This window comes from Arachis ipaensis, chromosome B8 (genome assembly GCF_059453495.1).
Source record: "Arachis ipaensis isolate K30076 ecotype BB chromosome B8, ASM5945349v1, whole genome shotgun sequence".
Classification (NCBI taxonomy): Eukaryota; Viridiplantae; Streptophyta; class Magnoliopsida; order Fabales; family Fabaceae; genus Arachis; species Arachis ipaensis.
The window spans coordinates 99,296,919-99,369,007 of NC_142443.1; the positions used below are offsets into that span (position 1 = coordinate 99,296,919).

General features: G+C 39.4%; 1 non-coding gene and 1 pseudogene across 1 annotated transcript; both read left to right on the forward strand.

Annotated features, from left to right (window-relative positions):
- The first annotated feature begins 16,316 nt into the window (after window positions 1-16,316).
- LOC148548982 (uncharacterized) lies at window positions 16,317-45,482 on the forward strand (annotated as a pseudogene).
- Window positions 40,310-40,413, forward strand: LOC148548983 (small nucleolar RNA R71). The gene has a single exon (XR_015897984.1). It is a non-coding gene; the product is annotated as a small nucleolar RNA R71 (small nucleolar RNA).
- Window positions 45,483-72,089: the final 26,607 nt, after the last annotated feature.

Sequence of the window (72,089 nt, forward strand, 5' to 3'; positions counted from 1 at the left end):
CCCTAATAACTAGTTTAGTATAAATAGGACTTTTTACTATTGTATTTACATTTTCGGATTAGATCTTTGATTAGTTTTTATGCTATCTTAGACTTTCATGGGGGCTGGCCATTCAGCCATGCCTGGACCATTATCACTTATGTATTTTCAACGGTAGAGTTTCTACACACCATAGATTAAGGTGTGGAGCTCTGCTGTTCCTCATGAATTAATACAAAGTACTACTATTTTTCTATTCAATTCAAGCTTATTCCTATTCTAAGATATCCATTCTCACCCAAGAACATGATGAATGTGATGATTATGTGACGTTCATCATCATTCTCACTTATGAACGCGTGCCTGACAAACACTTCCGTTCTACATGCAAACAAGCTAGAATGAATATCTCTTAGATATCTGATGCCAGGGCATTTTGGCCAATTTCACTGACCTTTTCTTTACTATTTTAGGGTAGTTTCATGCAATTTCTTAGGAAATAAGCAAGTTTTGGGTAGAATTTCACTTACATCTTGATTTAAGCAAACATTGTGCACTTTACATGATTTCATGAGAATTATGCATGAATTAAATGACAAATTGGATGATGCATGTCTCATGACTTGGATTAGAACTTTGATGCACTCTACTGCTTGATTTCAGGACAAAGGAAGCAAGGAAGAACCACGTTAACAGCCACGTTAGTCTAACTAACGTGACCACTAACGTGGAAAGGGAGCTAGCTTGCAACGTTAATGAGAAAAGTAATCGCCAATAACGTCCTCAAAGCCATCATAGCCCACGTTAAGAGTCACGTTAACTAAGTTAACGTGAACTCTAACGTGGAAGAGGAAAATGAAGCCAACGTTAGTGACACTCACCTTTGTCACTAACGTTGGACCAAGCTCATATTGGCCACGTTGAGAGCCACGTTAACTCAGTTAACGTGGACTCTAACGTGGGGAAGCAAAAGAATGGCCAACGTTTGTGACACTCACCTTTGTCACTAACGTTGGACTAAGTCACTTTGAGCCACGTTAGTTGCCACGTTAACTCAGTTAACGTGGACTCTAACATGGAGGGAGCAAAGAATCGCCAACGTTAGTGACACCCACCTTTGTCACTAACATTGGAATGAGCCACTATGAGCAACGTTAACTCCCACGTTAACTTAGTTAACGTGGAAGCTAACGTGGAGGAAAGAATGATGAGCCAACGTTAGTGACACTCACCTTTGTCACTAACGTTGGAGATGGCTATCACTACCACGTTAGAAGCCATGTTAACCTTGTTAACGTGAACTCTAACATGGGAAGTAGGGGTGTTTGGAACGTTAGTGACAAAGGTAAGTGTCACTAACGTTTTCGAAGATTTGGCAAGCCTACGTTAAAGGTCACGTTAGCCACACTAACGTGAACTCTAACGTAGGGGGAAGGGAGGACTCTCAACGTTATTGGAAAAGGTAAGTCCCAATAACGTGTGCAAAGGACCAAGAGGCAATGTTAGTGGTCACGTTGGTGCCACTAATGTTGAAGTTAACGTAGATCATCCTTGGGTTAGGAACGTTAGTGAAAAAGGTGATTGTCACTAACGTTCTCGAACCCACACTTTCACTTAACGTTAACGCCACTAACGTCCTAAGCTAAAGTCCCTGCCTGCTTCACACTTTCTCTCTGCAAGTAAAGCTAAGCCCACTGAAGAGCATAACTGCTTCAAACTCAAGATCCAAAGGCCCATATCCAAGACTTGAAGAACCAACTAGAAGATCAGAAAGAGTAGTATATATAGGGGTAGTTTTGAATTAGAAAGGAGCTTTTGGTCATTATTAGAATTAGCCTCTGTAATATTTTACTCTCTCTGCACTTCTAGTTTTACTTTTCATAATGTACTCTGCATCTTTGCTTTCATTTCCCAGAGCTATGAACAACTAAACCCTTTCATTGGGTTAGGGAGCTCTGTTGTAATTTGATGGATCAATAATAGTTTTCATTATCCTTCTTCTCTCTTTTCTCTTGATTTTACTAGAAAGCTTTCAATCTTCATCCAATTGAGTAGTTATCTTGGAAAAGAAGCTATTCATACTTGGATCTCTTCTGAACCTTGGAAGAGGAATGAAGAGATCATGCTAGAATTGCTTTCTCATGTTGGACCAAATTGGGGTTTGGGCGGATATGGTGATATATAATTCTCCCAATACTTTGATTTGGAAATACATGTGGTATAATCAGTGACCACACTTCATCTTTTCTCATGAGCAATTAGACCAAGGAATTGGCTATTGATCTGATTTGAGAGATTGAATTACTAAGGAATTGGAATTCAATCACTTAAGATTGCCAAGGAGATCAATGAATGCATTGATTGAGGAAGAGATGAAAATGAACTTGATCCGGAGAATGCAACATCTCCTAAGCCCAATGAACTACCCATTTCTGATCTTACCCATTCTCTTTACTTTCTGCTATTTACTTTCATGCTAAACTCCCCATTCCCATTTAAGATTCTGCAATTTACCTTGCATCATTTATTTTCTGTAATTTACTTTCCCGCCATTAAATTTCTTGCAATTCTCAACCCAATTTCTGCTTAGCTCAACTAGAACATTCTTCCAATTAAAGTTGCTTGACCAATCAATCCTTGTGGGATTCGACCTCACTCTATTGTGAGTTTTTACTTGACGACAATTCGATATACTTGCCGAGGGAGATTTGTTGAGAGACAAGTTTCCGTGCATCAATATCTAATATAGGGGACCGAGTTTGAGATATTAGAATCTTCGTGGTATAAGTTAGAACCCATGGATTGCCATTCTTGAGATCCGGAAAGTCTAAACCTTGTCTGTGGTATTCTGAGTAGGATCTGGGAAGGGATGGCTGTGACGAGCTTCAAACTCGCAAGTGCTGGGCGTAGTGACAGACGCAAAAGGATAGTAAATCCTATTCCAGTATGATCGAGAACCGACAGATGATTAGCCATGCAGTGACAGCGCATTGGAGCATTTTCACAGAGAGGATGGGATGTAGCCATTGACAACGGTGATGCCCTACATAAAGCTTGCCATGGAAAGGAGTAGGAATGGTTGGATGAATACAGCAGGAAAGCAGAGGTTCAGAGGAACGAAAGCATCTCTATACGCTTATCTGAAATTCTCACTAATAAATTATATAAGTATCTCGATCCTAGTTTATGTTTTATTTATCATTTAATTATTAAAACTCTATATCCATTTAAATCCGCCTGACTGAGATTTACAAGGTGACCATAGCTTGCTTCAAGCCGACAATCTCCGTGGGATCGACCCTTACTCACGTAAGGTGTATTACTTGGACAACCCAGTGCACTTGCTGGTCAGTTGTGCGAAGTTGTGACAAAGAATTAAGATCATGAACATGCGTCTAAAGTTCTCAGCGCCGTTACCAAGGAATGGAACCGTCATGATTTCTGCGCACCACAAGACCTTCTGTCCTGGCTCAAAGACTCTAGATGACAGCCTTTTGTCATGCCATCTTTTTGCTTTCTCTTTATAAATTTTAGCATTTTTGAAAGCATTGAGTCTAAACTCCTCTAGCTCATTCAACTAGAGTAGTCTTTTCTATCCAGCTACCTTAACATCAAGGTTTAGGAACCTGGTTGCCCAGTAGGCCTTGTGTTCCAATTCCACTGACAGATGACAGGCTTTTCCATACACAAGCTGGTATGGAGAGGTCCCTATAGGAGTCTTGAATGCGATTCTGTATGCCCACAGAGCATCATCCAGACTTTTTGCCCAATCCTTTCTACGGGTACTTACTGTTCGTTCCAGGATCCATTTTGGTTCTCTATTTGAGACTTCAACCTGCCCATTTGTCTGTGGATGATATGGAGTTGCCACTTTACGGTAATTCCATATCGGACCAGAGTAGAGTCAAGCTTTTTATTGCAGAAATGAGTGCCTCTATCATTGATCAGTATCCTAGGGACACCGAACCTACTGAAGATATACTTTTGGAGGAATTTCATCACTGTCTTAGTATCATTAGTGGGTGTTGCAATTGCCTCTACCCATTTAGATACATAGTCTACTGCCACCAGAATATAAGTGTTTGAATATGATGGTGGGAATGGCCCCATGAAGTCAATGCCCCATACATCAAACAACTCAATCTCTAAGATCCCTTGCTGAGGCATGGCATAATCGTGAGGCAGATTACCAGCTCTCTGGCAACTGTCACAGTTACATAGAAACTCTCGGGAGTCTCTATAGAGAGTAGGCCAGTAGAAACCACATTGGAGAACTTTTGTGGCTATTCGCTCACCTCCGAAATGTCCTCCATATTGTGATCCATGGCAATGCCATAGGATCTTCTGTGCCTCTTCTCTAGGTACACATCTACGGATTACTCCGTCTGCACACCTCTTAAAGAGATATGGTTCATCCCACAAGTAGTATTTTGCATCAGAAACCAATTTTTTTGTTTGTTGCTTACTGTACTCTTTGGGTATGAATCTCACAGCTTTATAGTTTGCAATGTCTACAAACCTTGGTACTTCCTGAATGGCAAAGAGTTGCTCATCTGGAAAGGTTTTAGAGATCTCAGTAGGAAGGAGGGACGCTCCTACTACTGGTTCTATCCAGGACAGGTGATTTGCTACTTGGTTCTCTATCCCTTTTCTGTGTCTTATCTCTATATCAAACTCTTGCAGAAGCAACACCCATCTTATGAGTCTGGGTTTTATATCCTGCTTTGTGAGGAGATATTTTAGAGCAGCATGGTCAGTGTACACAATCACTTTTGATCCCACTAAATAAGATCTGAACTTGTCAATGGCATAAACCACTGCAAGCAACTCCTTTTCTGTGGTTGGGTAATTCTTCTGTGCATCATTCAAAACACGGCTAGCATAATAAATGACGTGCAGAAGCTTGTTATGCCACTGTCCCAATACTGCACCAATGGCATGGTCACTGGCATCACACATTAGTTCGAATGGTAATGTCCAGTCTGGCGCATAAATGACTGGTGCTGTGACCAGCTTAGCCTTTAGAGTTTCAAACGCCTGCAGGCACTCTGTGTCAAATACAAATGGTGTGTCAGCAGCTAGCAGATTGCTCAAAGGTTTTATAATTTTTGAAAAATCCTTTATAAACCTCCTATAGAATCCTGCATGCCCCAGAAATCTTCTGATTGCCTTAACATTGGTAGGTGGTGGTAATTTTTCAATTACCTCTACCTTAGCTTGATCCACCTCTATTCCTTTGTTTGAAATTTTGTGCCCAAGGACAATTCCTTCAGTCACCATAAAGTGACATTTTTCGCAGTTTAAAACCAGGTTAGTCTCTTGGCACCTTTTCAGAATAAGTGCTAGATGGTTAAGACATGAGCTGAATGAGTCTCCAAATATTGAGAAGTCATCCATGAAGACTTTTAGAAATTTCTCTACCATATCAGAGAAGATGGAGAGCATGCACCTCTGAAAGGTTGCAAGTGCATTGCACAGACCAAATGGCATCCTTTTGTAGGCAAATACTCCAGAAGGACATGTGAATGCTGTTTTTTCTTGGTCTTGAGGATCTACTACAATTTGGTTGTAACCTGAATAGCCATCCAAAAAGCAGTAGAATTCATGACCTGCTAGTCTCTCTAGCATATGGTCTACGAATGGTAAAGGAAAATGATCCTTTCTGGTGGCTGTATTGAGTCTTCTATAGTCAATACACATACGCCACCCTGTAACTGTTCTTGTAGGAACCAGTTCATTCTTTTCATTATGAACCACTATCATGCCTCCCTTCTTGGGGATAACTTGGACAGGGCTCACCCAGGGGCTATCAGAAATAGGATAAATAATCTCAGCCTCTAGTAACTTAGTGACCTCTTTTTGCACCACCTCCTTCATGACTGGATTCAGCCGCCTCTGTGGTTGAACCACTGGCTTAGCATCATCCTCCAATTAGATCTTGTGCATGCATCTGGCTGGGCTAATGCCCTTAAAATCACTGATGGACCATCTAAGAGCTGTCTTGTGTGTCCTTAGCACCTGAATTAGTGTTTTCTCTTCCCGTGGCCCTAAAGTAGAGCTTATGATTACCGGAAAAGTGTCATCTTCACCTAAAAATGCATATTTCAAGGATGGTGGTAGTGGATTGAGCTCGAGTTTAGGAGGCTTCTCCTTTTCTTGAGGAGTTTTCAGATGTTCTTCTATTTTCTCTGATTTCTCTAGATCAGGCTGATCATCTTTAAAAATGTCCTCTAGCTCTGTGAACGAACGAATTTTTTGCTAGTAAAGAATTTAACAAATAAATTCTCGTTGTAAGAATAGTTTCTAAACCAACAGAGAATCCTTTTGTACAAAAGTTTTGGTTGTCACTTGATGAGCGGATATTTTATACGCTTTTTGGGGTTAACTTCATGTAGTTTTTAGTATGTTTTAGTTATTTTTTAGTATATTTTTATTAGTTTCAAGGCAAAATTCATATTTCTAGAGTTTACTATGAGTTTGTGTATTTTTATGTAATTTCAGGTATTTTCTGGCTGAGAGCTGAGCAAAAATCTGATTTAGGCTGAAAAAGGACTGCTGATGCTGTTGGATTCTAACCTCCCTGCACACGGAATGGATTTTCTGGAGCTACAAAAGTCCAATTGGCACGCTCTCAATTGTGTTGGAAAGTAGACATCCAGGGCTTTCCAGCAATATATAATAGTTCATACTTTTCTCAAGGATAGACGACGTAAACTAGCGTTCAACGCCAGTTCCATGTTGCATTCTGGCGTTAAACGCCAGGAACAGGTTACAAATTGGAGTTAAACGCCAGAAACAGGTTACAACCTGGCGTTTAACTCCAAAAACAGCCTAGGCACGTGTAAAGCTTAAGTCTCAGCCCCAGCACACACCATGTGGGCCCCGGAAGTGGATTTCTGCACCATCTATCTTACTTTACTCATTTTCTGTAAACCTAGGTTACTAGTTTAGTATTGAAACAAGTTTTAGAGATTTATTTTGTATCTCATGACATTTTAGATCTGAACTTTGTACTCTTTGACGACATGAGTCTCTAAACTCCATTGTTGGGGGTGAGGAGCTCTGCTGTGTCTTAATAAATTAATGCAATTATTTATATTTTCTATTCAAACACGCTTGTTTCTATCTAAGATGTTCATTCGCACTTCAATATGATGGATGTGATGATTCGTGACACTCATCACCATTCTCAACCTATGAACTCGTGCCTAACAACCACCTCTGTTCTACCTTCGATTGAATGAATATCTCTTGGATTTCTTAATCAGAATCTTCGTGGTATAAGCTAGAATCCATTGGCAGCATTCTTGAGAATCTGGAAAGTCTAAACCTTGTCTGTGGTATTCCGAGTAGGATTCAGGGATTGAATGACTGTGACGAGCTTCAAACTCACAATGGTTGGGCATAGTGACAGAAGCAAAAGGACCAATGAATCCTATTCCAGCATGAGTGAGAACCGATAGATGATTAGCCGTGCGGTGACAGCGCACATGGACCATTTTCACTGAGAGGACGGATGGTAGCCATTGACAACGATGATCCACCAACATCACTACAACAAACAAGGCTTTTCGCAACGGTCAAAAACCGTTGCCGTATATTGAAAAACCGTTCCCTAAACTTTAGGCAACGCTTTGGCAACGGTTTTTGACCTGTGGTATATGCGGCCGTTGCTAATGCTCAAAGGCAACGGTTTTTGACCTAAGGCAACGGTAACCAAAAAACCGTTGCCAAAGTTACTGGTATAGGCAACGGTTTTGAACACAAATTTTAAACAACGGTTTCAAACCGTTACTCGAGAAGCAACGGTTTTAAACTGTTGTAGTTTTGTTATCCACAACAGCAACGGTTTTAAAGCATTACCGTTGGTTTTGTTTTTTGGTAACGGTTTTTGTATTGTTGCCAATTTATAGTTGTCTAAGACAACGGTTTAAAACCGTTACCATTGGTTTTTTTGGCAACGGTTTTAAAACCATTGCCATTTTATAATCATCTAAGACAACGGTTTAAAAGCGTTACCATTAGTTTTTTTGGCAACGGTTTTAAAATCATTGCCATTTTATAGTCATCTAAGACAATGGTTTTAAAGCGTTACCGTTGATGTTGTTTTTTAGCAACGGTTTTAACACCGTTGTCCTTTGTAACTTTTGACAACGGTTTTTTGTAATATATAATTCTTTATTTACAATAGTAGTTTTCTCGTGAATGAAATTAATTTCATTTTTTTAATTATTTAGAGTCAATAAATAATCTAAACTATTTGAATAAAGTCACTAAAGAAAAATAATTGAATATTTTTCATCAAATTTGACTTACAAAGATTGTTGTAAGATCCACAATCACATTCAAAATACCACAATACTATCATGACAACCTCGAACTATATCATCTAATGTTGCAAAAAATATAACAAAGAAGAGTTGAAATAGCTAAGTAGCAAATAGATTTATCATCATGTCCGATCCATAAGTTCATGACTTTTACTCTGTAACACTTGCTCTTAAAAATTTGACCTTTATCAGGTTCGATTTTTCCTTCAACATAGTTTTCTTGTAAAAAAAGAAAAAAAATCAAATATAAAACTACACATCTTTAATACTAATAATATCTACTAAAAATGTTTGAGAGAGAGAGGAGAAACATATATATCATAACATTCTTCTATTTAGATACACAAAACAATTGAATCAACATCAACATAATCAACCATTATTTAAGATATGATAACAACATAGAAACTTTAACAATAAATAATACCTCCTCATGCGCATCATTGTTCGGATTGCCTAAAGTGCTTCCTAGTTGAGCAGCTAACATCTCAAGGTCCACTCCTGAATAAGCCCATCATCATCATTGCTCAATCAAAACAAGGCATGAAATCAGCCATTAACAAGGATAAAGCAGCACTAAACAGCAAAATCAACCCATATGAACTCACTAAAACCAAATCAGCACTTATAAAACAGCTCAGAATAAGGCCATCATAATCATTGTTCAATAAAAACAAGGCATGAAATCAGCCATTAACAAGGATAAAGCATCACTAAACAGCAAAATCAACCCATATGAACTCACTAAAACCAAATCAGCACTTATAAAATAGCTCAGAATAAGGCCATCATCATCATTGCTCAATAAAAATAGGGCATGAAATCAGCCATTAACAAGGATAAAGCAGCACTAAACAGCAAAATCAACCCATATGAACTCACTAAAACCAAATAAGCACTAATAAAACAGCGCAGAATAAGGCCACCATCATCATTGCTCAATCAAAACAAGGCATGAAATCAGCCATTAACAAGGATAAAGCAGCACTAAACAGTAAAATCAACCCATATGAACTCACTAAAACCAAATCAGCACTAATAAAATAGCTCACAATAAGGCCATCATCATCATCATTGCTCAATCAAAACAAGGCATGAAATCAGCCATTAACAAGGATAAAGCAGCACTAAACAGCAAAATCAACCCATATGAACTCACTAAAACCAAATCAGCATTAATAAAACAGCTCAGAATAAGGCCATCATCATCATTGCTCAATCAAAACAAGGCATAAAATCAGCCATTAACAAGGATAAAGCAGCACTAAACAGCAAAATCAACCCATATGAACTCACTAAAACCAAATCATCACTAATAAAACAGCTCAAAATAAGGCCATCATCATTGCTCAATCAAAACAAGGCATGAAATCAGTCATTAACAAGGATAAAGCAGCACTAAACAGTAAAATCAACCCATATGAACTCACTAAAACCAAATCAGCACTAATAAAATAGCTCACAATAAGGCCATCATCATCATCATTGCTCAATCAAAACAAGGCATGAAATCAGCCATTAACAAGGATAAAGCAGCACTAAACAGCAAAATCAACCCATATGAACTCACTAAAACCAAATCAGCACTAATAAAACAGCTCAGAATAAGGCTATCATCATCATTGCTCAATCAAAACAAGGCATGAAATCAGCCATTAACAAGGATAAAGCAGCACTAAACAGCAAAATCAACCCATATAAACTCACTAAAACCAAATCATCACTAATAAAACAGCTCAAAATAAGGCCATCATCATTGCTCAATCAAAACAAGGCATGAAATCAGTCATTAACAAGGATAAAGCAGCACTAAACAGCAAAATCAACCCATATAAACTCATTAAAACCAAATCAGCACTAATAAAACAGCTCAGAATAAGGCCATCATCATCATTGCTTAATCATAACAAGGCATGAAATCAGCCGTTAACAAGGATAAAGCAGCTCATAAAACCATTCATAAAAGGCATCAGCAGCAACCAAAAAGTTCAACCTAAATCCACTACAATTCAGATAAAACTTCCTAACCACCTATAATCCACTAAGCATGCATAACTAAACTGACTAATTTAACAAAAATTGAACAAACTAATTAAACTAAAAAAAAGTAAACAGGAAAAAAAAATTGAGAATGAACAATGACGAGTTTTGCTAATTAGAACTCAAATTAAGGAACAATGCACAAACATTTTTTGAATTTGAACAATGCACAAACGGCCAAATACAAATTTCCTTTTCTATCTTATTAGCTAAATAAAGCCTCAAAACAATTTTTGAACAATGCACAAACATCACCACTTTCCTTTCTTCTTCTTAAATCTAACAAAAATACCCAACAGCCAAAGCCCTAACTAAACAACAGAAACTCAGAGAAGAACACTTACCACAGATGACAACCCACAAACAGCCGATGCAGTGAAGCAACAGCAGCAAAGAGACAACCCACAGATGACAACCCTTTTTTTTATTTTAAAGAGACAAACTACAACAGCAACAAAGAATAAAAATATAAGCAATTCATAACCATAACTGTAATACTAACGTTACTATCACTTTCATGCTTGAAATAAATTGATTTCTCAAAATAAGCAACAAACCATTCAAAGTGAACGAAGTATATAAATAAATTACTCAGAGATGCAATGAATGATATATAAATGCATTTTTTGAAACTTTAAATAAACTGTTCTAACTAAGTGTAAACTGACAAAGACCAAATAATGGATAACTTTTCTTTAAATGAGAACAGCATTTTGAGATAACAAATTGCCAAATCAAAATTAGAATAGCACTGTACCAAAAAGTATTTCAATTGAAACTCTTCTTAAATGCCTTCTATAATTGAGGTCCAAAAAATTATTTTGTTAATATAATTTAGCCCACTTTTAAACTAAAGGACTTTTAATAAAGTATATTTAAGTTTGTCAATTGAAGGTCTTTTATATAAAATTTAGTTCTGATGAAGTTTCAGAATAGAACCCATGACCAAAATAAAAAAGAAAGGAGTTTTGTAACTTTTTTTACAAGAGTGGCAATTGGTTTACATGGTAGTGCACTTATGGATAGCAAGTAGCAACTAGCAAGCAATTATCAGGGTAGTTCAAAGAATAAAATGATAAATTTTATTCTCATTAAACTAATTCAAATGAAAAAAAATTATCTATTCCATCAAATATTTAAAATAACAAATATTTCTCCTGATTAATTGAGGCATGTAGGAAGAAGAGCATAATTTATGCTGATCTCTAAGTCAAATAGTTGGAATAAGCATGAAATTCCTCTGTTATCCCAGATGAAACCAACCAATATGAAAAGCAGTCCACAACTCACTGAAATAATAACATTATAAAATAAGGCTAAAATAAACAAAGTAGATAAATAAAATAAAAAATAAACAATTGAGAAACAGCGATATAGAAATTACTCTATAATCCTCAATAAAGAGTTATTGGGCATCCACCATAGAACACCTCAAAGAAAGCAGAGAAATAGAACCATAATGCCACCGAACACACTACTCATAGATAATAAAAGTTTTGCTACCTTAAATAACAGACTGACCTAAGCCCTAGCTTCATTTCACAAGTTTGCAGTCCAAATTCAAACCAGAACAGAAACTCAGTCAACATTCAATACTCATCTTGCTCATGTTCACAAACATCACCACTTTCCACAGCCAACAAAAACACCCAATAGCCAATCAAACCCTAACTAAGCAACATAAATCAGAGATGAAGACCACTTACCACAGATGACAAACCACAACCGGCAATGTAGCGAAGCAGCAGCAGCAGCAAAACACAATCTACAATCAGCCAAGATAATAAAGCAGAAATAGCGACGTAGAAACAGAACAGGAGAGAAGCAAGGACGCCGTGGAGAAGCAGTGAAGCCTTGGAGAGGGGAGAAGCAACGACGCCGCGGAGAGACTCAGCGACGCCGGGAAGAAGGAGGCAGCGACGATATCGGGAAGAATGCAGCGACGATGGTGAGTGGCGATTTGGGGCTTCCTGGTGACTTGCGATGATGGTGCGATTTACGGCTTCATGGAGAGCTGCGGTGCGATGACTTCTCTGATTCTGAGGCGTGGGTTAGGGTTCGGTACGGTGGAGGGAGGAAGCTCTTTGGTTTCGAAGAGAAGGAGGCTTTCTTAGTCTTATTTGCTGTTATGTATTCATTCCTTTATTAATTAGGAAAAAATTAATAATTAATAATAGATATATAATATTTATTTTAAAATTATTTTAATTTTATTTCTTTATATTAATATTTATTATATATTTATAATAAAAATATATAATATTTATTATAAATTTATTTTAGCTATATGTGTTAAAAATATAATATTTCTTATATATTTATAATAATATATAATATTTATAATAAATTTATTTCAATTTTATTTTTTTTAAATAATATTTGTTATTTATTTATAACAATAATTTTTGAGTATTTTATAAATTTAATATTTATAAAAAAATAGTTTCAATTTATATAATTATCTGAAATTATTTTTATTAGTATTGTTTAATTTGTCTAATTATTTAAATAATTTAGAAAATGGTTGTTTCATAAATAATTGTTGTAATGGTTGTAAAACCGTTCTTTAAAATAGTCAAAGAGAACGGTTTTATTTTGTTACTAACACTGTAAAAACCGTTGTCTAAGACCATCTAATGGAACGGTTTTAAAGTGTAGCATTTCGGCAACGGTTTTAATGCGTTTTCTTTGTGCAATTCTTTAAACAATGATAAAAAACCGTTGCTTAAAGCCAGATTATGGTAACGGTTATAAAACCGTTCTTTAAAATAGTCAAACAGAACGGTTTTAATTTGTTGCTATAAATTGATGAAAAATTGAATTCAACAGTAACACTTTAAAAAACCGTTGTCTAAACCTATCATAGAGAACAGTTTTAAGGCGTTGCAAAATTTGGCGTTGCTAAAGGCCATATTTGTTGTAGTGGCATACAGCTTACCATAGGAGGAACCTTGCGTGCATGAAGAAGAAGACAGGGGGAAACCAGAGATTCAGAAGACAAAGCATCTCCAAAACTCCAACATATTCTCCATTACTGCAGAACAAGTATTTATTTCATGCTCTTTTATTTCTCGCAATTCAAACTGATAATTATAATTGACATCCTGACTAAGAGTTACAAGCTAACCATAGATTGCTTCAAGCCAACAATCTCCGTGGGATTCGACCCTTACTCGCGTAAGGTATTACTTGGACGACCCAGTGCACTTGCTGGTTAGTGGTACGAGTTGTGAAAAGTGTGATTCACAATTTGTGCACCAAGTTTTTGGCGTCGTTGCCGGGGATTGTTCGAGTTTGGACAACTGACGGTTTATTTTGTTGCTTAGATTAGGAAAAATTTTTCTTCTTGGTTTAGAGTCTTCTATTATTGTTTTTGGTTGAAATTTTTTTTAGATCCTTATTTTCTTTTTTTTAATTTTTTTTTTGAAAATTTTATAAACTAATAATTGAGTTTTTCTGTTTGAGTTTAGTTTCATATTTTAAGTTTGGTGTCAATTGCATGTTTTTATTTTCTTTTAAATTTTCGAATTTGTGTTCATTGTTCTTTCTTAATGTTCAAGTTGTTCTTGTTTATTTTCCTTGTTTGATCTTTAGCTTTTCTTGTTTTGTGATTTTTCGTGTTTTTCTTGTGCATTTTCGAATTATTAGTATCCAAAAAAAAAAATAAATAAGATATTTTATACATTAAATACCTTTATTAAAACACTTTAAAGAAAATATATAACTCAATTGGCTAGAGCGTTGTGTCTATGTTCTTGTGAATAGTTGCTCCTTTGAGTCTTTCTTTCTAAAATCTTTTCAAAAATAATTTTTCTTTGATTAAATCTTGTGTCAAGTTTTAAGTTTGGTGTTTTCTTGTCAGTCTCTATTTAATTTTCGAAAATTTATTTTTGGTTTTCAAAAAATTTTAAGTTTGGTGTTCTTTTTTTATGTTCTTGAGTCCTTTGATTCTGTGAATTTTTGTTCTTCGTGTTCTTGTAATTCTTCAAGGTGTTCTTGAGTCTTCCTTGTGTCTTGATCTTAAAATTTTTAAGTTTGGTGTTTCTTGGTGTTTTTTCTCCAAAATTTTCGAAAACAAGGAGCATTAGATCTAAAAATTTTAAGTCCTGTGCCATTTTATTGTTTTTCTCTTTTCTCATTAAATTCAAAAATATCTTTTTTCTCTATTTTAAAGTGAATTTTCGAAAATTACTTTTAAAATTCAGATTTTTATTTCAAAATTTAAAATCTTTTTCAACAATCATACCCATAGTTTTTCAAATCTTCTTAATTAAGTAATTATTCTAGTCTTAAATTTTTTGTTCTTAATTTTCGAAATCTATATTTACTTTCAAACTATTTTATTCTCTTTTCTTTTATTATTTATTTATTTGTTCCCTTTTTACAAAATAAAAATAAAAATATATTCTATTTGCTATTTATATCAATTCCCTTTTCTCCATCATGGACCTAAGTGGAAATGAACAGTCCAGAAGGACTCTGGGGTCATATGCTAACCCCACTACTGCTTCATATGGGAGTAGTATCTGTATACCCTCCATTGGAGTCAGTAGCTTTGAGTTGAATCCTCAGCTCATTATCATGGTGCAGCAAAGTTGCCAGTATTCCAGTCTTTCACAGGAAGAACCTACAGAGTTTCTGGCACAGTTTTTACAAATTGCTGACACAGTACATGATAAGGAAGTAGATCAGGATGTCTACAGATTATTACTGTTTTCATTTGCTGTAAAAGACCAAGCTAAGAGGTGGTTAAATAACCAACCTAAGGCTAGCATAAGGACATGGAAACAGCTGTCAGAAAAATTCCTGAATCAATACTTCCCTCCAAAATGGATGACATAGCTAAGGCTGGATATCTAAGGCTTTAAACAAGGAGATAATGAATCTCTTTATGATGCCTGGGAGAGATACAGAGAGATGCTAAGAAAATGCCCCTCTGAAATGTTTTTAGAATGGGTGCAGTTAGACATCTTCTATTATGGGCTTACAGAGAAAGCTCAGCTTTCTCTAGACCACTCAGCTGGTGGATCTATACACATGAGAAAGACAATTGAAGAAGCTCAAGAGCTCATTGATACAGTTGCCAGAAATCAGCATCTGTATCTAAATAGTGAATCTTCCATGGAAGAAGAGGCTAAAACAGTAACTGCTGAACTCAATCCTGCAGAACAAATTACTGAATTCAATCAGCAATTAGATTTTCTAACAAAACAGCTAGCCGAATTTAAGGAGATACTACAAGACACAAGAATGGCTAATATGAATATGGAAGTACAGTTGAAGCAAACAGAACAACAGTTATCAAAACAAATAACAGAAGAGTGCCAAGCAGTTCAATTAAGAAGTGGAAAAACGTCAAATACCTCACTTCAAGGCAGCAGGAAGCTAAAAAATGAACAAACTGCTATCCAAAATCCCTCTGAGGACAGTAAGAGCCCAGAGAGGAATAACTCTGGCGTTCAAACGCCAGAAACAGGCAAGGAGTTGGCGTCAAACGCCCAATGGAAGCTCAGTTCTGGCGTTCAAATGCCAGGAACAAGTAAGGAGTTGGCGTCCAATGCCAATCTAGCTTCTAACCCTGGCATTCAAATGCCAGTGAGGGATCAGACACACACAAGTGCTGATAACAACCCCTCTAAAAAGGCTTCTCCAACCACCTCTGTAGGAAATAAACCTACAGCAACTAAGGTTGAGAAATACAAAGCCAAGATGCCTTATCCTCAAAAACTCCAACAAGAGGAGCAGGATAAGCAATTTGCCCGCTTTGCAGACTATCTCAGGACTCTTGAAATAAAGATTCCGTTTGCAGAGGCACTTGAGCAAATACCCTCTTATGCCAAGTTCATGAAAGAGATCTTGAGTCATAAGAAGGATTGGAGAGAAACTGAAAAATTTCTCCTCACTGAAGAATGCAGTGCAGTCATTCTGAAAAGCTTCCCAGAAAAGCTTAAAGATCCCGAGAGCTTTATGATACCATGCATATTAGAGGGTGATTGCACCAAGACAGCTTTATGTGATCTTGGGGCAAGCATCAACCTAATACCTGCATCTACTATCAGAAAGCTTGGTTTAACTGAAGAAGTCAAACCAACCAAGATATGTCTCCAACTTGCTGATGGCTCCATTAAATACCCATCAGGCGTAATTGAAGACATGATTGTCAGGGTTGGGCCATTCGCCTTTCCCACTGACTTTGTAGTGCTGGAAATGGAGGAGCACAAGAGTGCTACTCTCATTCTAGGAAGACATTTCCTAGCAACTGGACGAACTCTCATTGATATCCAAAATGGGGAAGTAACCCTGAGAGTCAATGAGGATGAGTTTAAGTTGAATGCGGTCAAGGCTATACAGCATCCAGACACACCAAAAGACTGCATGAAAGTTGATCTCATTGACTCTTTGGTAGAGGAGATCAACATGGCTGAGAGTCTCGAATCAGAGCTGGAAGACATCTTTAAAGATGTTTAGCCTGAGCTGGAGAATTCAGAGGAATTGAAAGAGCCTCTGACACTTCCTCAAGAAGAGGAAAAACCTCCTAAACCCGAGCTCAAACCATTACCACCATCCCTAAAATATGCATTTCTGGGAGAAGGTGACACTTTTTCGGTGATCATAAGCTCTGCTTTAAATCCACAGGAAGAGGAAGCACTAATTCAAGTGCTAAGGACACACAAGACAGCTCTTGGGTGGTCTATAAGTGACCTTAAGGGCATAAGCCCAGCTAGATGCATGCACAAGATCCTATTGGAGGATGATGCTAAGCCAGTGGTTCAACCACAGAGGCGGCTAAATCCAGCCATGAAGGAAGTGGTGCAGAAAATGGTCACCAACTTACTGGAGGCTGGGGTTATTTATCCTATTACTGATAGCCCCTGAGTGAGCCCTGTCCAAGTTGTGCCCAAAAAGGGAGGCATGACAGTGGTTCATAATGAAAAAAATGAACTGGTTCCTACAAGAACAGTTACAGGGTGGCGCATGTGTATTGACTACAGAAGGCTCAATACAGCCACCAGAAAGGATCACTTTCCTTTACCATTCATAGACCAGATGCTAGAAAGACTAGCAGGTCATGATTATTATTGCTTTTTGGATGGCTATTTAGGTTACAACCAAATTGCAGTAGATCCCCAGGATCAAGAGAAAATAGCATTCACATGTCCATCTGGGGTATTTGCTTACGGAAGGATGCCATTTGGGTTGTGTAATGCACCTGCAACCTTTCAGAGATGCATGCTCTCTATTTTCTCTGATATGGTGGAAAAATTTCTAGAAGTCTTCATGGATGACTTCTCAGTATATGGAGACTCATTTAGCTCCTGTCTTGATCACCTGACGCTAGTTCTGAAAAGATGCCAAGAGACTAACCTGGTTTTAAACTGGGAAAAATATCACTTTATGGTGACTGAAGGGATTGTCCTTGGGCACAAGATTTCGAACAAGGGAATAGAGGTGGATCAAGCTAAGGTAGAGGTAATTGAAAAATTACCACCATTTGCCAATGTTAAGGAAATCAGAAGCTTTCTGGGGCATGCAGGATTCTATAGGAGGTTTATAAAGGATTTTTCAAAAATTACAAAACCTCTGAGCAACCTGCTAGCTGCTGACATGCCATTTGTGTTTGACACAGAGTGTCTGCAGGCATTTGAGACTCTGAAAGCTAAGCTGGTCACAGCACCAGTTATTTTTGCACCAGACTGGACATTACCATTTGAACTAATGTGTGATGCCAGTGACCATGCCATTGGTGCAGTACTGGGGCAGAGGCATGACAAGCTTCTGCATGTCATTTATTATGCTATCCGTGTTTTAAATGATGCCCAGAAAAATTACACAACCCCAGAAAAAGAATTACTTGCAGTGGTTTATGCCATTGACAAGTTTAGATCATACTTAGTAGGATCAAAAGTGATTGTGTACACTGACCATGCTGCTCTTAAATATCTACTTACAAAGCAGGATTCAAAACCTAGGCTCATAAGATAGGTGTTGCTTCTGCAAGAGTTTGATATAGAAATAAGAGACAGAAAAGGGACAGAAAACCAAGTGGCTGATCATCTGTCCCAGATAGAACCAGTAGAAGGGGCGTCCTTTCCCTCTATTGAGATCTCTGAAACCTTCCCAGATGAGCATTTGTTCGCCATTCAGGAAATACCATGGTTTGCATACATTGCAAACTATAAAGCTGCAAGTTTCATACCCAAAGAGTACAGCAGGCAACAAAGGAAAAAATTAATTAATGATGCAAAGTACTACTTGTGGGATGAACCCTATCTCTTAAAGAGATGTGCAGACAGAATAATCCGTAGGTGTGTACCTAGAAAAGAAGCACAGAAGATCTTATGGCATTGCCATGGGTCACAATATGGAGGCCATTTCGGAGGTGAGCGAACAGCCACCAAGGTCCTCCAATGTGGCTTCTACTGGCCTACACTCTATAGGGATTCCCGAGAGTTTGTACGTAACTGTGACAGTTGCTAGAGAGCTGGTAATCTGCCTCATGGTTACGCCATGCCTCAACAAGGAATCTTGGAGATTGAGTTGTTTGATGTATGGGGAATTGACTTCATGGGACCTTTCCCACCATCATACTCAAACACTTATATTCTGGTGGCAGTCGACTATGTATCAAAATGGGTAGAGGCCGTTGCCACACCCACTAATGATACTAAAACAGTGCTGAAGTTCTTCCAGAAACATATCTGCAGCTGGTTTGGTGTCCCTAGAGTACTAATCAGTGATGGGGACACTCACTTCTGCAACAAACAGCTTTACTCTGCCATGGTCAGGTATGGGATTAGCCACAAGGTGGCAACTCCATATCATTCACAGACAAATGGGCAAGCTGAAGTTTCTAATAGAGAACTAAAAAGAATCCTGGAATGGACTGTAAGTACCCGTAGAAAGGATTGGGCAAGACTCCTATAGGCTTACAGAACAGCATTCAAGACTCCTATAGGGACCTCTCTATACCAGCTTGTGTATGGTAAGGCCTGTCATCTGCCCATGGAACTGGAACATAAGGCCTACTGGGCAACCAGATTCCTAAACTTTGATGCCAAATTAGCTGGAGAAAAAAGATTGCTCCAGCTGAATGAGCTAGAGGAATTAAGACTCACTGCTTTCGAAAATGCCAAGCTTTATAAAGAGAAATAAAAAAGGTGGCATGACAGAAAGCTGTCATCTAGAGTCTTTGAACCAGGACAAAAGGTTTTGTTGTTCAACTCTAGGCTCAGGCTATTCCCTGGGAAACTGAAATTCCGGTGGAGGGGACCATATGTGATTACAAGTGTATCACCATATGGCTATGTGGAGCTTCAAGACATTGATTCTAATAAGAAGTTCATTGTTAATGGACAGAGAATCAAGCATTATCTTAAAGGCAATGTTGAGCAAGAGTGCTCAAGGCTGAGGCTAGATTAAAAGCTCAGCAAGGTCCAGCTAAAGACAATAAAGAAGCGCTTGCTGGGAGGCAACCCAACCATTAGCAAAACTTTTTCTGTTATTTTATTCTATTCTTCATTTTATTTATTTTTTAAATTATATAAGTTCAATATTAATAATCTTCAAGGTAAAGAATCAATTGCATAAGTTCACAGGGTTACAGAAGGATTCAGAGCACAAAACAGCAAAAAGAAGCTCACTGGTGCGAAAAAAAGCCAGTAAGAGCTGTTTTGGGCGTTAAACGCCCAAAAGGAGCATCTACTGGGCATTTAACCCCAGTAGAGATAGCCATCTGGGCATTAAACGCCAGAAAGAAGCAGCTTCTAGGCGTTTAACGCCAGATTTACAGCATCCTGGGCTTCAGAAAAACGCCCAGTGACAAAGGAGTTTCTGGCATTTAACGCCAGCTAGAAGCAACAGCTGGGCGTTAAACGCCCAGACCAAGCACCAATTGGACGTTAAACGCCCAAAACATGCAGCAGTTGGGCGTTTAACGCCAGGATTGTGGGGAGTAGGCAATTTCGTTTTCACTTCAAATTTTTTTTCAATTTTCATATTTCAATTCATGATTTCTTACAAATCCTAAATTTTCAAATCTCTTTTCAAAAGATATCAAATGTATCTTAATTCATAAACCCTTTTTTAATCCTCTGCAAATTATATTCAAATCCTTTTCAAAACAAATATATCTCCTTTCCTATCTTTTTCAACTTATAAATATCTTTTTCAAATCTTCACAATATCTTTTTCAAAACAAAGCTATCTTTTTCAAATATCTTTCACATTATTCATATCTTTTAAATTTTAAAGTACATCCTTTTTCTATTATACTTATCTTTTACAAATCATATCTTCTATCATATCTTTTCAAAAGTTTTCGAAAACCCACCCCCTTCCCTTTAAATCCTCGTTCGGCCTCCCTTTCTCTTCCACAATTCGAACTTGGTTCTCCCTCTATCCCTCTCCTTTCTTTTCTTTTGCTTGAGGACAAGCAAACCTCTAAGTTTGGTGTGTTTATCCGTGATCAATAAACTAACACCCACTAAGATCATGGCTCCTAAAGGAAAACAAACCAACTCAAGAGGTAAGAAAGAGAATATTCCAAAACCACTTTGGAATCAAGAGAAGTTCTTAACCAAAGAATATTCAGACCATTACTACAGAATAATGGGTCTAAGGTCATTGATCCAGGAAGTTAAATTTGATCTGAAAGAAGACAAATATCCGGAAATCCAAGAGTAAATTCGAAACAGGAGCTGGAAAGTCCTAGCTAATCCTGAAACAAAGGTGGGAAGAAACATGGTTCAGGAATTCTATGCTAATCTATGGCAGACGGATAGGCAGAGAATAGCGGGAACCGTATTCTATGACTATAGAACTCTGGTAAGAGGGAAGATTGTTCACACCCACCCTGACAAAATAAGGGAGATCTTCAAGTTGGCTCAACTGCAAGATGACCCAGACTCCTTTAATAGGAGAATGATGAGATCAAACCTGAGCTTGGACAAAATCCTAGAGGACATATGTCTCCCTGGAGCTAAATGGACAACCAACACAAAGGGTGCCCCGAACCAACTCAAAAGAGGAGATCTCAAACCAGTCACCAGAGGCTGGCTGGACTTCATTGGGCACTCTATACTGCCCACTAGCAACCTCTCTGAAGTCACCATCAGAAGAGCAGTAATGATTCATTGCATTATGCTGGAAAAAGAAGTGGAAGTTCATCAGCTGATTGCTTGTGAGCTCTACAAAATTGTAAACAAGAACTCCAAAGATGCCAGATTGGCTTACCCAAGCTTGGTCTCCCTATTATGTAAAAATGCTGGGATAAAAATGGGAGTAGATGAGTACATCCCAGTGGAGCTACCAATCACCAAAAAGTCTATGGAAGGACAACAAGTGCAGGACGACCCTATCAAGAGGAGAGCACAGGAGTTCCTCCCAGAAATCCCTCAAATTGAATACTAGGAGCGCCTAGAAGCATCTGTCACCAAGTTGCAAGAAGCTGTGGATCAACTGAAGGAAGAACAGCAAAATCAAAACAGCATGGTCTACAAACTGCTTAGAGAACAAGAAGAGCAAGGGCGTGAATTGAAGGAACTAAAGCGTCAGAAACTATCTCTTGAAGGACCAAGCACTCCACAGACTAAAGAGGCATCCACCTCCCAAATTCAAGGTTGTTGAGTTCTAATCTTAGCCTTAACTCTGTGATAATTGTTGTTATTAGAAATTTACCTTAGAAGTTATATATGAGTAGTAGTAATTAGTATCTCTATTTTGATTTTATCTCCAATTAAGCTATAATTTATTTTTCTCATCATCATTAAACATGAATAAAATAGCAGATTTTCTTTAGAATAAGGAGGCAATATTTTTTCATGTTTTTAATAAGGAAAATTCTAATTATTTACATATGGTGGTAATGCTTTTTGTCTTCTGAATGAATGCCTGAACAGTGTATGTTTTTTATGTTGAATTTGATGAATGTTAAAATTGTTGGCTCCTGAAAGAATGATGAACAAGAAAAATGTTATTGATAATCTGAAAAAATCATAAAATTGATTCTTGAAGCAAGAAAAAGCAGTGAATACAAAAGCTTGCACAAAAAAAAAGCTAGCAGAAAAAGCCAATGGCCCTTAAAACCAAAAGGCAAGGGTAATAAAAAGGATCCAAGGCTTTGAGCATCAGTGGATAGGAGGGCCTAAAGGAATAAAATCCTGGCCTAAGCGACTAAACCAAGCTGTCCCTAACCATGTGCTTGTGGCGTGAAGGTGTCAAGTGAAAACTTGAGACTGAGCGGTTAAAGTCAAGATCCAAAGCAAAAACAGAGTGTGCTTAAGAACCCTGGACACCTCTAATTGGGGACTTTAAGCAAAGCTGAGTCACAATCTAAAAAGGTTCACCCAACTATGTGTCTGTGGCATTTATGTATCCGGTGGTAATACTGGAAAACAAAGTGCTTAGGGTCATGGCCAAGACTCATAAAGTAGCTGTGTTCAAGAATCAACATACTAAACTAGGAGAATCAATAACACTATCTGAATTTTGAGTTCCTATGGATGCCAATCATTCTGAATTTCAAAGGATAAAGTGAGATGCCAAAACTGTTCGGAAGCAAAAAGCTACTAGTCCCGCTCATCTAATTAGAATTTGAGCTTCACTCAAAACTTTGAGATATTATTGCTTCTTAATTTCTCTTTACCCTATTTTATTTGTCTAGTTGCTTGGGGATAAGCAACAGTTTAAGTTTGGTGTTGTGATGAGCGGATATTTTATACGCTTTTTGGGGTTAACTTCATGTAGTTTTTAGTATGTTTTAGTTAGTTTTTAGTATATTTTTTTTTAGTTTCTAGGAAAAATTCATATTTCTAGAATTTACTATGAGTTTGTGTGTTTTTCTGTAATTTCAAGTATTTTCTGGCTGAAATTGAGGGAGTTGAGCAAAAATCTGATTCAGGCTGAAAAAGGACTGCTGATGTTGTTGGATTTTGACCTCCCTCCACTCGGAATGGATTTTCTGGAGCTACAGAAGTCCAATTGGCGCGCTTTCAATTGCGTTGGAAAGTAGACATCCAGGGCTTTCCATAAATATATAATAGTCCATACTTTGCTCAAGGATAGACGACGAAAACTGGTGTTCAACGCCAGTTCCATGTTGCATTCTGGCGTTAAACACCAGAAACAGGTTACAAATTGGAGTTAAACGCCAGAAACAGGTTACAACCTGGCGTTTAACTCCAGAAACATCCTAGGCATGTGTAAAGCTTAAGTCTCAGCCCCAGCACACACCAAGTGGGCCCCAAAAGTGGATTTCTGCACCATCTATCTTAGTTTACTCATTTTCTGTAAACCTAGGTTACTAGTTTAGTATTTAAACAACTTTTAGAGATTTATTTTGTATCTCATGACATTTTAGATCTGAACTTTGTACTCTTTGACGGCATGAGTCTCTAAACTCCATTGTTGGGAGTGAGGAGTTTGGCTGTGTCTTACTGAATTAATGCAATTATTTCTGTTTTCTATTCAAACACGCTTGTTTCTATCTAAGATGTTCATTCGCACTTCAATATGATGGATGTGATGATTCGTGACACTCATCACCATTCTCAACCTATGAACGCGTGCCTTACAACCACCTCCGTTCTACCTTCGATTGAATGAATATCTCTTAGATTCCTTAATCAGAATCTTCGTGGTATAAGATAGAATCCATTGGCAGCATTCTTGAGAATCCGGAAAGTCTCAACCTTGTCTGTTGTATTCTGAGTAGGATTCAGGGATTGAATGACTGTGACGAGCTTCAAACTCACAAGGGTTGGGCGTAGTGACAGACGCAAAAGGACCAATGAATCCTATTCCAGCATAAGTGAGAACCGACAGATGATTAGCTGTGCGGTGACAGCGCACCTGGACCATTTTCACTGAGAGGACGGATGGTAGCCATTGACAACAGTGATCCACCAACATACAACTTACCATAGGAGGAACCTTGCGTGCATGAAGAAGAAGACAGGGGGAAAGCAGAGATTCAGAAAACAAAGCATCTCCAAAACTCCAACATATTCTCCATTACTGCAGAACAAGTATTTATTTCATGCTCTTTTATTTCTCGCAATTCAAACTGATAATTATAATTGATATCCTGACTAAGAGTTACAAGCTAACCATAGATTGCTTCAAGCCAAGAATCTTCGAAGGATTCGACCCTTACTCGCGTAAGGTATTACTTAGACGACCCAGTGCATTTGCTGGTTAGTGGTACGAGTTGTGAAAAGTGTGATTCACAATTTGTGCACCATCACTAAAGCAAACCTAATAAAATTGATAACCGAAGTATTTAAACCTCGGGTCATCTCTCAAAGAATTGTAGGGAAGTATGATTTATTATTGGTTATGGAAAAGTTTCTTTTTGGGTTTTTGAAATAGGGAACAAGGAAATAAATTGGCAAGAAAGTAAATTAATAATCATGAAAACCCTTGCAAGGTATAAGAACTGGATGTTATATCCTAGTTATTCTTATCAATTGTGATGAGAATTGGCTTTTGCTCCCACTTAGTTAACCCTTACTAAATAAAGGAAAGTCAAGTGGACTAATCAATTTGATTCCTCAAGTCCTAGTCAACTCCTAAGGAAAGACTAGCTTTAAAGGGATCCAAACTAACCAGCAAATTCCAATTATCAATCAACAAAGGAGTCTGATAACTCAAGTGTCTCCAATTAATCAATTCATCAATCAAAGCTAAGAATGTAAAAAGCTAAATTAAAATCATAAATATGAAATACCTCAAATTGCATTAAATAAGAAATCAAATCTAACATGGAGTTCATAAACCAAATTAGAAAAGAAGAAAATCAATAAGAAAAATAAATAAACAAAAGTACTAGAACGAATAAAAGTAGAAGAGAAACTAAATTAAAGAAACATTGAACCTGAAATTGGAAAGAAGAAGAAATCATAACCTTAAGAGAAATCCTAAATCCTAAATCCTAGAGAGAGGACAGAGCCTCCCTCTCTAGAAACTACATCTAAAAACCTAAAATTATGTGTATGAAAGTTGTATCTAGGAATGAATGGATTCTCCCACTTTATAACCTCTAATATGTGTTTTCTGGGCTGAAAAATGGGTGAAAAACAGCCCAGAAATCGCTGGGGGCGATTTCTGATACGTACAGGTCGCTGGATTTTTTGCAGATCCACACGTGCGCGTGGATTCATGCGTGTGCATCACTTATCTTTAGAGAAACTATGGCAAATTATATATCATTTCGAATCCCCGGATGTTAGCTTTCCAACGCAACTAGAACCGCCTCATTTGAATCTCTGTAGCTCAAGTTATGGTCAGTTAAGAGGTCAGGCTGGACAGCTTAGCAATTTATTCAACTTCTTGTATTCCTTCCACTTTTGCATGCTTCCTTTCCATCCTCTAAGCCATTCATGCCCTATAAATCCTGAAATTACTTAATACACATATCACGGCATCGAATGGTAATAAGAGAGGATTAATAATTAGTAAATTTTAAGGCTAAAGAAGCATGTTTTCAATCATAGCACAAAATCAGGAAGGAAAATGTAAAACATGCAATTACATGAATAAATGTGAGAATAGTGGATAAAATCCACTCAATTAAGCACAAGATGTACCACGAAATAGTGGTGCATCACTATGACTCGAGACTCTCATTCATATTGACCTCTTCAACTAGGGAGTCAATAATATCAGCGCTCATGCAGTCCTTTGATGTGTCTGGATGCTGCATAGCTTTGACAGCATTCAACTTGAACTCATCCTCATTGACTTTCAGGGTTATCTCCCCTCTTTGGACGTCAATGAAGGTTCGTCCAGTTACTAGGAAAGGTCTTCCTAGAATGAGAGTTGCACTCTTGTTCTCCTCCATTTCCAGCTCTACAAAGTTAGTGGGGAAAGCAAATGGCCCAACCTTGACAATCATGTCCTCAATTACGCCTAATGGAATCTTAATGGAGCCATCAGCAAGTTGGAGGCATATCCAGGTTGGTTTAACTTCATCAGCCAAACCAAGCTTTTTGTTAGTGGATGCAGGTATTAGGTTGATGCTTGCCCCAAGATCACATAGAGCTATCTTGGTACAAGCACCCTCTAATGTGCATGGTATCATAAAGCTTCCGGGATCTTTAAGCTTCTCCGGTAAGCTTTTCAGAATGACTGCACTGCATTCTTCAGTGAGAAAAATTGTTTCAGTTTCTCTCCAATCCATCTTATGACTTAAGATCTCTTTCATGAACTTAGCATAAGAGGGTATTTGCTCAAGTGCCTCTGCAAACGGAATCTTTATTTCAAGAGTCCCGAGATAGTCTGCAAAGTAGGCAAATTGTTTATCCTATTCCACTTGGCAGAGTTTCTGAGGATAAGGCATCTTGGCTTTATATTTTTCAACCTTAGTTGCTACAGGTTTACTTCCCACAGAAGTGGTTGGAGAAGCCTGCCTAAGGGGGTTGTTATAAGCACTTAGATGTGTCTGATCCCTTATTGACGTTTGAATGCCAGAATTGGGTGCTTTTTGGGCGTTTAACGCCAGGTTGCCACCCTTTTTTGGCGTTTGAATGCCAGAATCATTCCTCTATGGGCTCTTACTGTCCTCGGAGGGATTTTGGGTAGTGGGTTGGTCATCCTCTGTCAGTTGTTCCTTTCTTGGCTTTCTGCTGCCTTGAGTTGAAACATTCAATGTCTTCCCACTCCTTAAGTGAATAGCTTGGCATTCTTCTGTTATCTGTTTAGATAACTGCTATCTTGTATGATTTAGATGTTTTTCCATATTTTGGTTAGCATCTTTGGTTTTTTACAGCATTTTTTTAAATTTTGCAAACTGTTTTGTTATAATAAGCAATTGCTGATTGAGTTCAACAACTTGTTCTTGAGGACTAAGTTTAGTGGATACTGCTTTAGCTTCTTCTTTCATGGAAGACCCACTACTTAAGTATAGATATTGATTTCTAGCAACTGTATCAATGAGCTCTTGAGCCTCTTCAATTGTCTTTCTCGTGTGTATAGATCTACCAGCTGAGTGGTCTAGAGACATCTGGGCTTTTTTTATAATCCCGTAGTAGAAGATGTCTAACTGCATCCATTTTGAAAACAATTCAGAGGGGCATTTCCTTAGCATCCCTCTGTACCTCTCCCAGGCATTATATAGAGATTCATTATCCTCTTGTTTAAAGCCTTGGATGTCCAGCCTTAGCTGTGTCATCCTTTTTAGAGGGAAATACTGATTCAGGAATTTGTCTGATAACTGTTTCCATGTTCTTATGCTTGCTGTGGGTTGGTTATTTAACCACCTCTTAGCTTGATCTTTTACAGCAAATGGAAATAGTAATAATCTGTGGACATCTTGATCTACTTCCTTATCATATACTGTGTCAGCAATTTGTAAGAACTGTGCCAAAAACTCAGTAGGTTCTTCCTGTGAAAGACCGGAATACTGACAATTTTGTTGCACCATGATAATGAGCTGAGGATTTAGCTCAAAACTGCTAGCTCTGATAGGTGGTATACAGATACTACTCCATAGGAAGCATTAGTGGGGTTAGCATATGACCCCAGAGTCCTTCTGGATTGTTCATTTCCACTTAGGTCCATGATGGGGAAAGGGAGATGATGTGGATTGCAAATAAAGTATATTTTTTCTTTTATTTAATTTAATTAAGGATAAACCGAATAAAAAGGAAATAAGATAAAATAAAATAATTAGAAAATAGACTATAAGTTTCGAAAGCTAAAAAATAAAATAAAATAAAAAAAATTTGAATACTAAAATGGCTAATTAATTAAAAAGATTTGAAAAATTTTGGATATGATTTTCGAAAATTGAAGAGAGAGAAAGTGGTTAGGGAGTTTTGAAAAAGATATGTCTTAAAATTAAAGATACTTGTAAAAATAAATAAATAAAAGAAAAGATTTGAAAAAAGATATGATTTTAAAATTTGAAGATTGAAACTTTCTCAACAAGGAAACACCAAACATAAAATTTTTCAATCAAAATAATAAAATAGTACAAGTAATTCGAAAATTATGAATGATAAAAGAAAAAGATTTTGAAAAATTTTATAAAGGATTTTCGAAAAATATAAAAAAAAAAGAGAATTGAAAAAGATTAAATAAGATAAATTTTTAAAATTGAAATTCTAACTTGACTAATAAGAAACTACCAAATTTTAAAAATTTTGACTAAGTCAACCTAAGTAATTCGAAAATGATAAGTAATTAAAGGAAAAGATTTTTTTTTGAATTTAATGAGGAAAGAGAAAAATAATAAAGTGACACCAAACTTAGAATTTTTAGATCAAAACAAAGAGAACAAACAAGAAAACTTTGAATGTCAAGATGAACACCAAGAACACTTTGAAGATCAAGATGAACACCAAGAACAAATTTTGAAAATTTTTAAGGAAATAAGGACACAAAGGACACCAAACTTAAAAATTTTTATACTTTGGACACTAATAATTCGAAATTGCACAAGAAAAACAAGGAAAAACACAAAACAAGAAAAACTAAAGATCAAACAAGGAAAATACACAAGAACAAGTTGAATATTAAGAAAGAACAAGGAACATATAATTAAAAATATGAAGAAAAATAAAAATATGCAATTGACACCAAACTTAAAACATGAAACTAAACTCAAACAAAATACTCAATTATTAGGTTATTGGTTTTTATTTATTTATATAGAAAATTTCGAAAAAAAAAATCTAGAAAAAGGAAAACAAGGATTTTGAAATTTTAACCAAAAACAATAATAGAAGACGCAATTTTAGTGACTCTAAACCAAAAAGATAAATTTTTCTTAATCTAAGCAACAAATAAACCGTCAGTTGTCCAAACGCGAACAATCCCCAGCAACGGCGCCAAAAACTTGGTGCATGAAATTGTGACTACACTTTTCACAACTCCGCACAACTAACCAGCAAGTGCACTGGGTCGTCCAAGTAATACCTTACGTGAGTAAGGGTCGATCCCACGGAGATTGTCGGCTTGAAGCAAGCTATGGTTACCTTGTAAATCCTAGTCAGGAGATTAATGATAAAAATGATTTTCTTTATGAAAAGTAAATAACATAAAATAAATGGTACATGTGATTCAGTAGTGAGGAACAGGTTGAGGTTCCGGAGATGCTCTATCATTTGAATCTCTGCTTTCCTACTGTCTTCTTCTCCAAACACGCATGGCTTCCTTCAATGGCAAGCTTTATGATCCTCTCGGATGAAAAATACCAGGTACGATCTCTGCACGGCTAATTAACTGTCAGATTTCTCATCTCGGATGAAAAATACCAGGTACAGCTACCACATGGCTAATCATCTATCGGTTCTCACTAGCGTCGGAATATGATCTCTCTATCCTTTTGCACACTGTCACTGCGCCCAACATTCGTGAGTTTGAAGCTCGTCACAGTCATCCCTTCCCAGATCCTACTCGGAATACCACAGACAAAGTTTAGACTTTCCGGATCCCAGGAATGCTGCCAATTGGTTCTAGCCTCTACCACGAAGGTCCTAATCTCACGGACTCAGTCCGTGGATCAGAAACCCAAGAGATACGCACTCAAGCTGTCGCCCAATGACTACGTTGAGCTCAGATAGAATGGGAGTGGTTGTCAGGCACACGTTCATAAAATTGAGAATAATGATGAGTGTCACGGATCATCAGATTCTCTATATTGAAGTACGAGTGAGTATCTTAGAATAGAATCAAGCGTGATTCAATAGAAAACAGTAGTAATTGCATTAATCCATTGAAACACAGCAGAGCTCCTCACCCCCACCTATGGAGTTTAGAGACTCATGCCGTAGAAGATACAATGTCAAATGTAAAATGTCATAAGTTCCCAAATGAATCTCTAAAAGTAGTTTTTATACTAAACTAGTAACTTTGTGATGCACGGGAAACTTGTCTCACAACAAATCTCCCTTCGGCAAGTGTACCGAATTTGTCGTCAAGTAAAAACTCACAATAGAGTGAGGTCGAATCCCACAGGGATTGATTGATCAAGCAACTTTAATTAGAAGAATGTTCTAGTTGAGCGAATCCAGAAATTGGGTTGAGAGTTGCAGAAAATAAAATGGCGGGAATGTAAATAACAGAAAAGTAAATGCTAGAATTAAAGGACTGGAAGTAAATGACTGAAAATAAATTGCATAATTGTAAATGGGAATGGGGGATTTGCTCATAAAAGTAAATAGAAGAAATTAAAGAGAATGGGTAAGATCAGAGATGGGGAGTTCATTGGGCTTAGGAGATGTTGTAATTCTCCGGATCAAGTTCATTTTCATCTCTTCCTCAATCAATGCACTCATTGATCTCCTTGGCAATCTTAAGTGATTGAATTACAATTTCTTGCAATTCAATCTCTCAAATCTTGATCAATAGCCAATTTCTTGGTCAATTGCTCATGAGAAGAGATGAAGTATGGTCACTGATTATACCACATGCATTTCCCAAACCAAGTATTGAGAGGGTTATAGTCACATGCCCATCCAAACCCAATTTGGTCCAGCATGAGAAAGCATTTCTAGCTTGATCTCTTCATTCCTCTTTCAAGGTTCAAAAGAGATCCAAGTTTGAATAGCTTCTCTTCCAAGATAACTACTCAATTGGATGAAGACCGAAAGCTTTCAAGTAAAATCAAGAGGAAAGATAGAAGAAGAATAATGAAAATTAGTATTGATCCATCAAATTACAACAGAGCTCCCTAACCCAATGAAAGGGGTTTAGTTGTTCATAGCTCTTGAAAATGAAAACAAAGATGGAGAATACATCATAAAACTAGAATCTGCAAAGAAAGTAAAATATAGAGAGCAGTGCTCTTTTTCCAGCCTCTAGAACTCCCTTCTCAATTCAAAGCTACTCCTATATATACTACTCTTCTCAGCTTCTAGTGTGATTCTTAAAGTCTTGGGCCTTTGGATCTTGAGTTTGAAGCAGTTCCTTTCTTTATTTGGGCTTGGCTTTACTTGCAGAAAGAAAGTGTGAAGTGGGCAGAGACTTTAGTTCAGGACGTTAGGGGTGTTAACATTTAGTGAGAATATAAGTTCGAGAAAGTTAGTGACACTTAACATTGTCACTAACGTTCCAATGCACCCCTTTGCCTCACGTTAAAGCCCACGTTAACTAGGTTAACGTGGCTTCTAACGTGGCCTTTGCCAACCTTCGAGAACGTTAGTGACATTCAACATTGTCACTAACGTTCCAATGTGCCCCTAGGTCTCACGTTAGAGTCCACGTTAACTAGGTTAACGTGGCCATTCTTAGCCATCCCAATGTTAGTGACAATGTTGAGTGTCACTAACGTTGGCTCAACCTTCATTCCTCATCGTTAGCTTCTACGTTAACCAAGTTAACGTGGAAGTTAACGTGACTCTTGGGGGTTGTGTGGTTGCTTCAACGTTAGTGACAATGTTGAGTGTCACTAACGTTGTCGACAACTCTTCATCCCTTACGTTAGCTCCCACGTTAACCAAGTTAACGTGGGAGTTAACGTGGTACTTTGCACCATAGGCCAACGTTAGTGACAATGTTGAGTGTCACTAACATTGGTTTCTCTTCCCCCTTAACGTTAGAGGCCACGTTAACCAGGTTAACGTGGCTTCTAACGTGGCCACTTATGAGTAATTGCCAACGTTAGTGACAATGTTAAGTGTCACTAACGTTGGCTCATCTTCTCTTCTTCACGTTAGAGTTCACGTTAACTTAGTTAACGTGACTCTCTAACGTGGGCATTGATGGCTTTTTGAGAGTGTTATTGGCAATCACTTTTCTCATTATCCTCGCAAGTTACCTCCCCTTTTCTTGCTTCCTTTTGGTCCTGAAATCAATCAATAAAGTGCATCAAAGCTCTAGTCCAAGTCATGAGTAATGCAACATAATATATGTCACTAAACTTATGCAAAATCCTCATGAAATTATGTAAAATGCACAATGTATGCTTGAATCAAGGCATAAGTGAATATCTACCCAAAACTAGCTTATTTCCTAAAGAAATGCATGAAACTAACCTAAAAACAGTAAAGAAAAGGTCAGTGAAACTGGCCAAGATGCCCTGGCATCACAACACCAAACTTAAAACTTGCTTGTCCCTAAGCAAGTACTGGAACAAGAAAATGATGAATGGAATATCCAGAGGAATGAGTCATTCTTGTGGAAGTCATATTACTGATTTTATGGTGGTTTCATGCATAGCAACTTAGGTTCATTCTATTACTGGCTTTCAGACCTTTATCATGTCCCTAAACACTTACTTTGTTTATATCTCATGAGACTTTTATTCATTGATCCTTTTATTGTTACTTCAAGGGTTATTTGTGTTATTTAGGCTAAGTGCTCTGTAAGGGGACAACTCTTTAAAATAAACTTTCAGCCAACACTCCCGAACCAGTTGGTTCAAGGTGCTAGGTGTTGAAGCACCCCTAAGGACTTACTCCCTCAAGTCTCTCCCCCATACATACACACTACAGGCATTTAGTTTATTTATTTTCTTTTCTTGAGACCTTGGTGTCCAGCACCTCTTTGGGTTACTAAGTGTTCTGTAGTGAAGGTTACTCTTGATAGTGGACTTTCAGTTGATAATCCCGAGTTAGTTAACCCAAGTTACCAAGTGATAAGGCACCCCTAAGAGCTTATTCATCCAAGTAGATCCCTCACATAGGAGCACCACAGACACTTGCCTCAAGATTAAAACCATTGATGCCTAGCCTTATTGCTTACTCTTTTTCTTTTGTTTTTCACTTCCATTGTTCTTTCCCTTTTCTCTTATTAGGATCTTGTTATTAACTTAGTCTCATGAGTGTATCCAAAGCAAAGTATTCAGGTCAGATGGTTGTCCTCCTAGCCTTGTGGTTGAACCAACTTAGCTAACTTATGACTACCCCAAAGATTCATGAATGCTCTTTGGTGCACGAATTATGAATCACACTTTTCACAACTCGTACCACTGACCAGCAAGTTCACTGGGTCGTCTAAGTAATACCTCACGTGAGTAAGGGTCGAATCCCACGGAGATTGTTGGTTTGAAGCAATCTATGGTTATCTTGTAAATCTTAGTCAGGAAGTCAATTATGTTTATCAGTTGAATCGCAAATAAACAATAGAGCATGGATTAAAGGTTACTTGTTATGCAGTAATGGAGAGTATGTTGGAGTTTTGGAGATGCTTTGTCTTCTGAATCTCTGCTTTCCTCTGTCTTCTTGTTCACGCACGCACGTCCTCCTATGGCAAGCTGTGTGTTGGTGGATCACCGTTGTCAATGGCTACCTTCCATCCTTCCAGTGAAAACTACGCTCACGCGCTCTGTCACAGCACGGCTAATCACCGGTTGGTTCTCGATCCGGTTGGAATAGGATTTACTATCCTTTTGCGTCTGTCACTAACGCCCAGCCTTCAGGAGTTTGAAGCTCGTCACAGTCATTCAATCCTTGAATCCTACTCGGAATACCACAGACAAGGTTTAGACTTTCCGGATTCTCATGAATGCCGCCATCAATTCTAGCTTATACCACGGAGATTCTGATTTAAGGAATCTAAGAGATACTCATTCAATCGTATATAGAACGGAGGTGGTTGTCAGGCACACGTTCATGATTTGAGGAAGGTGATGAATGTTACAGATCATCACCTCCATCACAGTTAAGCGCGAATGAACATCTTAGATAGGAACAAGCGTGTTTAAATGGAAAACAGAGATACTTGCATTAATTCATCGAAACACAGCAGAGCTCCTCACCCCCAACAATGGGGTTTAGAGACTCATGCCGTCAGAGAATACAAGGTTTTGATCTAAAATGTCATGAGATCCAAAATAAGTCTCTAAAAGTTGTTTAAATACTAAACTAGTAGCCTAGGGTTACAAAATATGAGTAAACTATGATGGATGATGCAGAGATCCACTTCTGGGGCTCACTTGGTGTGTGCTGGGCTGAGACTTAAGTAATTCACGTGCAGAGGCCATTTGTGGAGTTGAACGCCAGTTTTTATGCCAGTTTGGGCGTTTGGGCGTTCAACTCCAGCTTTTGATCCTTTTCTGGCGCTGGACGCCAGAATTGGGCAGAGAACTGGCGTTGAACGCCAGTTTACGTCATCTATCCTTGTGAAAAGTATGGACTATTATATATTGCTAGAAAGCCCTGGATGTCTACTTTCCAACGCAATTGGAAGCATGCCATTTTGAGTTCTGTAGCTCCAGAAAATCCACTTTGAGTGCAGGGAGGTCAGAATCCAACAGCATCAGCAGTCCTTTTTCAGCCTGAATCAGATTTTTGCTCAGCTCCCTCAATTTCAGCCAGAAAAATACCTGAAATTACAGAAAAACACACAACTCATAGTAAAGTACAGAAATATGAATTTTTCCTAAAAACTAATAAAAATAGACTAAAAACTAACTAAAACATACTCAAAACTATATGAAATTATCCCCAAAAAGCGTCTAAAATATCCGCTCATCACTCTTCCACAATATGAACTCTACCCTGGTCTTTTGAAAACAATCATTCTCTTTTTATTTGATTTAAAGGGACAAGTATACAAGTAAGTTAAGTGATGGTGCAGTGACATTTAAAGACCAGTGCACATAGACCTATTCAGAAGGAAAACTTAAAAGACAGAATTTAAAAAGGGTTCAACTACGAGCAACTACAAATCAAAAGTGCATCCGGACTTTCAACTTTTAACAATTCTGAGTACAATGGAATTAGGTAGCGATACAACCTTTGGGTGATGACCTCTGGTCCCCCTCTCTCTTTGTCATCATCCTAGTTTTCGCTGCCTCGCTTCTTTGGGCGAAGGTGCACCATTTCCTTATAAGATTCCTGCAAGGTTGCTGGAAGTTGCTCGTTCCCAGAGCACTTGAGACATAGTTAGCTTACATGCATGCTTGTGCCTCTCGAACTCAATTTGGTGTGTGAACACCAAACTTAGTTCTTTGCCCAGTACAAAACATTGCATATATGCAGAGACCCTCATATCTTGCTATCAGAAAAGCAATGATCACCTAAAGTCTAACTACATCTAAGTTGTTTCTCTTGATTGGATGGAGCTAGCAATGTTCTTTTGGAGTGGAGTGTAATTCTAACCAATGTCCTTTAGTGGAACACCAAACTTAGAACTACACTATCACTCTTGGATTGTTTTGGTGTGGAACACCAAACTTAGCTCCTTACAATACAGGGGAAACAACTTTGTGATTTTTATTGAAATAAAGACGAAAGTGAAACTACCTGAGGTTGGGTTGCCTCCCAACAGAGCGCTCTTTTATCGTCGCTAGCTCGACATGTCCTTAATTACTTGAGATGGTACTTTACTCTGGGGTTTTCCCCCATGTTGCCCAGATAATGCTTGAGTCTTTGTCCATTCACTGTAAAAGTCCTTTCTGAACCTTCATCCGTGATTTCGATGTGGCCATATGGTGATACTTTTGTAACCATGAAAGGTCCGGACCACCTTGACTTGAGTTTTCCTGGGAACAGCCTTAATTTAGAATTGTAAAGGAGTACTTGCTGCCCTTTTTCGAAACTCCTGGGTGCCAGATGCATGTCATGTTTTCTCTTTGCCTTCTCTTTATACATCTTAGTGTTTTCATAGGCTTGTGACCTGAATTCCTCCATCTCTTGCAGCTGTAAGATCCTTTTTGCACCAGCAGCCATGCTATCAAAATTTATTATCTTAATAGCCCAAAGAGCTTTGTGTTCCATCTCCAGTGGTAAATGACAAGCCTTCCCATAGACTAGTTGATATGGAGACATTCCAAGTGGGGTTTTGAATGCTGTTCTGTATGCCCAAAGAGCATCATCCAACTTCTTCGACCAATCCTTTCTAGATGCGCCCACAGTCTTTTCCAGGATCCTCTTCAGCTCTCTGTTGGATATCTCAGTTTGCCCACTTGTTTGAGGATGGTAAGGTGTGGCTACTTTGTGTTTTACCCCATATCGTAAGAGGAGAGCTTCTAGTGGTTTGTTACAAAAGTGGCTCCCTCCATCACTGATGAGGGCTCTTGGGACTCCAAACCGGCTAAAGATATTCTTCCTGAGGAAGTTCATGACTACCTTGTTATCATTAGTTGGGGTTGCAATAGCCTCTACCCACTTGGAAACATAATCCACTGCTACCAGGATGTACTTGTTTGCATATGAGGTTGGGAATGGTCCCATGAAATCAATTCCCCACACATCAAACAGTTCCAGTTCCAAGATGAAATTTTATGGCATGGCATTTCTTTTGGGCAGGTTTCCAGATCTTTGGCATTCATTGCAGCTTTTTACTAGTTCCTTGGCATCCTTGAAAAGGGTGGGCCAAAAGAATCTGCTTTGTAACACCTTTGCTGCAGTTCTGTCCCCTCCAAAGTGCCCACCATAGCATGAACCGTGGCAGTTCCACAGGACTTCTCTCCCTTCCTCTTCCGAAACACATCTTCTAAGAATTCCATCTGAACATTTCTTGAAGAGATATGGTTCGTCCCAGACAAAGTATTTTGCATCATTCATGAGCTTCCTCTTTTGATGTTTATTGATCCCTGGGGGTAATGCCCCAGTCGCCTTGAAATTTGCAATATCTGCGAACTATGGTGCTTTGTGAACTGTCATCAACTGCTCATCAGGGAAGAGCTCGTTCACATTTGTATCATTTTCTCCACCTTGATCATGGGGATTCTGGATAGGTGATCTGCCACCTTGTTCTCCACTCCTTTCTTGTCTCTGATTTCAATATCGAATTCCTGCAACAGTAAGATCCACCTTATTAGTCTTGGATTTGATTCTTGCTTGGCAAACAAATATTTAAGTGCTGTGTGATCTGTAAAAACAATCACTTTAGCACCAATGAGGTATGATCTAAATTTGTCAAATGCAAAAACTATTGCTAGCAACTCCTTTTCAGTAGTGGTATAATTCTTTTGAGTTTCATTAAGGACTTTGCTAGCATAGTATATCACACGAACTAGGTTATCTTTCCTTTGTCCTAACACTGCCCCAACTGCAAAATCAGATGCATCGCACATCAATTCAAATGGTAGGTTCCAATCAGGTGGGGAGATGATAGGAGCAGAGGATAACCTCATTTTCAAATGTGCAAATGCTAGCATGCAGGTTTCATCAAAGATGAATGGTGTATCAGATACAAGGAGATTGCTTAAGGGCTTGGCTATCTTTGAAAAATCTTTAATGAACCTTCTGTAAAAACCAGCATGTCCTAAAAAACTTCTAATTGCCTTGACATCACTGGGTGGGGGTAGTTTTTTAATAAGTTCTACTTTAGCTCTATCAACCTCAATGCCTTGGTGAGAGACCTTGTGACCAAGGACTATTCCTCCTGTCACCATGAAGTGGCATTTTTCCCAGTTCAAGACCAAATTGGTCTCTTGGCATCTTTTCAATACCAAGGCGAGGTGATGTAGGCAACTAGGAAAAGAATCTCCGAATACCGAGAAATCATCCATAAAAACTTCAATGAATTTTTCTATCATATCTGAAAAGATAGAAAGCGTGCAGCGTTGGAAAGTTGCAGGGGCATTACATAATCCAAATGGCATGTGCCTATAGGCAAACACTCCATACGGACAGGTAAATGAGGTTTTCTCTTGGTCTCTTGGATCAACCACTATTTGGTTATATCCTGAATAACCGTTGAGAAAACAATAATATGCGTGCCCTACAAGTCTTTCCAACATCTGATCCATGAATGGAAGGGGAAAATGATCCTTTCGTGTAGCCTCATTGAGTTTCCTGTAGTCTATGCACATCCGTCATCCTGTGACGGTCCTTGTAGGTATGAGCTCATTCTTCTCATTGGTAACCACAGTGATCCCTCCCTTCTTTGGCACAACATGTATGGGGCTAACCCAAGGGCTATCCGAAATTGGGTATATGACTCCTCCTTGCCAAAGCTTCATAACCTCTTTCTGTACCACTTCCTTCATGATTGGGTTCAGCCTTCTTTGGGATTGAATGGATGGCTTGGCATCATCTTCCAACAGTATTTTATGCATGCATATGGCTGAACTGATTCCCTTCAAGTCAGCAAGGGTCCATCCAATGGCATCCTTATGCTCCCGCAACACCTTGAGTAGCTCGTCCTCTTGATCTTGACTGAGGGATGAATTTATGATCACTGGGTAGTTTTCATTTTCTCCTAGATATGCATATTTGAGAGTGGGTGGCAATGCTTTGAGTTCAAGTTTGGGTGCTTCTGATTTTTCGCTCCCTTCCTTTGGTGCATCTGGTATATGTGTTTTTGTTGTAGCTACCTCTTCACTTGATTTAGATTCTTCCTCCACCAATCTCTCGTTCTCTTCAGGTTCATCTTCTTCAAAATTCTCCTGCACTTCATCCTCAAGTGCATCTAACCTCATGCATTCCCCCAATTGTTCCGGTGGATAACTCATGGCCTTGAACACATTGAATGTCATCTTTTCATTGTGTAATCTAAGGGTGAGGTCACCCTTTTGAACATCAATGACAGCTCCAGCAGTGGCCAAGAATGGCCTTCCCAAAATGATGGAGGTTTTGGCGTCTTCCTGCATGTCCAGCACCACAAAATCTGCTGGGAATATGAAATCTCCTACTTTTACTAGCAAATCCTCCACTATCCCGTGAGGGAATTTGAATGATCGGTCTGCCAGTTGTAGAGCCATTTTTGTTGGTTTAGCCTCCTCAATTTTCATCTTTCTCATCATAGCTACTGACATCAAATTGATGCTGGCCCCTAAGTCACAAAGAGCCTTTTCTACTGTGATTTCTCCTATAATGCAAGGGATCTGAAAACTCCCAGGATCCTTCAGTTTCTGAGGTAGTTTATGCTGAATGATAGCACTGCACTCTTCAGTTAGTATCACAGTCTCATTGTTCTTCCAGCTTCTCTTCTTAGTCATTAGCTCCTTCAAAAACTTGGCATAAAGTGGCATTTGTTCTATGGCTTCAGCAAATGGTATGTTGATTTGTAGCTTCTTGAAGATTTCCAAAAATCTCAAGAACTGGTTGTCATCTTCCTTTTTCTTCAATAGCTGGGGGTATGGAGCTCTTGAGACGTTGAGTTGGGGTATCTTTTTCTCTTTCTGCAAACTTGGTGTGGGGGGTTGCATTCCATCTTGCTCCTCTTCCTTTTCAATTGAGCTTTCTTCTAGTGGTTTTTGGGGATGTTCCTTCAGTTCCTTCCCACTCCTAAGTGTGATAGGTTGACACTCCTCCCTTTTGCTTGAATGGGCATCATAGCAAAAATTGTGGTTCGGAAGCTGCTTAAAAAGATAGCTGATTTGTGTCTCCAGTTTTGTGATGGCAGCATTTTGATTCTGCATGTTTGACTGCACTTCCTCTCTGAATACTTTACTGTCTTGAATGTCTCTGCATATTCCTTCAATGAAGGTTTCAATCTTAGAGAGCTTGTCATCAATTGATGAGTGATTCGGAGCAGATGTGCTGTTTTGGTTTTGATAAGTGTATGGAGAAGTGTTGTTGTAGGGGTGTTGAGATGTCCTCTGGGTGAATTGCTGGTGAGCTGCATTGTTGTTGGAGTTGTAACGTCTCTGGTCTTGGTTTTGATCTTGCTCACTTCTCCACCCAAAGTATGGGTGGTTTCTCCATCCAGGGTTGTAAGTCTTGGAGTATGGATCATAGTTTTTCCTTGGTGAATTCCCAATGTAGTTGGCTTGCTCCTGACTCCCCTCTGCTTCTTCATTCACTCCTTCTTGGATTGTTGATGAAGATGAGATTGCTGCTACTTGGTTCCTCTCCATCTTCTTGGTGAGGTCAGCCAGCTGCTGGGTAATGAGCTTGTTTTGGGCTAACAGAGCATCTACATTGTTTAGCTCCATCACTCCTCTTGTGTTCCCTCTTTCGGAAGCATAGAAGTAGTCATTTTCTGCTACTGTTTCAATAACATCTATGGCTTCCTCAATGGTCTTCTTCTTGTTCAAAGATCCTCCAGATGAATGGTCTACGGCCTTCTTTGACTCATAAGAGAGCCCTTCATAGAAAATGTGCAGCTGCACCCATTCGTTGAACATGTCAGGTGGACACCTCCTCGTTAAGTCCTTGAACCTCTCCCATGCTTCATACAGAGTCTCACCATCTTGTTGCCTGAAAGTTTGAACCTCAGCTCTCAGCCTATTGATTCGTTGAGGAGGGTAGAATCTTGCTAAGAATTTGTTCACCACATCCTCCCAAGTTGTCAAGCTCTCCCTTGGGAAGGATTCCAGCCACTTGGCTGCCTTGTCTCTGAGTGAGAAGGGAAATAAGAGCAGTCTATAGGCGTCAGGATGAACACCATTAGATTTCACTGTGTCACATATTCTCAGGAAGGTGGTCAAATATTAATTGGGGTCTTCTTGAACACCACCTCCAAACAAACAATTGTTCTGAACAAGGGTGATGAGATGTGGTTTAAGTTCAAAGTTGTTGGCATGGATTGTTGGCTTTTGGATGCTACTTCCACAATTGCCTGGGTTTGGATTAATGTAAGAGCCCAAAACTCTTCTATCGTCCCCAGCATGATTTGCTCCACCTCCTCTGCCATGGTTGTGAGTTTCTTCTTCATGATGATTTTCCATGTTTTCTTCCATGTTTGGTTCAAAGTATTCCTCAAACTGTTCCTCCTCTTCTTCAGCACCAACTACTCGTTTTTCTTTTGCCTCCCTCCTTAGTCTAAGAAAGGTTCTCTCCGGTTCAGAATCAAAGGAAGTTGAAGCCGCGCTTCTTCTCCCTGTCATACAACCAACACGTACAAGCAGAGAAAATAGGTGCAGACAGTATTTGTGTCAGAATTGCTGTTAGTTGTGGGTGATGCAATATATCAAACAGTTAGTGGGTTAGCAAACAGAATTGAAAATAACAAAGAGAAAACAAAGGAGTAGAGGGAGAAGGGAAGAAGTATAACTAAAACAAAAAGTAAATCACTCAAACAGAAAATGAAATTCACAAAATAAAATGCTCAATCTAGTGATCTTCCAATCTAATCATTGTTGATGCACAATCAATCCCCGGCAACGGCGCCATAAACTTGATGCACGGGAAACTTGTCTCACAACAAATCTCCCTTCGACAAGTGTACCGAATTTGTCGTCAAGTAAAAACTCACAATAGAGTGAGGTCGAATCCCACAGGGATTGATTGATCAAGCAACTTTAATTAGAAGAATGTTCTAGTTGAGCGAATCCAGAAATTGGGTTGAAAGTTGCAGAAAATAAAATGGCGGGAATGTAAATAACAGAAAAGTAAATGCTATAATTAAAGGACTGGAAGTAAATGACTGAAAATAAATTGCAGAATTGTAAATGGGAATGGGGGATTTGCTCATAAAAGTAAATAGCAGAAATTAAAGAGAATGGGTAAGATTAGAGATGGGGAGTTCATTGGGCTTAGGAGATGTTGCAATTCTCCGGATCAAGTTCATTTTCATCTCTTCCTCAATCAATGCACTCATTGATCTCCTTGGCAATCTTAAGTGATTGAATTATAATTTCTTGCAATTCAATCTCTCAAATCTTGATCAATAGCCAATTCCTTGGTCAATTGCTCATGAGAAGAGATGAAGTATGGTCACTGATTATACCACATGCATTTCCCAAACCAAGTATTGAGAGGGTTATAGTCACACACCCATCCAAACCCAATTTGGTCCAGCATGAGAAAGCATTTCTAGCTTGATTTCTTCATTCCTCTTTCAAGGTTCAAAAGAGATCCAAGTTTGAATAGCTTCTCTTCCAAGATAACTACTCAATTGGATGAAGACCGAAAGCTTTCAAGTAAAATCAAGAGGAAAGATAGAAGAAGAATAATGAAAATTAGTATTGATCCATCAAATTACAACAGAGCTCCCTAACCCAATGAAAGGGGTTTAGTTGTTCATAGCTCTTGAAAATGAAAACAAAGATGGAGAATACATCATAAAACTAGAATCTGCCAAGAAAGTAAAATATAGAGAGCAGTGCTCTTTTTCCAGCCTCCAGAACTCCCTTCTCAATTCAAAGCTACTCCTATATATACTACTCTTCTCAGCTTCTAGTGTGATTCTTCAAGTCTTGGGCCTTTGGATCTTGAGTTTGAAGCAGTTCCTTTCTTTATTTGGGCTTGGCTTTACTTGCAGAGAGAAAGTGTGAAGTGGGCAGAGACTTTAGTTCAGGACGTTAGGAGTGTTAACATTTAGTGAGAATATAAGTTCGAGAACGTTAGTGACACTTAACATTGTCACTAACATTCCAATGCACCCCTTTGCCTCACGTTAAAGCCCATGTTAACTAGGTTAACGTGGCTTCTAACGTGGCCTTTGCCAACCTTCAAGAACGTTAGTGACATTCAACATTGTCACTAACGTTCCAATGTGCCCCTAGGTCTCACGTTAGAGTCCACGTTAACTAGGTTAACGTGGCTTCTAACGTGGCCATTCTTAGCCATCCCAACGTTAGTAACAATGTTGAGTGTCACTAACGTCGGCTCAACCTTCATTCCTCATCGTTAGCTTCTACGTTAACCAAGTTAACGTGGAAGTTAACGTGACTCTTGGGGGTTGTGTGGTTGCTTTAACGTTAGTGACAATGTTGAGTGTCACTAACGTTGTCGACAACTCTTCATCCCTTACGTTAGCTCCCACGTTAACTAAGTTAACGTGGGAGTTAACGTGGTACTTTTCACCATAGGCCAACGTTAGTGACAATGTTGAGTGTCACTAACGTTGGCTTCTCTTCCCCCTTAACGTTAGAGGCCACGTTAACTAGGTTAACGTGGCCACTTATGAGTAATTGCCAACGTTAGTGACAATGTTAAGTGTCACTAACGTTGGCTCATCTTCTCTTCTTCACGTTAGAGTTCACGTTAACTTAGTTAACGTGACTCTCTAACGTGGGCATTGATGGCTTTTTGAGAGTGTTATTGGCAATCACTTTTCTCATTATCCTCGCAAGTTACCTCCCCTTTTCTTGCTTCCTTTTGGTCCTGAAATCAAGCAATAAAGTGCATCAAAGCTCTAGTCTAAGTCATGAGTAATGCAACATAATATTTGTCACTAAACTTATGCAAAATCCTCATGAAATTATGTAAAATGCACAATGTATGCTTGAATCAAGGCATAAGTGAATATCTACCCAAAACTAGCTTATTTCCTAAAGAAATGCATGAAACTAACCTAAAAACAGTAAAGAAAAGGTCAGTGAAACTGGCCAAGATGCCCTGGCATCACTTTGGTTTACAGAAAATGAGTAACTAAGTGCAGATAGTGCAAAAATCCACTTTTGGGACCCACTTGGTGAGTGTTTGGGCTGAGCTTTCAAGCTTTCACGTGGATATGCCTCAAGTTGGAGTTAAACGCCACCCTGGGTGCCAAAATGGGCGTTTAACGCCAAGAATTATGCCAGTTCTAGCGTTTTACGCTAGAAAGTTTTTGGCTGACTTTTAGCGCTAGTTTGGGCCATCAAATCTCGGGCAAAGTATAAACTATTATATATTGATGGAAAGCCCAAGATGTCTACTTTCCAACGCAATTGAGAGCGCAACAATTGGGTCTCTGTAGTTCCAAAAGATACACTTCGAGTGCAGGTGGGTCAGAATCCAACAGCATCTGCAGTCCTTTTTCAGCCTCTGAATCAGATTTTTGCTCAGGTCCCTCAATTTCAGCCAGAAAATACCTGAAATAACAGAAAAACACACAAACTCATAGTAAAATCCAGAAATATTATTTTTGAGTAAAAACTAATAAAAATATAATAAAAATAACTAAAATATACTAAAAACTATGTAAAAATAGTGCCAAAAAGGGTATAAATTATCCGCTCATCAGACCTCCGAAGAGAAACCAGACGCCACCGAGAGCTAGAGGACAAACTCACAAAGCTCGAGGCCGATCTCAAAACCAAAACCATTCAATTCGGCCATGAAGACGGCTCCCATAAAGATCAAGATCCCTTCACCAAAGAAATCATGAAAGCTAAAGTCCCAAAGGACTTCAAAGCTCCCGACATGACCCCATACGACGGTACCTCGGATCCAAGCCATCATCTCAACAATTTCAGAAGCAAGATGTATCTCACAGATGCCTCAGACGCAGTTCGATGCAAGGCATTCCTGACTACCCTGACAAAAACAGCAATAAATCATCCTTCGACAAGCTCGGTCTACAAGAAAAAGAGCTCAGAGCATATCCGAATAGCTTGTTCGGACTAGGAGACACCCTGATCTAACCACTAGGATACATCTCCCTACACACAACCTTTGGGAAAGGAACTTGGTCCAGGATATTGAGCATAGACTATATTGTAGTCGATGTGAGTTCGGCCTACAATGCTTTAATAGGTTAGACAACGTTAAACCAGCTCGCCGCTAAGGTCTCCACTCCACACCTATGCATGAAGTTCCCCACTCCGGAAGGGATCACTACCATAAAAGGAGAACAGAAACTCGCACGACGTTGTTACAATGAAAGTTTGAACCTTAAAGGAGACCCCAGAGGAAAAGAAGCCAACACTATAGAACTTGGGGGAATCCGAGCTCGCGAAGAACTCCGTCCTCAGCCAGAAGGCGAAACTCAAGAAGTTCAAATTGGAGATGATCCAAGCAAAACAACCAATATAGGAGCAAATCTGAGAGAAGACTTAAAAGAACTACTGATAAAGCTCTTAAAAGATAACTTCGACTTCTTTGCATGGAAGGCCGCAGATATGCCTGGTATCGATCCAGGACTAATGTGCCACAAGTTAGCCGTATATCCAGGGTCCCGGCTAGTACATCAAAAATGAAGGAAGCTCGGCCCGGAAAGGTTGCAAGTTGTAGAGGAGCAGGTACAGGCCTTGTTGGAGGCAGGGTTCATAAGGGAGGTAAAATATCCATTATGGCTAGCCAATGTGGTGTTGGTCAAAAAGTCAAATGGGAAGTGGCGGATGTGCACTGATTACACCGACCTCAACAAAGCCTGCCCAAAAGATCCCTACCCGCTCCCAAACATCGACAAACTAGTCGATGCCTTGTCAGGCTATCAGTACCTCTCCTTTATGGATGCTTACTCAGGATACAACCAGATCCCGACGTACCAACCCGACCAAGAGAAGACGTTATTCCTGACCCCAAACGCAAACTATTGCTACGTAGTTATGCCCTTTGGACTCAAGAACACAGGGGCTACCTACCAAAGACTGATGAACAAAGTCTTCGCCGACCACATCAGAAAACTAATAGAGGTTTATGTAGATGACATGCTGGTAAAAACACAAAGTAAGGAATCATTGTTGTCCGACCTCACTAAAGTGTTCGACACCATAAGAAAGTATGGTATGCGACTTAACCCCGCAAAGTGCACCTTCGCGGTAGTAGCTGGAAAATTCTTGGGCTTCATGCTCACCCAAAGAGGAATCAAAGCAAACCCAGATAAGTGTCAGGCTATACTTCATATGAAAAGTCTGAACTGTGGCAAAGAGGTCCAGCAGCTTAATGGAAGACTAGCCGCTCTATCTAGATTCCTAGCCAGATCAGCCCTAAGATCTCTCCCCTTCTATGCAACATTAAGGAAGGGACAAAGGTTCGAGTGGACCCCAGAATGCGAACAAGCTTTCCAAAATTTCAAGAAATTTCTGGGGCAACCACCTGTCCTTACTCAAGAGCTCATACTATACCTCGCCATAGGAAGTCGAGCAATAGCCTCAACACTAGTCAGAGAAGACGAAAGTGGGCAAAAACCCATCTACTTCATCAGTAAAGCTCTACAAGGGGCTGAACTAAACTATCAAAAGATAGAAAAGTTCGCCTATGCCCTCATACTCACTTCCCGATTACTCTGACCATACTTTCAAGCTCACACCATCAGAGTACAGACCAACCAACCCATAAAGGGGATCTTGCAGAAAACAGACTTAGCAGGAAGAATCCTACAATGGGCTGTCAAGTTATCCAAATTCAATATCAAGTACGAAGCTCGAATAGCTATCAAATCATAGTACCAAGCCGACTTCATCGCAGAGTATACTAACATCCCGGGCACCCCCACAAAGTGGAGCCTTTATGTAGATGGCTCCTCAAACACTCTCCTTAAAGTTTGAGTTCCCTGCCTCAAATAATCAAGCTGAATATGAAGCACTACTGGCTGGTTTGAGGCTAGCTAGGAAAGTGGGAGCTCAGAGACTTACCATCTTTAGTGACTCCCAAGTAGTCACTTCGAAATAGAAGGGAGCTATCAAGCTAAGGATCCCACTATGAAAAAATACCTCGACTAAACCAAAGAACAGCTCGGACAATTTAAGGGATATGAGGTCCGACACATACCCCGAGAACAGAATGCCCGAGCTGATGCACTTTCAAAACTAGCCAGCACCAAACCAGGGGGCAACAATAGAAGCCTCATCCAAGATACTCTCCAAAATATATCAACCTTGGAGGAAGAAAAGATCCTAGCCATATCAGGACAGGATCAAGGATGGATGACTCCCATAATCAACTACCTCAAATCAGAAACACTCCTAGCAGATAAAAAGGAGGCAAAGAGGCTAGTACGAGAAGCTCAGTACTACACCATAATACAGGACGTCCTTTATAAGAGAGGAATCTCTACACCTCTCCTAAAATGTGTGCTGACCTCCAATACAAGGGAAGTTCTCGAAGAAGTTCACAGTGGCATGTGCAGCAATCACCTCGGGGCACGAGCCCATGCTAAAAAGTTACTCCGAGCTGGTTTCTACTGGCCGACCTTGCAAAAGGAAGCAATAGAGTTCGTCAAAACATGCCCACCATGTCAGAAGCATGTTAACTTCCATATCGCTCCACCAGAGGAGCTCATTAGTGTTACGTCGCCCTGGCCATTTGCAAAATGGGGGCTCGACCTCCTTGGACCCTTACCCCAGGGGTCAGCACAAGTCAAATTCCTCATTGTGGGAATAGACTATTTCACGAAATGGATTGAGGCAGAGCCATTAGCTAATGCCACAGCCCAAAGAAGTCATAAATTTCTATACAGAAACATTATCATAAGGTTTGGGGTCCCATACTCCATCACCACAGATAACAGTACTCAATTCACCGACACAGGCTTTAGAAATCTGGTAGCTGATTTAAAAATCAAGCACCTGTTCACCTCTGTGGAGCACCCACAAGCCAATGGAAAAGCAGAAGCCGTCAACAAAGTCATATTGGCCAGGTTAAAATAAAGGTTACAGGACGCCAAGGGAGCTTAGGCTGAAGAGCTCCCGCAAGTCCTATGGGCATACCGGACAACACCATGCTCAACTACTGGAGAATCACCATTCCGACTTGCTTACAGAATGGAGGCAATGATTCCCGTAGAGATAGAAGAAGGATCTCCTAGAATGATCCTCTATAATGAAGACATCAACTCCCAGGCTCAAACGGAAGAGCTCGACCTACTTCCAGAAGTTCGAGAAAGCATTCGGATTAAAGAGGAAGCCCTAAAGCGTCAAATGGCTCTGAGATATAATCGGAAGGTAGTCTAGCGATGCTTCACCACCAATGATCTCATCTTAATCCGAAACAATATCAGAGCAGGTCGGTCAGGAGAAGGGAAGCTAGCAGCTAACTGGAAAGGACCATAACGAGTGACAGAAGTACTGGGAAAGGATTACTACAAGGTATCCGACCTCGAGGGACGAGAGCTACCCAGGTCATGGCATGCTTGTAACCTAAGAAGGTACTATAGTTAGAAAAAAATAAAAGATCTCAGGTCAAGGTGCACTCTTTTTCCTGAAAGGTTTTTTTAAGGAGGCACCAGGCCGAGATCTACGAGGGTAAGCACTCAAATGTATATACTCTTGTCCATGTTTCTATTTTTTATTATCATTTGAATAAAGTTTTTCAGATTCCCTAAAAATTTTCCTACCAAGACGCATTAATCTAAAATGCAAAAATTCATCGTCCGATTACAAAGAGGTCGGCAAGGTGAAAACCAAATTCATCGTCCGATTACGAAGAAGTCGGCAAGGTGAAAACCAAATTCATCATCCGATTACAAAGAGGTCAGCAAGGTGAAAACCAATTCATCCACCGATCATAGAAAGTCAGCAAGGTGAAAGCGATAGAAAAAGATTAATGCAAGAAGTTATAAAAAGTAACCCACAAACTAAGTTTGGTGTCACTACTGTTGCATATATGGGCAATAAATTAGTCAGTTGGTTTGCATTCATGAATAGCACTTAGTTAGTAAAAAACAAAAAATTTTTTTGTTTTTCTTCTTTTTGAAAAGTAGTTATCCCACTTTTCCAATATTTGCCGCCAACTTTCAATCTTATTAATTTTGCTCTTTTATCCTGTAGGAGAAATGAGAGGAGGATTGGAAAGAATTGATTGGACAATTGAAGAAGGAGGATTCGGCCACCACAAAAGGAGAGTACTATACACGTGTTTTCAAGAGGGATGCATTGGGAAATGTTGCCATGCAACATTGGAAGCGTGGAACGCTTGGAAATCGAACCAACCCCCCTTCATAAAGTTGATGATCCTTGTGCTCATCCTATGTTGAACCCCATCCGTTCATCACACAACCACTCCATCAATCCACACCTTTCATTCACTCACCATCTCTCTATATAAGTGGTTCTTATTCCGTACCCCCTTCACATTCCAATTCCCACTCTTTGTACTTTACCCCATCCAAAAACACTCTCCCTCACTCCCTTAACTATATCCTGTCCTAATCCGGCCGAAGCCCATTATCCACACCCTCAACACCTTCACATCTCAAAAGTCACTTATGGCGTCATTAAGCTCCAAGAGGCAAAAGAGGAAAGGAAGGTGAAACAGCAGAAGGAAACATTGAAAAAGAAGATGGAAGATGCTGGCTTCTGGAAAAAGTTGATTGGAAAAGGAAAGGGAAGTGGGAGTTCAAGCACTCAAGAAAAACACAAAGAGGACAAATAAGAGGGAGAGCATGAGCAATCCCATGAGTAAAAGGTGGTGGAGTTCCCTCATTATCCCATCTTTTTCAAGTTTTAAATAAGGAAAATCATGTATGAGATAGAACATGCTTCCATAGTAGCTTAGGAATTTTCAATTCTGTCTTTAGTATTTTCATTACTCAGGTCTATACTTGCTGGTCCAAGATACCGGTCTTCATTTTCACCTTGATCACTTGTATGCTTGTCCCTTAAGTCAAATAAAAAAAGAGATGTTATGAAAGAACAGAGTGATGATCAATTGTGGAGTAGGTTTTTAAGCTTGTGGTGTAGTAATCACTTAGCTAAGTTGGTTCACCAACAAGGTAGGAAGGCAACTATCTGTCCTGAATCATATGCTTGAAACACACCTCATGAGACTAGCTAAATAACAAGATCCTAATAAGAAAAAGGAAAAGAACAATAAGAGTTGAAAAAGAAAGAAAAGTAATAAGAAATAAGGCTAGGTACCAAGGGCTTGAATCTTGAGGGATGTGTCTGTGGTGCTCTTGTACCAAGGATCTGCTTGGATGAATAAGTTCTTAGGAGTGCTTCATCACTTGGTAACTTGGGTTAACTAACCCAAGATTATCAACTGAAAATCCACTATCAAGAGCAACCTTGCTACAGAACATTTAGTAACCCAAAGAGGTGCTGGACACCAAGGCCTCAAGGAAAGAAAATAATAAACCATGTGCCTGTAGTGTGCATGTATGGGGGAGAGAGACTTGAGGGAGTAAGTCCTTAGGGGTGTTTCAACACCTAGCACCTTGAACCAACTGGTTCGGGAGTGTTGGCTGAAAGCTTATTTTAAAGAGTCGCCCCCTCACAGAGCACTTAGCCTAAGGATGCAATAAACCTTGAAAAGACAAAGGGATCAATAAATAAAAGTCTCAAAGGGTGCAATCAAGTGAGTATTCCAGGGCATGATAAAGGTCTGAAAGCCAGTAAAGGAATGAACTTAAGTTGCTATGCATGAAACCCCATAAAACCAAGGACATGACTTCCACAATAATGATTCATTCCTCTTGTCATTTCATTCATCATTCTCATGTTTCAGTACTTGCTTAGGGACAAGCAAGCTTTAAGTTTGGTGTTGTGATTTAAGTACTTGTCATTTCACTGACCTTTTCTTTACTGTTTTAAGGTAGTTTCATGCATTTTCTTTGGAAATAAGCAAGTTTTGGGTAGAATTTCACTTACATCTTGATTCAAGCTAACATTGTGAATTTTATATGATTTCATGAGAATTATGCATGAATTTAATGACAAATTGGATGATGCATGACTCATAACTTTGATTAGAGGTTTGATGCACTTTATTTGCTTGATTTCAGGACAAAGGAAGCAAGGAAAAGCCACGTTAGTAGCCACGTTAGTCTAACTAACGTGACCACTAGCGTGGAATGGGAGCTAGCTTGCAACGTTAATGAGAAAAGTGATCGCCAATAACATCTTCGAAGCCATCATAGCCCACGTTATTTACCGCGTTAACTACATTAATGTGGTAGTTAACGTGGAGGAAAAGGAAGCTCCAAGCATTAGTGGTAAAAGTGAGTGCCACTAACGCTCCAAAAGGGCAATTGGCCACGTTAAGAGTCACGTTAACTCAGTTAATGTGAACTCTAACGTGAAAGAGGAAGATAATGCCAACATTAGTGACACTCACCTTTGTCACTAACGTTGGACTAAGCCCATATTAGCTACGTTAAGAGCCACGTTAACTTAGTTAACGTGAACTCTAACGTGGAAGGAGCATGGAATCACCAATGTTAGTGACACTCACCTTTGTCACTAACGTTGGAGATAGCAATCAACACCACGTTACTGGTCACGTTAATATAATTAACGTGAGGCATTAATGTGGGAAAGGGGCGTTTTGGAGCGTTAGTGAAAAAGGTAGGTGTCACTAACGCTATCAAAGATTTGGCAAGCCTACGTTAAAGGTCACGTTAACTATACTAATGTGAACTCTAACGTAGGGAGAAAGGGGTACTCTCAACGTTATTGGGAAAGGTAAACCCCAGTAACATTTGCGAAGGGCCAAGAGGCAACGTTAGTGGCCAAGTTAGTGCCACTAACGTTGAAGTTAACGTGGACCATTTTGGGTTAGGAACGTTAGTGAAAAAGGTGATTTTCACTAACGTTCTCGACCCCACATTTTCACTTAACGTTAACACCACTAATGCCCTAAGCTAAAGTCCATGCCTACTGCACACTTTCTCTGCAAGTGAAGCTGAGCCCACTAAAGATGATAACTGCTTCAACTCAAGATCCAAAGGCCCATATCCAAGACTTGAAGAGCCAACTAGAAGATCAAAAGAGTAGTATAAATTGGAGTAGTTTTGAACTAGAGAAAAAAGACTTTTGGGATTGAGAGAACTACTCTCTGTATAATTTTACTTTCTCTGCAACTTCTATTTTTAATTTCAGAATGCATTCTCCATCTTTGTTTTCCATTCCCAGATCCATGAACAACTAAACCCCTTTCATTGGGTTAGGGAGCTCTGTTGTAATTTGATGGATCAATAATAGTTTTCATTATTCTTCTTCTTTCTTTTCTCTTGATTTTACTAGAAAGCTTTCAATCTTTATCCAATTGGGTAGTTGTCTTGGAAAAGAAGCTATTCATATTTGGATCTCTTCAGAACCTTGGAAGAGGAATGAAGAGATCATGCTAAAAATGCTTTCTCATGTTGGATCAAATTGGGGTTTGGATGAATATAGTGACATATAATCTTACCAACACTTTGATTTGGAAATACATGTGGTATAATCAGTGACCATATTTCATCTCTTCTCATGAGCAATTGGACCAAAGAATTGGCTATTGATCAAGATTTGAGAGATTGAAATACCAAGGAATTGGAATTCAATCACTTAAGATTGCCAAGGAGATCAATGAATGCATTGATTGAGGAAGAGATGAAAATGAACTCGATCCGGAGAATGCAACATCTCCTAAGCCTAATGAATCCCCCATTTCTGATCTTACCCATTCTCTTTAATCTCTGCAATTTACTTTCATGCTAAATTCCCCGTTCCCCATTTAAGATTTTGCAATTTACTTTTCGTCATTTATATTCAGCTCTTTATTCCTAGCATTTACATTTTCTGCTATTTACTTTCTGCCATTTAATTTCCTGCAACTCTCACATCAAATTCTGCTTAGCTCAACTAGAACATTCCTCTAATTAAAGTTGATTGACCAATCAATCCCTGTGGGATTCGACCTCACTCTATTGTGAGTTTTTACTTGACGACAATTCGGTATACTTGCCGAGGGAAAATTGTTGAGAGACAAGTTTCCGTGCATCAAGTTTATGGCACCGTTGCCGGGGATTGATTTTGCATCAACAATGATTAAATTGGTGGATAACTAGATTGAGCATTTTTTTGTTTGATTTAATTTCATTTGAGTAATTTACTTTCCGTTTTAGTTATTTCCTTCCCTTTACCCTTTACCCGTTTGTGGTGTTATCTGCACATTTTTTTTACTATTTAGTTCACTGACCCACTAACTGTTTTATATATTGCATCACTCACACTAACAGCATTTCTGCAGAGAGTACTGTCTGCATCTATCTTTCTTGCTTGTGACTTGTGGGTTGTATGACAGGTAGAAGAAGCAGTGCTTCAACTTCCTTTGATTCTGAACCTAAGAGGACCTTCCTTAGATTGAGGAGGGAAGGAAGAGGAAAGAGAGTCGTTAGTGCTGGGGAAGAGGAGGAGTATTTTGAACCAGACATAGATGAGAATATGGAAAACCATCATGAAGAAGAGGCTCACAACCATGGCAGAGAAGGCCAGTGCATCATGCTGGGCAAGAGAGAAGGGTTCTGGGATCCTACATCAATCCAAACCCAGGAAACTGTAGAAGTAGCATCCAAAAGCCAACCATACATGCCAACAACTTTGAACTAAAGCCACAGCTCATCACCCTTGTTCAGAACAACTGTTCATTCGGAGGAAGTGTTCAAGAAGATCCTAATCAACATCTAACCATCTTCCTGAGGATATGTGATACTGTGAAATCTAATGGTGTTCATCCTGACACCTACAAACTGCTTCTATTCCCTTTCTCACTCAAGGACAAGGCATCTAAATGGCTGGATTCCTTCCTGAAGGAGAGCTTAACAACCTGGGAAGATGTGGTGAACAAGTTCTTGGCAAAATTCTATCCTCCTCAAAGAATCAACAGGTTGAGAGCTGAAGTTCAAACTTTCAGGCAACAGGATGGTGAGACTCTCTACGAAGCATGGGAGAGATTTAAAGACTTGACAAGAAGGTGCCCACCAGATATGTTCAACGAATGGGTGCAGTTACACATTTTCTATGAAGGTCTTTCTTATGAATCAAATAAGGCAGTAGACCACTCATCCAAGGGATCTCTGAACAAGAAGAAGACCATTGATGAAGCCATAGATGTCATTGAGACTGTAGCTGAGAATGACTACTTCTATGCTTCTGAAAGAGGCAACACTAGAGGAGTGATGAAGCTGAACAATGTGGATGCATTGCTAGCTCAAAATAAGATGATCACCAAGCAGCTGGCTAACCTTACCAAGAAGATGGAAAGGAATCAAGTAGCAGTAATCACCACCTCAACAGCAGCGCAAAAAGGAGTGAATGAAGAAGCAGATGGTGATCAGGAACAAGCCAACTACATTGGAAATCCACCTAGGCAGAACCATGATCCATACTCCAAAACCTATAATCCTGGTTGGAGGAACCACCCAAACTTTGGGTGGCGAAATCAACAAGACCAAGGGCAAGATCAGAGACGCCACAACCCCAACAACAATGCAGCTCACCAACATTCCACACAGAGATCATATCAGCACCCACCGAACAACACACCTCAACATCCATACCAAAGCCAAAAAGGCCCTTATCATCCCTCCAATCTCAACTCACCATCATCGGAAGAAAGACTATCAAGAATTGAGACTCTACTTGAAGGCATATGTAAGGAAATCCAAGATAACAAAGTGTTCAAAGAGGAGGTGCGAGCCAATATCAAGAACCAGGGAGACACCATCAAGAGGCTGGAATTTCAAGTGGGATACCTCTTTGAGAAGATTCCCAAACCTACTGATAGCTTCCCAAGTGACACAGAGAAGAACCCGAGAGGTGAAGCAAAGAAGGTCAGATGGGAAGATTGCAAGATGGTCACTATAATTGATAAGGGGACTGAGGAAGAGCCGAACAAACCATTAGAACAACCTGGAGATACATTAGCAGAGAAATAGGAAGAGGATCACCAAGAAACCAAAATTTCACAGAAGGAGCTGCTGAGACTCTATGCACCTTTTCCCCAAAGACTCAAGGGTGGTGTAGAAAAGAGAATATACTCAAGGTTTCTTGACATGTTTGCATCTCTCCATGTAAACATACCATTCATCAAGGCCCTCCAACAAATGCCCTCATACATTAAGTATATGAAGGAGCTGCTAACCAGGAAAAGCTCACTCAAAGGAGGGCAAACAATAGTGATGAATAAGGAGTGCAGTGCTCTCATTCAACCAGAGATGCCTACAAAAAGGAAAGACCCAGGGAGTTTTCACATCCCCTGTGCCATAGGAGAAACAATGTTTGATAAGGGATTCTATGATCTGGGAGCAAGCATCAACTTAATGCCTTTATCCCTTATGAAGAAGCTGCAGATCAATGAGCTAATGTCCACAGATGTAGTCATCAGGCTGGCTGACAAAACTCAAAAACAAGCAGTAGGAGTGGTGGAAAACGTGTTAGTGAAGGTTGGAAACTACTTCTTTCCCACAGACTTTGTCATAGTAGAAATAGAAGAGAGTCACCTTCACCCAATCATATTGGGAAGACCATTCCTAGCTACAGCCAGAGCGCTCATAGATGTGGAGCGAGGAGAGCTAATATTGAGGATACATGATGAACAACTCGCATTGAATGTCTTCAAACCCTCACAAGAAGCAGATCAGAAAAGTAAGGAACCAAGGGAAGATCACAACAAAGCACTGGTGGAAGAAACAAGCACTGAAGCACAAAATGTACACCTGGGAATCCCTTTGGTTGATAAGCAAAACAGCCAGAAGGTGTCACAGCTAGAGGAAACTCAAGTGGAGCCAAAACCACCAGAATCATATGAGACCAGCAACAAAATTTCATTGGAAAAGGAGGTCATAAAGAGCAGGGCAATAGTAAAAGAAACAAAGAAGAAGGCACCAAGGTGGTGGAGGAACAAGAAGATCCCTACAGAGGATTTTTCTCTAGGGAACAAAGTGATCTCAGCTTATTTCCCAGTTATCCCACCTCATCTCCCCACCATCCCATCTCAGTTACCTAAGGTTTTCACCATCAACAAAGTTCTCTCCCTAGAACATTTAGAGATCCTTGATGAAGCCAATGGATATAGGTTTACTGCAAGAGGGGAAGATCTGAAGCATTACCAACCACACTGACAAAGTCAGAACGTCAAGCTAGTGACGCTAAAGAAGCGCTTCATGGGAGGAAACCCATGTTTTATATGCTTTTAAAAGTAGTTAATAATGCAAGGTTCATGAAGTCCAAATCAACTTTGACATACACTTGACTGAATCTTTCCTTTTTGCAACACATAGTGAAGAACAAGTTTGGTGTTCAAGGCACACTAAGAGAACATGAATGCAACTCATAGCATGTCACTCTTAGAACCTTGAACAATTCCTTTTACACCACATGGCCACAAACTAAGTTTGATGTCACCACTGTTGTATATATGGGCAATTAATTAGTCAGTTGGTTTGCATTCATGAATAGCACTTAGTTAGTTAAAAAAAAAACAAAAAAAAAATTTTTGTTTTTCTTCTTTCTGAAAAGTAGTTATCCCACTTTTCCAATAATTGCCGCCAACTTTCAATCTTATTAATTTTGCTCTTTTATCCTGTAGGAGAAATGAGAGGAGGATTGGAAAGAATTGATTGGACAATTGAAGAAGGAGGATTCGGCCACCACAAAAGGAGAGTACTATACACGTGTTTTCAAGGGGGATGCATTGGGACATGTTGCCATGCAACATTGGAAGAGTGGCACGCTTGGAAATCGAACCAACCCCCCCTTCATAAAGTTGATGATCCTTGTGCTCATCCTATGCTGAACCCCATCCGTTCATCACACAACCACTCCATCAATCCACACCTTTCATTCACTCACCATCTCTCTATATAAGTGGTTCTTATTCCGTACCCCCTTCACATTCCAATTCCCACTCTTTGTACTTCACCCCATCCAAAAACACTCTCCCTCACTCCCTTAACTATATCCTATCCTAACCCGGTCGAAGCCCATTATCCATACCCTCAACACCTTCACATCTCAAAAGTCACTTATGGCATCATCAAGCTCCAAGAGGCAAAAGAGGAAAGGAAGGTGAAATAGCCGAAGGAAATATTGAAAAAGAAGATGGAAGATGCTGGCTTTTGGAAAAAGTTGATTGGATAAGGAAAGAGAAGTGGGAGTTCAAGCACTCAAGAAAAACACAAAGAGGACAAACAAGAGGGAGAGCATGAGCAATCCCATGAGTAAAAGGTGGTGGAGTTCCCTCATTATCCCATCTTTTTCAAGTTTTAAATAAGAAAAATCATGTATGAGATAGAACATGCTTCCATAGTAGCTTAGGAATTTTCAATTCTGTCTTTAGTATTTTCATTACTCAGGTCTATGCTTGCTGGTCCAAGTTACCTGTCTTCATTTTCACCTTGCTCACTTGTATGATTGTCCCTTAAGTCAAATAAAAAAAGAGATGTTATGAAAGAACAGAGTGATGATCAATTGTGGAGTAGGTTTTTAAGCTTGTGGTGTAGTAATCACTTAGCTAAGTTGGTTCACCAACAAGGTAGGAAGGCAACTATCTGTCCTGAATCATATGCTTGAAACACACCTCATGAGACTAGCTAAATAACAAGATCCTAATAAGAAAAAGGAAAAGAACAATAAGAGTTGAAAAAGAAAGAAAAGTAATAAGAAATAAGGCTAGGTACCAAGGGCTTGAATCTTGAGGGATGTGTCTGTGGTGCTCTTGTACCAAGGATCTGCTTGGATGAATAAGTTCTTAGGAGTGCTTCATCACTTGGTAACTTGGGTTAACTAACCCAAGATTATCAACTGAAAATCCACTATCAAGAGCAACCTTGCTACAGAACATTTAGTAACCCAAAGAGGTGCTGGACACCAAGGCCTCAAGGAAAGAAAATAATAAACCATGTGCCTGTAGTGTGCATGTATGGGGGAGAGAGACTTGAGGGAGTAAGTCCTTAGGGGTGTTTCAACACATAGCACCTTGAACCAACTGGTTCGGGAGTGTTGGCTGAAAGCTTATTTTAAAGAGTCGCCCCCTCACAGAGCACTTAGCCTAAGGATGCAATAAACCTTGAAAAGACAAAGGGATCAATAAATAAAAGTCTCAAAGGGTGCAATCAAGTGAGTATTCCAGGGCATGATAAAGGTCTGAAAGCCAGTAAAGGAATGAACTTAAGTTGCTATGCATGAAACCCCATAAAACCAAGGACATGACTTCCACAATAATGATTCATTCCTCTTGTCATTTCATTCATCATTCTCATGTTTCAGTACTTGCTTAGGGACAAGCAAGCTTTAAGTTTGGTGTTGTGATTTAAGTACTTGTCATTTCACTGACCTTTTCTTTACTGTTTTAAGGTAGTTTCATGCATTTTCTTTGGAAATAAGCAAGTTTTGGGTAGAATTTCACTTACATCTTGATTCAAGCTAACATTGTGAATTTTATATGATTTCATGAGAATTATGCATGAATTTAATGACAAATTGGATGATGCATGACTCATAACTTTGATTAGAGGTTTGATGCACTTTATTTGCTTGATTTCAGGACAAAGGAAGCAAGGAAAAGCCACGTTAGTAGCCACGTTAGTCTAACTAACGTGACCACTAGCGTGGAATGGGAGCTAGCTTGCAACGTTAATGAGAAAAGTGATCGCCAATAACATCTTCGAAGCCATCATAGCCCACGTTATTTACCGCGTTAACTACATTAATGTGGTAGTTAACGTGGAGGAAAAGGAAGCTCCAAGCGTTAGTGGTAAAAGTGAGTGCCACTAACGCTCCAAAAGGGCAATTGGCCACGTTAAGAGTCACGTTAACTCAGTTAATGTGAACTCTAACGTGAAAGAGGAAGATAATGCCAACATTAGTGACACTCACCTTTGTCACTAACGTTGGACTAAGCCCATATTAGCTACGTTAAGAGCCACGTTAACTTAGTTAACGTGAACTCTAACGTGGAAGGAGCATGGAATCACCAACGTTAGTGACACTCACCTTTGTCACTAACGTTGGAGATAGCAATCAACACCACGTTACTGGTCACGTTAATATAATTAACGTGAGGCATTAATGTGGGAAAGGGGCGTTTTGGAGCGTTAGTGAAAAAGGTAGGTGTCACTAACGCTATCAAAGATTTGGCAAGCCTACGTTAAAGGTCACGTTAACTATACTAATGTGAACTCTAACGTAGGGAGAAAGGGGTACTCTCAACGTTATTGGGAAAGGTAAACCCCAGTAACATTTGCGAAGGGCCAAGAGGCAACGTTAGTGGCCAAGTTAGTGCCACTAACGTTGAAGTTAACGTGGACCATTTTGGGTTAGGAACGTTAGTGAAAAAGGTGATTTTCACTAACGTTCTCGACCCCACATTTTCACTTAACGTTAACACCACTAATGCCCTAAGCTAAAGTCCATGCCTACTGCACACTTTCTCTGCAAGTGAAGCTGAGCCCACTAAAGATGATAACTGCTTCAACTCAAGATCCAAAGGCCCATATCCAAGACTTGAAGAGCCAACTAGAAGATCAAAAGAGTAGTATAAATTGGAGTAGTTTTGAACTAGAGAAAAAAGACTTTTGGGATTGAGAGAACTACTCTCTGTATAATTTTACTTTCTCTGCAACTTATATTTTTAATTTCAGAATGCATTCTCCATCTTTGTTTTCCATTCCCAGATCCATGAACAACTAAACCCCTTTCATTGGGTTAGGGAGCTCTGTTGTAATTTGATGGATCAATAATAGTTTTCATTATTCTTCTTCTTTCTTTTCTCTTGATTTTACTAGAAAGCTTTCAATCTTTATCCAATTGGGTAGTTGTCTTGGAAAAGAAGCTATTCATATTTGGATCTCTTCAGAACCTTGGAAGAGGAATGAAGAGATCATGCTAGAAATGCTTTCTCATGTTGGATCAAATTGGGGTTTGGATGAATATAGTGACATATAATCCTACCAACACTTTGATTTGGAAATACATGTGGTATAATCAGTGACCATATTTCATCTCTTCTCATGAGCAATTGGACCAAAGAATTGGCTATTGATCAAGATTTGAGAGATTGAAATACCAAGGAATTGGAATTCAATCACTTAAGATTGCCAAGGAGATCAATGAATGCATTGATTGAGGAAGAGATGAAAATGAACTCGATCCGGAGAATGCAACATCTCCTAAGCCTAATGAATCCCCCATTTCTGATCTTACCCATTCTCTTTAATCTCTGCAATTTACTTTCATGCTAAATTCCCCGTTCCCCATTTAAGATTTTGCAATTTACTTTTCGTCATTTATATTCAGCTCTTTATTCCTAGCATTTACATTTTCTGCTATTTACTTTCTGCCATTTAATTTCCTGCAACTCTCACATCAAATTCTGCTTAGCTCAACTAGAACATTCCTCTAATTAAAGTTGATTGACCAATCAATCCCTGTGGGATTCGACCTCACTCTATTGTGAGTTTTTACTTGACGACAATTCGGTATACTTGCCGAGGGAAAATTGTTGAGAGACAAGTTTCCGTGCATCAAGTTTATGGCACCGTTGCCGGGGATTGATTTTGCATCAACAATGATTAAATTGGTGGATAACTAGATTGAGCATTTTTTTGTTTGATTTAATTTCATTTGAGTAATTTACTTTCCGTTTTAGTTATTTCCTTCCCTTTACCCTTTACCCGTTTGTGGTGTTATCTGCACATTTTTTTTACTATTTAGTTCACTGACCCACTAACTGTTTTATATATTGCATCACTCACACTAACAGCATTTCTGCAGAGAGTACTGTCTGCATCTATCTTTCTTGCTTGTGACTTGTGGGTTGTATGACAGGTAGAAGAAGCAGTGCTTCAACTTCCTTTGATTCTGAACCTAAGAGGACCTTCCTTAGATTGAGGAGGGAAGGAAGAGGAAAGAGAGTCGTTAGTGCTGAGGAAGAGGAGGAGTATTTTGAACCAGACATAGATGAGAATATGGAAAACCATCATGAAGAAGAGGCTCACAACCATGGCAGAGAAGGCCAGTGCATCATGCTGGGCAAGAGAGAAGAGTTCTGGGATCCTACATCAATCCAAACCCAGGAAACTGTAGAAGTAGCATCCAAAAGCCAACCATACATGCCAACAACTTTGAACTAAAGCCACAGCTCATCACCCTTGTTCAGAACAACTGTTCATTCGGAGGAAGTGTTCAAGAAGATCCTAATCAACATCTAACCATCTTCCTGAGGATATGTGATACTGTGAAATCTAATGGTGTTCATCCTGACACCTACAAACTGCTTCTATTCCCTTTCTCACTCAAGGACAAGGCATCTAAATGGCTGGATTCCTTCCTGAAGGAGAGCTTAACAACCTGGGAAGATGTGGTGAACAAGTTCTTGGCAAAATTCTATCCTCCTCAAAGAATCAACAGGTTGAGAGCTGAAGTTCAAACTTTCAGGCAACAGGATGGTGAGACTCTCTACGAAGCATGGGAGAGATTTAAAGACTTGACAAGAAGGTGCCCACCAGATATGTTCAACGAATGGGTGCAGTTACACATTTTCTATGAAGGTCTTTCTTATGAATCAAATAAGGCAGTAGACCACTCATCCAGGGGATCTCTGAACAAGAAGAAGACCATTGATGAAGCCATAGATGTCATTGAGACTGTAGCTGAGAATGACTACTTCTATGCTTCTGAAAGAGGCAACACTAGAGGAGTGATGAAGCTGAACAATGTGGATGCATTGCTAGCTCAAAATAAGATGATCACCAAGCAGCTGGCTAACCTTACCAAGAAGATGGAAAGGAATCAAGTAGCAGTAATCACCACCTCAACAGCAGCGCAAAAAGGAGTGAATGAAGAAGCAGATGGTGATCAGGAACAAGCCAACTACATTGGAAATCCACCTAGGCAGAACCATGATCCATACTCCAAAACCTATAATCCTGGTTGGAGGAACCACCCAAACTTTGGGTGGCGAAATCAACAAGACCAAGGGCAAGATCAGAGACGCCACAACCCCAACAACAATGCAGCTCACCAACATTCCACACAGAGATCATATCAGTACCCACCGAACAACACACCTCAACATCCATACCAAAGCCAAAAAGGCCCTTATCATCCCTCCAATCTCAACTCACCATCATCGGAAGAAAGACTATCAAGAATTGAGACTCTACTTGAAGGCATATGTAAGGAAATCCAAGATAACAAAGTGTTCAAAGAGGAGGTGCGAGCCAATATCAAGAACCAGGGAGACACCATCAAGAGGCTGGAATTTCAAGTGGGATACCTCTCTGAGAAGATTCCCAAACCTACTGATAGCTTCCCAAGTGACACAGAGAAGAACCCGAGAGGTGAAGCAAAGAAGGTCAGATGGGAAGATTGCAAGATGGTCACTATAATTGATAAGGGGACTGAGGAAGAGCCGAACAAACCATTAGAACAACCTGGAGATACATTAGCAGAGAAATAGGAAGAGGATCACCAAGAAACCAAAATTTCACAGAAGGAGCTGCTGAGACTCTATGCACCTTTTCCCCAAAGACTCAAGGGTGGTGTAGAAAAGAGAATATACTCAAGGTTTCTTGACATGTTTGCATCTCTCCATGTAAACATACCATTCATCAAGGCCCTCCAACAAATGCCCTCATACATTAAGTATATGAAGGAGCTGCTAACCAGGAAAAGCTCACTCAAAGGAGGGCAAACAATAGTGATGAATAAGGAGTGCAGTGCTCTCATTCAACCAGAGATGCCTACAAAAAGGAAAGACCCAGGGAGTTTTCACATCCCCTGTGCCATAGGAGAAACAATGTTTGATAAGGGATTCTATGATCTGGGAGCAAGCATCAACTTAATGCCTTTATCCCTTATGAAGAAGCTGCAGATCAATGAGCTAATGTCCACAGATGTAGTCATCAGGCTGGCTGACAAAACTCAAAAACAAGCAGTAGGAGTGGTGGAAAACGTGTTAGTGAAGGTTGGAAACTACTTCTTTCCCACAGACTTTGTCATAGTAGAAATAGAAGAGAGTCACCTTCACCCAATCATATTGGGAAGACCATTCCTAGCTACAGCCAGAGCGCTCATAGATGTGGAGCGAGGAGAGCTAATATTGAGGATACATGATGAACAACTCGCATTGAATGTCTTCAAACCCTCACAAGAAGCAGATCAGAAAAGTAAGGAACCAAGGGAAGATCACAACAAAGCACTGGTGGAAGAAACAAGCACTGAAGCACAAAATGTACACCTGGAAATCCCTTTGGTTGATAAGCAAAACAGCCAGAAGGTGTCACAGCTAGAGGAAACTCAAGTGGAGCCAAAACCACCAGAATCATATGAGACCAGCAACAAAATTTCATTGGAAAAGGAGGTCATAAAGAGCAGGGCAATAGTAAAAGAAACAAAGAAGAAGGCACCAAGGTGGTGGAGGAACAAGAAGATCCCTACAGAGGATTTTTCTCTAGGGAACAAAGTGATCTCAGCTTATTTCCCAGTTATCCCACCTCATCTCCCCACCATCCCATCTCAGTTACCTAAGGTTTTCACCATCAACAAAGTTCTCTCCCTAGAACATTTAGAGATCCTTGATGAAGCCAATGGATATAGGTTTACTGCAAGAGGGGAAGATCTGAAGCATTACCAACCACACTGACAAAGTCAGAACGTCAAGCTAGTGACGCTAAAGAAGCGCTTCATGGGAGGAAACCCATGTTTTATATGCTTTTAAAAGTAGTTAATAATGCAAGGTTCATGAAGTCCAAATCAACTTTGACATACACTTGACTGAATCTTTCCTTTTTGCAACACATAGTGAAGAACAAGTTTGGTGTTCAAGGCACACTAAGAGAACATGAATGCAACTCATAGCATGTCACTCTTAGAACCTTGAACAATTCCTTTTACACCACATGGCCACAAACTAAGTTTGATGTCACCACTGTTGTATATATGGGCAATTAATTAGTCAGTTGGTTTGCATTCATGAATAGCACTTAGTTAGTTAAAAAAAAAACAAAAAAAAAATTTTGTTTTTCTTCTTTCTGAAAAGTAGTTATCCCACTTTTCCAATAATTGCCGCCAACTTTCAATCTTATTAATTTTGCTCTTTTATCCTGTAGGAGAAATGAGAGGAGGATTGGAAAGAATTGATTGGACAATTGAAGAAGGATGATTCGGCCACCACAAAAGGAGAGTACTATACACGTGTTTTCAAGGGGGATGCATTGGGACATGTTGCCATGCAACATTGGAAGAGTGGCACGCTTGGAAATCGAACCAACCCCCCCTTCATAAAGTTGATGATCCTTGTGCTCATCCTATGCTGAACCCCATCCGTTCATCACACAACCACTCCATCAATCCACACCTTTCATTCACTCACCATCTCTCTATATAAGTGGTTCTTATTCCGTACCCCCTTCACATTCCAATTCCCACTCTTTGTACTTCACCCCATCCAAAAACACTCTCCCTCACTCCCTTAACTATACCCTATCCTAACCCGGTCGAAGCCCATTATCCATACCCTCAACACCTTCACATCTCAAAAGTCACTTATGGCATCATCAAGCTCCAAGAGGCAAAAGAGGAAAGGAAGGTGAAATAGCCGAAGGAAATATTGAAAAAGAAGATGGAAGATGCTGGCTTTTGGAAAAAGTTGATTGGAAAAGGAAAGAGAAGTGGGAGTTCAAGCACTCAAGAAAAACACAAAGAGGACAAACAAGAGGGAGAGCATGAGCAATCCCATGAGTAAAAGGTGGTGGAGTTCCCTCATTATCCCATCTTTTTCAAGTTTTAAATAAGAAAAATCATGTATGAGATAGAACATGCTTCCATAGTAGCTTAGGAATTTTCAATTCTGTCTTTAGTATTTTCATTGCTCAGGTCTATGCTTGCTGGTCCAAGTTACCTGTCTTCATTTTCACCTTGCTCACTTGTATGATTGTCCCTTAAGTCAAATAAAAAAAGAGATGTTATGAAAGAACAGAGTGATGATCAATTGTGGAGTAGGTTCTTAAGCTTGTGGTGTAGTAATCACTTAGCTAAGTTGGTTCACCAACAAGGTAGGAAAGCAACTATCTGTCCTGAATCATATGCTTGAAACACACCTCATGAGACTAGCTAAATAACAAGATCCTAATAAGAAAAAGGAAAAGAACAATAAGAGTTGAAAAAGAAAGAAAAGTAATAAGAAATAAGGCTAGGCACCAAGGGCTTGAATCTTGAGGGATGTGTCTATGGTGCTCTTGTACCAAGGATCTGCTTGGATGAATAAGTTCTTAGGAGTGCTTCATCACTTGGTAACTTGGCTTAACTAATCCGGGATTATCAACTGAAAATCCACTATCAAGAGCAACCTTGCTACAGAACATTTAGTAACCCAAAGAGGTGCTGGACACCAAGGCCTCAAGGAAAGAAAATAACAAACCATGTGCCTGTAGTGTGCATGTATGGGGGAGAGAGACTTGAGAGAGTAAGTCCTTAGGGGTGTTTCAACACCTAGCACCTTGAACAAACTGGTTCAGGAGTGTTGGCTGAAAGCTTATTTTAAAGAGTCGCCCCCTCACAGAGCACTTAGCCTAAGGATGCAATAAACCTTGAAAAGACAAAGGGATCAATAAATAAAAGTCTCAAAGGGTGCAATCAAGTGAGTATTCCAGGGCATGATAAAGGTCTGAAAGCCAGAAAAGGAATGAACCTAAGTTGCTATGCATGAAACCCCATAAAATCAAAGACATGACTTCCACAATAATGATTCATTCCTCTTGTCATTTCATTCATCATTCTCATGTTTCAATACTTGCTTAGGGACAAGCAAGATTTAAGTTTGGTGTTGTGATGCCAGGGCATTTCGGCCAGTTTCACTGACCTTTTCTTTACTGTTTTAGGGTAGTTTCATGCATTTTCTTAGGAAATAAGAAAGTTTTGGGTAGAATTTCACTTACATCTTGATTCAAGCTAAAATTGTGAATTTTATATGATTTCATGAGAATTATGCATGAATTTAATGACAAATTGGATGATGCATGACTCATAACTTGGATTAGAGCTTGGATGCACTTTATTTGCTTGATTTCAGGACAAAGGAAGCAAGGAAAAGCCACGTTAGTAGCCACGTTAGTCTAACTAACGTCACCACTAACGTGGAATGGGAGCTAGCTTGCAACATTAATGAGAAAAGTGATCGCCAATAACGTCTTCGAAGCCATCATAGCCCACGTTAATTACCGCATTAACTACATTAACGTGGTAGTTAAGGTGGAGGAAAAGGAAGCTCCAAGCGTTAGTGGTAAAAGTGAGTGCCATTAACGCTCCAAAAGGGCAATTGACCACGTTAAGAGTCACGTTAACTCAGTTAACGTGAACTCTAACGTGGAAGAGGAAGATAATGCCAACGTTAGTGACACTCACCTTTGTCACTAACGTTGGACTAAGCCCATATTGGCTACGTTAAGAACCACGTTAACTTAGTTAACATGAACTCTAACGTGGAAGGAGCATGGAATCACCAACGTTAGTGACACTCACCTTTGTCACTAATGTTGGAAATGGCAATCAACACCACGTTAGTGGTCATGTTAATGTAATTAACGTAAGGCACTAACGTGGGAAAGGGGCGTTTTGGAGCGTTAGTGAAAAAGGTAGGTGTCACTAACGCTCTCGAAGATTTTGCAAGCCTACGTTAAAGGTCACGTTAACTATACTAACGTGAACTCTAACATAGGGAGAAGGGGGTACTCTCAACGTTATTAGAAAAGGTAAACACCAGTAACATTTGCGAAGGGCCAAGAGGCAACGTTAGTGGCCACGTTAGTGCCACTAACGTTAAAGTTAACATGGACCATTTTGGGTTAGGAACGTTAGTGAAAAAGGTGATTGTCACTAACGTTCTCGACCCCACATTTTCAGTTAACGTTAACACCACTAATGCCCTAAGCTAAAGTCCATGCCTACTGCACACTTTCTCTGCAAGTGATGCTGAGCCCACAAAAGATGATAACTGCTTCAACTCAAGATCCAAAGTCCCATATCCAAGACTTGAAGAGCCAACTAGAAGATCAGAAGAGTAGTATAAATAGGAGTAGTTTTGAACTAGAGAAAAAAGACTTTTGGGATTGAGAGAACTACTCTCTGTATAATTTTACTTTCTCTGCAACTTCTAGTTTTAATTTCAGAATGCATTCTCCATCTTTGTTTTCCATTCCCAGAGCCATGAACAACTAAACCCCTTTCATTGGGTTAGGGAGCTCTGTTGTAATTTGATGGATCAATAATAGTTTTCATTATTCTTCTTCTTTCTTTTCTCTTGATTTTACTAGAAAGCTTTCAATCTTCATCCAATTGGGTTGTTGTCTTGGAAAAGAAGCTATTCATACTTGGATCTCTTCAGAACCTTGGAAGAGGAATGAAGAGATCATGCTAGAAATGCTTTCTCATGTTGGACCAAATTGGGGTTTGGATAGATATAATGACATATAATCCTACCAACACTTTGATTTGGAAATACATGTGGTATAATCAGTGACCATACTTCATCTCTTCTCATGAGCAATTGGACCAAGAAATTGGCTATTGATCAAGATTTGAGAGATTGAATTACCAAGGAATTGGAATTCAATCACTTAAGATTTCCAAGGAGATCAATGAATGCATTGATTGAGGAAGAGATGAAAATGAACTCGATCCGGAGAATGCAACATCTCCTAAGCCCAATGAATCCCCCATTTCTGATCTTACCCATTCTCTTTAATCTCTGTAATTTACTTTCATGCTAAATTCCCCATTCCCCATTTATGATTCTGCAATTTACTTTCCGTCATTTATATTCAGCTCTTTATTCCTAGCATTTACATTTTCTGCTATTTACTTTCCGCCATTTAATTTCCTGCAACTCTCACATCAAATTCTGCTTAGCTCAACTAGAACATTCCTCTAATTAAAGTTGATTGACCAATCAATCCCTGTGGGATTCGACCTCACTCTATTGTGAGTTTTTACTTGACGATAATTTGGTATACTTGCCGAGGGAAAATTGTTGAGAGACAAGTTTCCGTGCATCAAACATTACCTAAAAAGTTGTTGGAATGTGACTAAAAAGCCCGGGTAATGAAGTCCTACTGGTCGACATCGACCAAGGGTGCAAGCACAATCTCAAAAGAACAAGCCGGATCGTTGATAAATAACCTAAGGCATAAAGTGCTTGGTAAAAGGGGAACAGCTCCGCTCGAACAATGGAATAGGGCTACAAGGAAGTCGATAACTAAAAAGGTTCTATGAGAACACTAAAAAGTTGTCAGACAAGTTAGCCCGGACACCAAGGGACCACCTCACTCAAGCAGAAAGTAAGGCAGGATCCAACAAGAGCCAAACGCCACACTGCAAAGGAGGTCGGACAGTACAAGTACCAAAATCCACAAAAAATATAAATGTATGATCAACATATCAGAGAAACATATCCATCAGAATAAAACATTAAAGACTCAAAAGGCCACCTAAGGGACAGCCTCAGAATTTAAAAGTGTTTTGTTTTTCCAAAATAAAGTTGCATAGAAGCAACCAAAGTGTCAGAAAAGTCACCCACACGAAGAGTTATAAAAGACAAAAGTTCAAAAGTCCACAGGCCGGACTATGCAAATATATAGAAATCATAAGGGGTCCAAATTCTCCCCAGTAGCGGCATCCTTGGCTGAAGAAGAAGGAGCAGTCGTGAGCGGGACGGCATCAACAGTTCCATCGGGACGATTTAAGATCTGCACGTCGGGATCGGACTCTGGCTTCTCGACCTCAGAGGGGGCGGAAGAGGCTGAAGTAGCTGCAGCTTTACCTGATGGCACAAAGGGAGGGTTTTACCTGGGCATTCAAATTTTCATAGGCATCCGTCATACTATCTACCAGATGACCCTGGAGCTCGACATAATCCGCTTGGGCAGAATCAAGCCTCTCCTTAAACTCTAACAGCTCGGCATAAGTGCGGGTATAGCTCTCGTTGTAGTTTTTTGCTGTCTCTCCAGCCAGATTTGCAGCAGCCTCAGCAGCAGTAGCCCGCGACTTCTCCCTCTCCACATCCAGTTCCAACTTTGCCACCTTAGCGTCTAGCTCATCTTTCAGACCCTTGATTTTATTGAATTCAGACTTGGCATCCATCATAAAGGCTTTAGTCACATGGACCGGAGAACCCTGGAGCGTACGGAACAAAGCTGCACCCATATGGGCCATCTGAACACTATTGCTGGTGATGAAATCTAAGTGGCAAAGGATGGGCATGTCATCCATTGGAAGTTGGCCATAAGGAGCAATATGTTCATCAACAAACCCCACGGCGTCAAAATCCTAGGCATCCAAGTTATAAGGACCAAAAGTCTTTTGCTTTTTCGGAGGAGGAGCAGCAATAGGAGAAGAGGTAGCTCCAGAAGATGGTTGAACTGGGTCAGAAGGAAGAATCCGAACTTGAGGAGTTGGAATGTTCTTCCTCGACCCAGACGCATTAGAAGTCGGCTGTTTTGGAGGCACGTGAGAAGATCCCCCCTCTGCAACCTTGGCCGATATGTTTTGAGCAGCGGACGCCTTCTTCGCCCTACGAAAGGCTTTCATGGAGTCCGTAGATTTCACCATCTCTGCAAACAGAAACTAAGAAAACAAGTCACAAATAGAAAGGGAAAAATTCAACCACAAAGTAAAAGTATAGAAAAGAAGTTGGCCACTACCCAGTTCAACACGAAGGAGGAAAGGATCTCCTAGAAACTTCTTCATATCGAGATGAGGAAGCTCTCCCCAATTCTCCTCTAACACACTCACAAAAGCCTGTTCAACCTTATCCAGGCTCTCCCAAGAATACTTAGTAGCAACTACATCTTTTTGCCAACACAAAGGAAAAGTTGGCTCGTTATTTTCATCTAAAAAGAAAGGTTGGACGTCTTCAACAGCTCGGACTTTAAATTAGTAGTTCTTAATGTCCTTAAAAGATTCATCATACATAAAAAACACCTTTTTTCCCTGGGTAGCTCGGAACGAGACCCAATAAGCTTTTTTCTTGGCTACTCCAGGTTTAGTCAACACGAACAGATAAAGGAAGAGAGATGTAGAAGGTCGGACACCCAACTCTTGACACAGCAGCTGTAAAATCTTAATGAAGGCCCAGGAATTCGGATGAAGCTGGGAAGGGGCTACGTTATAAGACCACAACAGGTTAGTCGCAAAAGCAGTAAAAGGGATGGTGATATTCAACAAACTAAAGAAATAGTCATAGGCATAGAAAAAGGGCCATTCTCCCTGAGTTAAGAATGGAAAGATAACCCTCTCCTCAGGGTCAGGCGACACCAATTCATACTTCTTCTCCTCGTCCCTATTACTACAAACCCTATGGAACCTCCTTAGTCTCACACAATATTCGGGGTCAGTCACTGTAACACACATTAGGACTATAGAATCCAGGCAGTCAGACATGACTTTAGGAACTTTCAAAGACATCTCAACAATATTTTTTCAGGAATACATAGGCCAACTACCCCTACAGAAAGAAAAAGAAAAATTGGATTAATACCAAACAACTTGGACAAATAAGGAAATAACTCAGACAATAAAAGTAAACAGCAAGTGTCAGGTATGGCAGTAAAAGGGAAACCCCGGGACTCACACCAAAGTCCAGAGGCACCCTTTGGAGGCAATAACAAGGCAAGAATTCAGGAAAAGGGAGTCGACAGTTTATACCCTAACACCCCTCAATAGAAAATACAAAAAGTTCAACTCTTTCCTGGTAACGTCACTCCATATAAACAGCAAGAAAACCACCATCATCAATAGACCATGCAAAAATCATTAAAGCTACAATCTTTTTTCTACCAACAGTTCCATATAGGCTAAAACTTTATACAAGAAGATGTCATGAAAGGATGAAAAAAGACAGAAATAGTGACAAACAAAAAACCCTACGGAAAGCAAGATCACCAAAAAGAACGCATTTTCCTCAAACAGGAGCAAGTAAATGGAATCGCAGCATCGATCAAAAATAAAAAGATGCAATCTTTGGCAGAAAGGATCAAGCTTTTCAAAATAGACTTGGTGAAAGCCAAAAATTTCGCAGACATGCAGTACAAAGGCTATCATCAAAATGAAAAATGGAGGAAAAAATACCAACCTATAAAGAAGGGAACAAACGCAAAGGAAGAGGCAACGATCGAAATCTGCACCAGCGCACACTCTCAAGCAGAGAAGACAGAGAGCTTTAGGGCGTGAGAAAACAGATAAAATAAGCACCTCAGCGGATAAAGAAGCAAAGAGCGAAGAGAAAAGAAACTGAAAGATGATGCTTTGAAATTCAAAATGAAATGTGAAAGAGGGAAAGAAGGAAACGGCAAAAGAGGAGTTAATGGGCTTTAAACCCTCGCACGTTTCCAAGAAAAGCACAACGCGCGCTACAATTAAAAAGGGAAGAAAAACGCTTCGCATTCAAGGAGTTGATAAACCCCATTTTTAGGGTTTATCTTGTGTTGAATTTAGAGGGTTTTGTCAACTTTTCCCTCATTTATCCAATGAAATAGCATAGTTTTATAACTTCTCCTTTAATTGTGCTTAAGAGTGAAAACATGCTTTTTAGGTCTTAAAATAACTAAATTTAATTCACCTTGATTCTATTAGATACCTTGATATGTTTGTTAAGTGATTTCAGGTTTAGGAGGCAAAGATTGGATTGAGGGAATGAAGAAAAAGCATGTAGAAATGGAGATCACATGAAGAAATGAAGGAATCGCAAAGCTGTCAAGCCCGACCTCTTCGCACTTAATTGACCATAACTTGAGCTACAGAGGTCCAAATGATGCGGTTTTAGTTGCTTTGGAAAGCTAACATCTGGGGCTTCAAAATGCTATAAGATTTATCATAGTTGCCGTGCGTATAGAGATGCGTACGTGCACTGTATGCATATGCACCGATGTTGCACGTGACTCACTAAAGTGTAACTCGTGGCTAGCGATTTCTAAAGCATTTTGGGCCCAATCCAACTCATTTCTGATGCTATTTAACCCAAGGATTGAAAAGGGATGGGACACTTAGACACTTAGTTTTAGTTTAGTTTTATCATACTTTAGTTAGTTTCTAGAGAGAGAAGCTCTCTCTTCTCTCTAGAATTAGGATTAGGTTTAGATCTAGATCTACTTCTTCTTTTCTCCTCTAATTTTCCTTTTTCTTCCTTAATTGTTCTCTTGTAGTTGTAGCATTCTACTTCTCTTGTAATTCCTTTGTATTATTATTTGTAGTTTATGAACTCTCTTTTGTAGATCTACATTTCTTCTTCAATGCAATTAGTAAGTTCTTTGTTGTTTCATAATTGTTTTGCTTTCTATTGTTGATCTCTTGCTTTTGTAGTTAGATCTCTCTTTAATTCTTGCAATTAATGATGTTTACTTTTATTACCTTCCAAGTATTTGATAAAATACTTGGTTGGATCTTAGAGTAAAATTTTATGCTCTTGGCTTGGGAATGTAACTTAGGAACTCTTGAGTTACTAATGTCCAAGTAATTGATGATTGAGAGCCATTGACTCTAGTTCTCATTAATTCAATTAGTGGAAAGCTAGGACTTATGGACTTGGATTGATATAGCTCATTTGACTTTCCTTTACAAGT